The following is a 72089-nucleotide window of genomic DNA, read 5'->3' on the forward strand; positions in this document are numbered from 1 at the left end:
CCTATATCATAAAACATCAAATCACTCAAAAAAATTCCAAAAAAAACCAAATTAATGAATATTTATTTATCCAGCAATTGTTAATGTAAAATGAAACTTGAGAACTTACCTTAAAAAAAAAAAAAAAGTGAACTGAAAGCAAAGTTTAGGATTGAATCCCCTTACTATAACAAATTAAAGAAAATCGATTAAAACTCCTGGAACACTCGTTTTATATAATACTACATACATACGCACATGACACATTCGTGTGTGTACGTGTAAGTTCCATCTTCATTTCTTCCCAATTTAGTGCAATTGAAGCCATCGTTGAAAATGGCTGCCTTTTCAGATGTCACCTATGCTCATTAAAATTTGGCGTATTAGAAATTCATTAATGCCATCATTTTTTTGAATGTCATCATTTGATGTATCAACAACGCTCAAAGATAATATAAATTAATATATTCATGTTTATACCGCCACTGTGATGCACAAAAGATCTCACAGGTTTCAATATGAATATATTTTTTTTAAAAAAAATTGGGATATGATCATAAACTTTAATTCAGTAATTATCATCACTATTACCCCAACCACACCCTTAATTTAATATTTTTATCACCATCACCATGATGAGAACACACATCACTCATTATACCACTACCAATATCGTAATATTGTTATTGTTAATGTCGACATAATGTTACCATTATCACCATGGTTATCACCGTTACCATACTTTGTAGCCACCGTAGATAAAATCACCACCATCATGACTGTCGCCATTATTATTTTCAATGTCATAACTATCACCATAATTACTACTCTCACTATATATAACCAAACCACAAGGAATAAAAAAAGTAGCTAAATTTAGACTTTTTTTTTTTGAATACATTAGTCATAATATTTCAAAATTGTCCTTCATTAAAATCTATAACTTCATTAAAACTTTGGGGGAGCATATCAAAGGCCCTGAAAACAAAAAAAATTGCACTGGAAGCCCATTATATGCTGATTTTGCATTACAAGTTCAAAAGCTCTTGTTATAATTTTTTTAAAAAGTGAAAGTATAATTTTACTCCTGTGATTTGAAAACTTAAATTATATACAACATAATATTTACGAGTACATAATACAATGTTAATAAATTTTTAACATAATATCCATACGTATTTAATTGATCAGTAAATTTAATAAAATATATAAGTGATATAAACAATATTAAACACCATGTCTATACATGTACAAGATAATATTCAAGCATTCCACGCATAGACATTATGTTAAAAATTTATGAACGTTGTGTTAAAAATCCATTAACATCTTATTGTGTGCCCATAAATATTATATTGTATATGCTTTATGTGACTTAAATATTTTTATAGATTAACTTAATATGCATAAATATTGTGTTGAAAATTCATGAATATCATATTATATATTCATAAATATTGCATTATACATACTCTGTCTGACTCGTATATTTTGATTTACAAATCAATTAAATATGCATGGATATTGTATTGCAAATTTATAAATAAATCATCCTTTTTGATTATTAGAAACAAAAATAAATCATCAATAAATCCCATTTGATTATTAGAAAAAATAAAAAGAAATGAATTAAAAAAAATTAACACAAAAATAAATTAAACCATCCTTTTTTCTTATAATAAACATAATAAAACTTATTAATATATTATAAATATAAGAATCATAACACCTTTCAAAAATTATGAATAATGATTTTTAACTTCATGAATTAAATTATTCCCTCTTATGATTGTGGTTCACTATTTTTTTTTTGTTCATTTTATTTTTATCTTTATTTTTTCAATCTATTCTATTTTTCAGGACCAAAGGAATTTACTTTTGCCACAATTCCTTTCAACCCCACAATCACCACCATGCCATCATTACTTCTTCTACCTTGTCACTGGCATTACCTCAATTCTATTACCAATTAGAAATAACTCCAGATCAAGTCGAAATCTATTGTGTACAGTAATAGCAATAAATCTCGAATATATGATTTGAAAAGGAAAAAAAAAAAACGGAATGCTAACTCTGATACTAAAACTACCGATAATCAAGAAAACAGACCTGATCAATCACTTACTCATGTAACCAAAGTATACACGGAAGAACGAAGAAGCCACTACTACTTAGTGGCTATAATAATTCACACTCAAGTCTTTGCCTCTTCTTGGATGGGCACAATTCATGATGTCTTTCCACATTAAAAAAAAAAAAAATCATCAGCACAAACTAGCTTCATTTAAAATCTTAATCCCTTGATTCATAAGGAATGTACCCACAAATCTAAGGAAACGGTTTATATATGTAAATAGCACTAATGAATTTTCAGAACCTATTGATCATGGTGGTAAAGTCTAGAATTCTCTCTGCATAATCACGATACAAGGCAATTGATCCCAGACGCTGAAAAATTCAATAATTTTGAGTGCTACTTGCAAGCATAGAAATACATGGGGGAAAAAATCTGGTGCCATACAACAATTACACGGGACATTGAGCTAAAGGTAGCACATTATGTTAGATGCACAACAGGAATGACTCAATTCTTACACGCTTTTTTGCTTCCTACCAAGTAGCATCCAAGGTTCTCCATGCTTGAACCATTCCCAAAGGACATCTCCCATCTGCAAATTGAAAAATAATGATGATTTAGTAAAGTCAACAGATAACTAGACAATAATATCAACATTTTTTTAATCTATTATAGCCAAGAGACAAGTAAACCAACATGCATGACAAAAGTTATCACCAAAGATCGATTCACTAGTCATACAATATGAAGAATGTAGATGCACCCCCCCCAAAAAAAAAAAAAAAAACCAAAACAAAAAACAAAAACAAAAAGAAGCAAAAGCACATCCATTATCATTGGACTTCTTAGCAATCATAAGTGGATAACAACCTTAACCCTCATTGTTATTCATGCTTTACCTAATATTGGCTCAAATTGTCAGTTTGAAAAGCTAATGAAGCATCCTTTTGTCCATTAGCGAACAAGATCAGAAAATAGTCATCAAAGTGGCATGATTCAAATTGTGAGATTTTCAATAGTTCAACAACCTTCCGGCAATACCAATCACACAGAAAATGGAGAACGCCTTAAATAGGAACATGAAAACTGAAATCGTGACAATACAGTCTTCAAACAATTTATGCCATGTTTCTGCAATGCAGCTCCATTTTCTGATGGATTCTGATGTTGGATCCATTGTGACCTAAACATGAAAATTCATGTTTTCCAAACCTGGCTTTCTTCTCCTAAAGACCTTATAAAGAACTCCTAATTTTAAACCCCATAGTGCACTTAGGGTTCAAAACAGCTTCATTTATTACTTTAAACAGCTCTTTTGAGTTTACACTAATTGATGAACTCCACTGTAGTTGTTGGCTGCATGGTGGATTGGTTACTTTCCATGGCTAGTAGTTACTTAATGCCCTTCCCATATTTCTTCTCAACATATCCTACATTCAGGTGCCGCTCTACTCAAGTGTTGAAGACGAGTTTCATAGCATCTACGCAGGGCAGTGGTTTTGAACTGTTTGTGTTCAAGTTTCAACGTCTTTACTCTATGGAACTATAATTCAGTTTCAGTATGACTCTAAAATCAAAGTATTGTAAAACTTCAAAGGTCATATCTTTTACTATAATTGTATAATATATACAACATATATTTCAAGGAATATTTCACTTTGTTCACGACTCTTATGATTTGACATATGCTTTACTATTCACAATTAAAAAATAATAATAATTTCAATTTGTAATTCAACTCATCATTTGACAACTATGACCAGAAAAAAATATATGCAATCCCACAATAAGGCAACAAAAATGACAGGCGCCCAAATGCTTTTCATACACAGGCATAAAAAAATATTCTACCTCGCAGTGTAAAATAAAAAGTCCTTATGATTATTCTGTATTTGTACTGAAAAGATTGCACAAAATTAATATGTTTTTGTCCTCAGTGACTAAATCAGACTTATAATTCTACTAACTAATGACCATAATACAAGACCAGAGAGATTCTAAATTTAGAAAAGAGTCACAAGATCAGGCTGCAAAATAACTGCAAAGAATGAGTAGAAGCTATGGCCTGTGATGATAAAATATGCAAACTTCAAAATTATGTATTATGATTATGATTAAGACCCTGTAATGTAAATAATTAACTTTTATTATAAGGCATACATTTAACCTGACTAGAGATCTAAGAATTCAAAAATTCGAAAGTATAAACAATCAAGATTATAAATAGGCACACAACTTATTTTATAGTTTCACAATAAACATTGGACCAATCTAAGGAAAACTGCTAACAGTATGAATATCATAAAGAATGCTACAAGAGCAAAAATACAAAAAAGAAAAGAGGAGAAGCTCCTGGAAATCCCTCTTGAATTTTAAGGCAATATGTTTTCCACAATTAAATTGAACTACCCCTCTAATCCTATTTATAAATCACTTTCACCATTATCATAAGAACCAAGAAAAATCTTAAACCTCATTAACTCTGCTTAAAAATTCAACAAATTTCCAATTTAACTCCTATTAAATATACCTAATTTAAAATAAAATCCAAAACAAACAATCTTTCTCTGCCCTATAAGTAGGACCAGAAGAATGCTTTTCAAGCTATGTATCCAAGCTATGTATCAACAATGCATTAACTAAAGCTCTGCCTTAGTATGATGAAGTAACAACCAATAACTTAAATAAAGTATACAAGAAAAGCAGTATATCTACAAGCTTGAGATGCTTTTGCTCGAAACATTGAAAAAGGGGAAGAGAGATTATTCTGTTCATCAGTTTTTGGTATATCATTTTCATTGTTAAAAAAGGAAACTTGAAAACTTAGCTACTCTATACAGTTTTACAAGTAATGGGGTATCAACTACATCAGAAAGAAGTGACCCAGATAACTAATCACTCAAATGAGGATTATATTGAATCAAAGATCCCCGAATGAGGGAGAGTTCAGCATTAAAAATAACCGGCTAAACATTACTTCAGTCGCGGCAATCAAAGTTGGGCTAAACCTGACGAAAGAGGCACTGGGAAAAGGCTTCAATCGTACTATATCTTAAGCCTAACAGCAATTACCCAACCTTCAAATCCGAGATAACCCTAATCAACGTTATGGTCTAATAGAAACTAGTACGCAGGGGACAAACCTAACATACCTCAAAAACAGAGTTAATCTACCGATTCCTCTCCGCAGGCAATGGGCGATTAAAACCTCCTCGCCTGTTCATGTACTGCCTGGGCTGCCGCTTGGTCACTGCTCTAACACCACTCACATCCGCACCAGGCACCGGCTTTCCTTTGGTCGAGTCAAACCCAATCGGAATCCCTAATTTCTTCATCATCTCCATCTCATCCTCGTCCATCCCATTTTCTCCCTCCGCTCCGACATTACCACCGCCACCGTCATTATCCTTATGCTTCTGCTGCTGCTCCTTTGCAATCCCATCCACAAAATCTGAGACCACCTTCTGAGTATCCCTATTATCTTCCGCAGTAGATTCTCTACGATGACGCTTCCTGAGAGGTTCAGGCGACGGTGTCCGGTGGTGATGATGCCGCCGGCGGTGGGAGCGTTCGCCTGGAGAACGTGAACGCGAGTGAGAACGGTAAGGGTCAGGAGAACACGTGCGGGAGCGCGTGTGGCGGGACCTGCCCTTGTCAGGTGTGCGAGAACGGGATCTCTTACTGCGTGTTCGATCTCGATCTCGTTCTCGTTCTCGATCTCGATCGCGTTCACGGTCACGGTCTTCCTTGTCTCGTCTCCTTTCTCGGTCTCGATCGCGAGCTCTGTCGCGGTCGGCCATGGTGCAAAGCAGAACTTGATTTCATGGATAGCATTTCGGCCCTATATGGCCAATACCCAATTCCAGGACACAGGAGTAGAGTGTCAAAGCCCCGGATTATCCTCTCCTAAGTCCTAACTAAAGCACTCGCGTAATATTTGTACAATGAAATATTTAAGGGTAAAATGAAAAGTTGATCATTAAACTATAAACTCAAGAATATTTAAAATTTTAAACTTGCTTTTTATGCAATCTTATGCTCTAAATATTAATATTTAAAATTACGACAACCTCCTCCATCCTTAAAATTAAAAAATATATAAATATTCATTACTTTAATAGTGTTGAGCATAGAAGTTTGAACATGACATGCATTGCACCATGGCCCGAACTATAAGCCATGCGTCCTAACATCGGGGTCTACATTATTAAAATAACAAACATTTTCTCAATTTTAATAGCAAATGAAAAATTGTTATGATTTTTGTTTGTGCTAAAATATGAAACATTACGAGTTAAAACATTGGATAGGTCATAAAGTTATTTGGGCTAAGTGATTGAAGAGTCAGATTCAATCAACAATTTAAATGAAAGGGCCGGCCCCCAGCTCAATGGAAAGCCATGATAGAATGAGCATGCTAAAATCTCGCTAATTACAAGCCTTGGACCATTGACCCATAAAGACACGATTTTAAATGATTTCAAAATCCACGAGAGTAGCATTATCGTATCCAAGTATCTCAGTAAGACGGGCTAGTTGCAAAAAATGGAAGATACTGAGTAAAGACCGTGCTATGAATTTCGTGAGATCCTTGATTCTTCGACAGAATGTTATAGGTCTTAAGGGAGAAACTACCGTCAATCTGATACTATAAATAGGATATCAAAGCACAAAAGAAAGACAGTCAACACTCAAAAAAGACTCGCATTCTACACCCATAGCTTTTAGGTTTATCAGTTAGTTTTATCTTCAATTTAGACTTGTAATCTTTTTATATTTCAATAATAATAAAAAATACTTATTCTATCAAGTCTTGCATATCTCTTACATCTGGATGAACTGTGATAAAAGAGCTCAGGACTCTTTTATTATCAATTGAGACTCAGTGTCTCTAGCACACCAAGTAATTTGTTGTTCTTAGACGAACAATTTTAAATGTTTAAAACTGAAAATATACTAAAAATAAGTTTAAGATCCTAAATACTCTTGAATATATAATTTAAAAGCTAAATTGTCAATTGACCTAACTTTTAAAATTTCAATTCCGTCTAGGTGAGATATAGATTGATAAATTTTGATTTTAATTTTAAATTTAAAATATTATATATAAGTCTCATGTATTTAAAATGACTTTTTTTGGTAATCATGTACTTAAAATTATTTGTTTGGATGGTATAATTTTTTTTAAAAAAAGATGCATTAATATTCAAAATAAAAACAAAAGAGTGAAACTAAAAATTTTATATATATTCAAAATACAAAAACTGAAAATAAAGTGGACTTGTTTGGATACTAAATATAATATTTATACAATAAAATATTTAGTTATTTCAAATTCATTTAGGGGACATTTAGACTAATGAATTTAGATTTCGATTTTACATTTCACATTTATTATTCGTAGTTCTATTAGATGCAGTATGTATTAAGGTTCAAGAATTAACTAAAAGGAAAGAGGCATCACTACTAAACAAAGTTATATATAGAGCTTTCTATACAATAGTTATTAAAAAAATTGTTGCATGATTGAAGTGGGATTCAAAAAAAGAGATTATATAATAGTTCTTTCAAAATAACCATTATACACTAAGACTATACAATGGTTATTTTGAAAGAACCATTATATAATCTCTTTTTTTTTATTTTTTTTCTAAAGACCAATTGCTATACTTTTTAAAATAATCGCTGTATAGTCTTAACTATACAGCGATTATTTTAAAAAATACCGCTATATAGTCTCTTTTCTTTTTAATTTTTTTAGAGATTATATAGCAATACTTTTTAAATAATTGCTGTATAGTTGGCTATAGAGCGTTTATTTAAAAAGAATCATTGTATAGTTTTCCGACTCTAAAAACTTTTAAAATGCATGCATTTTTATGACACACAGATTGATGATGTCATTATATCTGAACCATTATTTTTTTTATTTAGTGGCATACATACTCTCTCTTCTCTATATCATAGAGGAGTTATGTTATATGACTTATTTGTATTTAGATTTAAGAATTTTGACCCATGTGTATTTCACAAGAGAATATTATATTAAATCTCAACATCCCAATTTGAGAATAATAGTCAACATTTTGTCCTAGTGGTAACGTTATTTCCCTTGCTTAGATGAAGTTTTAGGTTTGAATTTAACATTAACATGTTTATATGCGAGCATGCATGCGTGCGTGCGTGCTTCTCTTTCCTATTGAGAAGGGCTAAGTTAGGGCTAAAATGAAAAGAAAAGGATGATAGTAAATCTTGAATCTAAGATGTCTCTCATTGTAGAGGATGATCATATTTGCCACCATATCTCGCATTTAGTAAGTCCATAAAAAAGAAATGGAGGATAGTAAATCTTGAATCTAAGATATTTCTCATTGTAAAGGATGATCATATTCGCCACCATATCTCGCATTTAGTAAGTCCATATGACATTTAAACTTAGTGATTTAAAATTGTTTGCATAAAAGCATACCAGATTTTATAGCTAGTATTTCAGCTATTGTAAGAGAAAAATAGACCTAACTTCTTTTGAATTCCTAAAACCGATTTCCATGATAATCTCTAATAACTCCTCTATAAGTAGCATTATTCTTGTTGATTCACTAACCCATCCATATCTAATCTAAGATAGTTTATTGGTGGAGGGGGCCATTTATCTTCAAAGCTTTTTTCTTTTTGGGTTAAAAAATCTTATGTTGGAATTTTTCATTCTCCACCATTATTTTTACAAGCTGATTGATAACACTGAATTAGCTTAGTTGCTTCATATTTCAGCCCCTCCAAAGTGATATGAGTGACTTGCAACTTAAACATCAAACAACTAGTAGAATATTCTTGAAAATACTATAAAATACTTGGTTGAAATTTCAATGAGCAAAATTTTCAACAAGTCTATAGTCACAGAAAGAACCACAACTCTATTACAAGAAATGAAATATTGATAGACTAAGGAAAAATAAATAAAAACCACAGATGGTGAAGATTTTAAGAAACAAAAAGGGAAATCCACATAGAAAGAAAATAAACACTACAACCAAAATATTTCACACCCTCTCCAATCATTTGTATAGCCTTTATTTTGAATCAATCCTTGAACCATGTAGTAGGAATTTGCCTTGTTTGAGCACCATGTCTAGTGGTCTATTGCAATATGCTGTGCTTGACATTATGGTTAGGTTCCATCTGTCCCATATAGGGACTAATTCCATTTTTTAGCACAACACAAAGCTCCTTGGTGTCTATTTTTCCATAACCCTTGGTTTAGATGGGGAGAAAAGAAAACTAGGAGGAAAAGTATAACATCCTAAAATTTTTAAAATAGTACTAACTGAATTAATTAAAGAGTTTAATTAATTAATTGAGATTTTTAGGGGTTTATTAAAGTGAGTGGATGGACCCTATATGGGGTCAAATTAAGGTTCTTCATGCTATGTCATCTATCGTAAGGGACACGACATGTAGGAATTTGAATTCCAAACTCATGTTTTAGTCATAGAAAACATAAGAGAGAGTTATAAATTGAGAGAGAACAAGAGTGGCTTTATTAGGGTTTACTTACATGTGATTTAGTGGCCATTTAGGATTGCTAAACTTTTAAGAACGTAAGTCCTTACTCTCTCTACTCACCCCCTTCTAGGTGTTTTCTTGGGAGTTGTTAGGTTGGGAAGGTTATGTCCAAACCTATGGCTAACTTTCAACCATTCATAGTACTTCAATAGAGTCTAATAAGGATGGTTGTTCATGTTTCTATCTTATGGGTTTTGCTAATGAGAGTGATTTGTGGCATTAATGATAGGTTTAAGCTTAATCCTAACACTAAATAGCTTAGTTAATGAAAAGTATTGTTTAAGCTAATGAGAGGTTAAATAAGCTAAAGGAAGCTAGTAATGAGTTAATTTATAGCTATACACACCAATAGGAGTCTTTGGTCTTAACTTAGGTTAAGAGTTAATTAATGATGATTATTCATTGATGATATTTGATGGTAATAATTTTAGTTTAACTACTATTGGAGCTTATTGTGCTTCTATGAAGTTCCCTTGGAATCTAAAGTTATCTTGGTGTGGTATACCAAGATTTAAAGTAACTAGGAGTTAAAGTTTAGTATATGATTGTTGCATTATACGTTGTTTTAAGATTTGGATGATGAGTCATGGAAATAATGACTATGCCTTGTTTGTATGAATATGATTTCAATGGTTGGAAGTAGATGCTTGACTTTATGGTATATAGCCAGGCATGGTTATGTTATAGGGAGTTATGGCATGATATTGAGAATGCGACAAATTGCATAATTATGGATAGATGAAAGCTCACCCGAAAGAGAGAGAGAGTGAGAGAGAGAGAGGGAGGGAGATCACATGAAGTTGTGAAAAATTGAATGTGAATGACTTTAATGTTGATGACATTTAAGCTTGCTTATCCTTGTTTATGATGTATGGTTGATTGATTGTGGTAGGATAATGGCTAAGAAATGGGTTTTGGGACGTTTGGTTGATGTTAAGAATGTATTATGAATGTTTATAGTCTTGAGTGTCCAATATCCCCATATGTTACTGGATGGTTGTGAGTTTAGAGCCATTAGTTATAGGTTATTAATTTATCTACATGTAGACGCTTGAATTATCTTAATTAGAGGTTCAACCAAAAAGTTGTGCATAGAAAAAATTGGAGTTTGGGAGCTGTCATGGAAGATGTGTTGTGTTAGAGTTTTATTTGGCCACAATGCATGACACGGTGAGTGTTAGCTACAATGGATGGCAATGTTGGCTGTGGGCGGATGCTTTATGTCACAAATTGTTATGAACAATCTTGTTATGTCTAAAATTACCTTTTTTTACCTTGTTTTCACTTGTTTATCATTTTAAATGTTTTCCATGCTTCCTAAATGATCCTTACTTTGATTAAAGTGTTTTAAAAGGATGCAATACTTATTTTCAAATTTAAGTTAAATTGGGTTCCATTTACACAAAAAACTTTTATAAAATCATTAAAATTCTAAATTAGCCAAGGTTGATTCTATCTTCGCTTGGCATCTTTCTTATTTAATTAATTAGTTTTAAGTATTGTGGTTTATTTAGTGGTTTAATGTTTGGAACATTGTTTTTAAAACCGGACCGGACCGGCCGGTTCGACCGGTGAACCGGTGACTCGGCCATGTGTCCGGTCCGGTTTTCTTTTTTTTTTTGTTTTCAGTTAACCCGGGTTAACCCGGGTGACCCGGGATTAACCCGGATTAACCTGCCCAACCCCTCGGTTCAGGCGGGTTGGGCGGGTTGAAATTTAAAAAAAAATTAATAATAATTAATTAAGATATATATTTATTTTTAACATGATAATGATTAATGATAGGTCAATATGAGTCATAGGGTAAAAAAAATATACTTATGTCAGATAAGGGGATGAAAGAAGTAAAAAGAAATCAAAAAGTATAAATATATATTATATTATATTATTTTTTAATTTGAATTATTTAATTAAATAATTTTTAAAATATATCACTTTCATTTATTATCTTTTATTTTAAAATAAATTTTTATTTCTATTATTTTAACTCATTGAAATTTTTTTATCATTTAGTTAACCTTATTTTAAAAAAATATAGAAATGTTGTTATACTTTATTATTGTTAGAATTATTGTTATATGTTATATGAGATATTAAGACTTGGATATGTATGAACGTATTGAGAATTAATACATTTTTTATTTAAATTATATTATTTTATTATGACCGGTCTGACTCCGGTTTGACTCCCGGTTGAACCCATGACCCCTGACCCCTGAGTTTGGCCGGTTCAATGACCGGTCCGGTTTTCAATACCTTGGTTTGGAACATTACAAAAAATCCCAAAAAATAGTAAAAAATAATTATTTTTGGAAAATTTTCCTTCTAGTTTTCTCTCCTTATTTTCTTCCTATTTTTCTCTCTATCCAAACTAACCCTAATGCCTTGTTGGATAGTATGGAAGAGTTTTTGATGAAAGTGAAAGTGAAAGTGAAAGTTAGGTGAAAATGAGTTTTAAAACATGTTTGGTATTCATATGAAAGTGTGGGTGATTTTTTATGTAGGAAGTGGGTTTTGGAATTGGATTGGAGAAGTGAGATCCACTACCAAATAACCTATTTTTTCAGTTCCACTTCAGCTTCCACTTCTCCAATCCTAGTTCCACTTCTCCAATATCCTAGTTCTTCTTCTAGTTGCCTTCTATTGTTCTAATTCCAAACTTGATCTAAGAATTTCTTTTCAACCAAACTTGTAATTCACTGGAGGAAAAAGATTGCACATGTATAATGAGGATAATAACATAAAGCCATACTTGTTAACTTTGCAATCTCAATCACAAAGAATATGAAGACTAGTTGGGACAATTTACAGTCAGACACTCCTCTCTTAGCTATGAGTCGGTCGGTAGAAAGTCTCTTGCGCAGAACTTGCCAAATGAAGTGTTTCTCCAAATATAAATAATTAAATGAATGATATTTTAGATTAATCAACACAATTTTTTCTAGGAATGACTAACTTAAATAATTTTTTTATATGTGCAAATTAGTCATGTAATTCTTACTTTTTAAAATTGGATCAAAACATCGTATATGACGATTATTGTCATTACAAAACTATAGTCACTTTCGTTTTATATGTGTTTTCTCTTGTTGATCCAAATGACCAAATACAAGGCATGAAGCTTCTTTAGATCTCCATATTTTTTCTTCCATTTTCTTTATTCTCATTCTCTACTCATCAAGTAAAGCATATAAAAGATTGTTATAAGAATTAATTCAAACTGTCTATTTTCAACTAAAAAAATTAATTAATGAAACATTTGTTGCAAAATTAATAATAAACAATGTCTTAATTAGTTATTACAATTTTGAGTGATAACATCAAAAAGACTTAAGGATGGCCTCTTACTATCTTTTATTATTTATTTATGAAGCTACCTAGCTTGAAGAATGAAAAGACTATTAATGCTATATGCTAATATGGAATGTTAGATAGCGCCTCCCTCGGTCAATGACCTTTTCTCATCACTTTTCTACATTTTTCTTTCTTTTTTTAAATGTTAAATGCTAAGATGCATGCATTTATTTTTTGAAGAGGATCCGGCCGCCTCAAATATACAAGACAAAAATATATAATCATGATATATCTATGGTTTAGCGATTTTTTTAATAATAAATTCAGCCGGCTTTTGTAAAATCTAAGTATTATATATTAACGAAAGAGTAAAACTTATTCAAATTATTATTAATATTATATAGAAGGTTTAGGTGAGTTGAATTGCTTCTTGAAGCTCATAGGCAAGACATACCTTAATACATAGAATAACGCTTACAAATATGCTTATAAATTACCTAGATAAAATTCTCATATCAACATCGAGATTTATTATTATTGTTGCCAACAAGAAATGCTTTTTTTAAAGTAATGGCGAGTATTCTTTTTACGGTTTCAGTCCATGAAAAAATAAAAAGGAGAAAAGTAGTAACCAATAGGTCTTGTGGCCATTTAAGTATGAGATCTCTAATTCTAATTTATGTAAATGCAAAAAATGTTTTTGGGAGATCCGTTACCTCCAATTAAACTTGACATGCTTGAATAATAATAATAATAATAATAATAATAAGCCCCTGCCCTTTTCGATAAATTGAACAGCTAGACCTAAATTATGGTCAAAAGTGACTTGGCAAATTATTTGAGCTTCTTTTTTAAACAGTAAAAATAAAATAAAATAAAATAAAGTGACGTTTTGCTTACAGAAAATTTCATCTGTAAAACGAGTCGTTAGAATATTGTGTTCCTTTCATAACAAGTTAATATTATGCATTCTTCAATGTCTTTTCGAAAGTTTTAGATGTCAAAATTGTTGCCTCTTACTGCTTTACAATCGTTGTGTGTTACAACCTCAGAACTACTATATATATGTGCGTACGAACCAAGCTTTCGTAATCTAATTAATCTCTTCAATGGCAGGCACAATAATGTCTCCATGTTGGTTGGTTCTTCTTATTATCATTCTCTCAGCCATAATGCTTCAGACAAGTGATGCAGCTTCTGAAGAGAACACAAAGGCAAGTATACATAACTCATCACTTTTCATTCTTCCTTTGTTGTCATCATTTCTATCTTCCTAGGTTTCAAGACATAGTAACTGTTACATACGTTTTGGTTTTGTAAATTTCTGTCTTTTTTAATATATAAGAATATATTTTCTTGTCGTTGTAATTTCTAGCCACTAATCTGTTTGTTGATACAGACTTATATAGTGTATATGGGTACTCCTCCAAGTGATAGTGATGTCCCAAAGTCAGTGCTTCACATGAGCATGCTCCAACAAGTCATTGGCAGGTAATTAAGTGCATTTATGGACTAATTAATACATATCTATGTGTACCAATAGGCGTTAATCCTAATGAAAGGGCCTGTGATTACTGAAGCACAAGGTCTCATGTTCAAGTTTGCATAAATGTAAAGAATAACTTGGAGAGAGTTACCCTTAATTAGACTCAACAATACTTGAATGTGACACAATCAAATAATCATGTCAGCTTATCATATATATATATATATATATTCAATTGTTTTTGTTCATATATAACAATTCAAATGTGGTGTATGTATGGCCAGAGAGAGAGCAGCAAATTCTCTAGTCCACAGCTACAAGAGGTGTATCAATGGGTTTGTTGTGAATCTCAAGGAAGAAGATGTGCCAAAAGTTGCTGGTAATTATAAATAACCACATTTACATGCATCCTTCTGTGTCAAAGTTAAACTTTGCTATCCTTTTCTATTTTTAACTTAATCTGTTGGATTGATTCAAGAGATAAGAAGACTTCAATCATTCCATCAAAACCAATGGACCAAAGACAATTGATAGGAGAATATAGTAATAATATTTGCTTATTATCATAAAACTAAGTCATTATCTTCATCAAAATGTATTTTGATAATCAAGTGTTTTGGGTTGTTGTCGTCAGCAATGGAAGGAGTGGTTGCTATATTCCCAAATGGAAGGAAACATCTACACACTACAAGATCATGGGACTTCATAGGATTTCCAGAACAAGTGAAAAGAGCAAACACAGAGAGTGATATAATCATTGGAGTGCTTGACTCTGGAATCTGGCCTGACTCCCCCAGCTTTAATGACTCTGGATTTGGTCCCCCACCCTCCAAATGGAAGGGAGCTTGCCATAATATCACTTGCAACAAGTACATTTCTATACATATAATTCCCATATCTATTTCTTGGCATCCATAACAGTTAGTTCATGTTTGATATATGGAAAAGCGTTTCAACCTACCATACATTATATTTCGTTCACACATTGTCTCATATCATATTCATTGCATGTATATTCATGCTGGTTCATTGAGAAATTTTTATCAACTCCAATTGTATGATATGCATTATATATGGCTGATAAATTTCTAGATCTTAATTATCTGTTGTTAAGAAATGGTGTTGTTAGGAAAAGATAGATATATCGGGTGGTTGGACTCCACATGTTAGGTGGATTTCACTCATAAATTCTCTGTTATTGTAAGGAAGCAGGATAGATACATAAAGGTGGGAGAGCCCCACATATATATATTAGAATTTCTCCTCCTCATGTTTTAACAAGGCAGCTTTGTTATATTCATGGTATATATAATATATCTACGCACTAATAACAATACCATTCCGAAATTGAACTGTGTGCAGTAAAATCATCGGAGCAAAATATTTTCGAAGTGACAAAAACTTTGGTGAAAATGACATCGTGTCTCCAACACATTCAAAAGGCCATGGAACACACACAGCATCAATATTTATGCTGGTTTTCTGATAAATTTTCATTAACTCCTTATATATGCGCAATAATTTTTTTGGTCAACCTTAATTCTCTGTTGTTGTACCATGGTGTTGTAAGGAGAAAGATAAATATATCAAAATTCATATTATAGATATATATATTTTCACCCAGTACCACATCTATCTGTTTCCTTAAACATCGTGCTGCCACAGCAAAAAGATAGAATCAGAATTCCTTCCTATATGTGTTAACAACGAGGCAGCTTCATTATATATTTTCATCGTTTATATCACTGCTACTAACAACAACATTCCAAAATTGAACTGTGTGCAGTAAAATCATCGGAGCAAAATATTTCAGAAGTGACGAAAATTTTAGTGGAGATAATATCAAATCTCCCATAGATTCTCATGGGCATGGAACACACACAGCATCAACAGCTGCTGGAGGGTCAGTGAGTTCAGCAAGCCTCTATGGTCTAGGCTTGGGAACAGCAAGAGGAGGAGTGCCATCAGCAAGAATAGCAGTGTACAAGGTTTGCTGGTCGGATGGATGTTACGACGCAGACATTCTTGCAGCTTTCGATGAAGCAATTGCTGATGGTGTCGACATAATCTCTGCCTCATTCGGAAGCCAATCACCTCAACACTACTTCAATGACACTTTAGCCATTGGAGCTTTTCATGCGATGAAACATGGAATCTTGACCTCCGCTTCCGCTGGTAACAATGGTCCCGGACTTACGACCACCAATAGTGTGGCTCCTTGGACTCTTTCTGTGGCTGCCACTACCACTGATAGAAAGTTGGTCACCAAGATTCAGATTGGGGATGATGTTCTTCAGGTAAAATTAAAATGGCCTTTGCTTAGTAGAGAGATCTATGTTGTATTTTTTTTAGAAAATGACAAATAAATCTCACCGGCCAAAGATACCATAAAATGGAATAATTATTTGGGAGAATGACAATTAAGGACCTGCTAAGAACATTAATCCCAATTATGGACCGTAAAATTTTGAAATCCTAGTTAAAGATCATGGTCCTTAATTGTGATTAAAAAAATATAATTTATGAGGTGAGATTCATTATTGCTACTTGGGAATTCATTAACCTAATTTGAAAAAATTTGTAACGTATATTGTGAAAACATGAAACCTCGCTTGGAAATGGAATGTTTAACAAAAAGCGCCACTTGAGAATTCACTAACTAAACTTGAAAAAATTTCTAACGTATATTGTGAAAATATGAAACTTCACTTGAGAATCGATTGTTTAATAAAAAACACCAATTTGAATAAGTCACTTTTTATTAATGATTTTTAAGCGGGGTTTCATTTTTTAACAATATACGTTAGAAATTTTTTCAAGTCTAGTTAGTGAATTCTCAAGTAGTGCTTTTTGTTAAACATTTCATTTTTAAGTGAGGTTTCATGTTTTCACAATATACATTAGTAATTTTTTCAAGTTGGATTAGTGAATTCTCAAATCGCGTTAGTAAATCCCACCTCACAAATTACATTTTTTATCACAATTAAGGACCATGGTCCTTAACTCTGATTTCAAAATTTCACGGTCCGTAATTGGGATTAATGTTCTTAGCAGGTCCTTAATTATCATTCTCCCTAATGATTTTGAAGTTTGCTTGGGACTTATCTGGCATTAATTTTTTTTTTTTTTTACAACATGACAAGACAACTTTTTTTTGCGTGAAAAAGATAAATGACAACTTCAAAGTAGCAAATGACTATTTTTAGTAAGCGGGGGACTAAAATAATGTAAAAAGTGATTACTTTTATTTTTCGATTTCATTTCGTAAGTGTTGAATTTTAAATGCAATGACAATTTTAGAGTAAAAAAATGATTATTTTTATTAAGTGGATGACTAAAATAGTACTTCTTTTATTTTTTAATTCCATTTTATAAATGTTGAATCTTGAAAGTAAAAGAAAGCTTTAGATTAACAAATGACTATTTTCATTAAGCCAGTGATTTAAATAGTATAGAAAATGACTACTTTCACATTTTTCAATTTTATTTCATTATTGAGATGATATTCTTGAGGTAAAGGCCTTCATTTAGGGCGGGATTTATGTTCTCCGACGTGAATTTTTTTTTTAATCCACAATGTTTGAACTTAAGAACGTGACATTTTAAAATATTTGTCACTAATTTGTTCGAAGGCATATTTATGTCATTTAGCGTGATCATTGATGTGTAACTTAAATACTCGGTCTTTGAAATAATGAGGAGTTTCATGTTTACTACTTGAGGATGTTCGTGAAGATTTGTTGTTTGACTTGTTTCTATATTTCACTTCAGGGACGTTCAATAAATACCTTTGACTTGAATAGTACTCAGTATCCTATAATCCATGGTGGGGATGCACCAAACACCCTTAAAGGCTATAATAGCTCCATATCCAGGTAATTTTTCTTTTCTTAAATAAATTCTCTCAGTTTTAATTATAATTTTACTCAAAGTAAGAAAATTAGAAGAGAGGGAAGTGAAATAAATAATTCATTGCTTTGGTTTAACCTTCAAGGATAGTACATAAGTCCTACCTCCTGCTAGCTATTATCTTTAATTATCTTTATTTATTTTGAAGCTTTGTTTAGAATGGAAAGAAAATAAAGAGGAGATAAATTAAGAAAGCTAGATCGAGTAAAATGACATTTTTACCTTTATTTTCTCCTAATTTTCTCCTAGAGATGGAGAAACCCAAAAGAAAAACTGTGTTAAAAAGCAAATGTCTTTTTTTCTTTTTCTCCTCACATCATCTCTCTTTCTCATTTTTGTATCGGGTAAATGAAATATACATGAACTTAATTTGGTGCAGGTTTTGCTTAGAAGATTCAATGGACCCGAATTTGGTAAAGGGGAAAATAGTTATTTGTGATGCCCATTTTGGACCTTTAAAAGTTGGATTTGCATCTGGTGCTACCGGCATTATAATAAATTTTAGTCAAAGCAAAGTTCCTGATATTGGCTTTGCTTTTGCCTTGCCAGCATCTGTCATCGGTTCAATGGATTCTAACATCATATACAACCTCATGGCAGATACTAGGTAGGTACATACATACATACATAAATACATAAGATTAGAGGGCAATTTGACACCTAAATTATAAGTCCAGGAGTGTTTAGAACCTTAAGTTCATTTTTTGTGTAATGTTCCTCTTAAATTTTAAAAACGATGTAATATGACCCCTATTATTAATTAAAGTTAATTTTAATCATTAGTTGATCAAAAATAACAAAACATAACAAAAAAACAAGTCAAGAAAGTTATATAAAATAACCCACAAAATTACAAACAATGACAAAAAAAAAGACTAATAAATCTATAATTTTTGAGATCTTTTTCTATTATTTTTTGATCAATTAACAATCAAAATTAACTTTTATTATTAGTAGAGGCTACATGGCACTGTTTTCAAAACTTAAGGGAAACATTGTATAAAAAACAAGTTTAGGGTTTCAAACACTCCTAAACTTATAATTTAGGAATCAAATTGCTTTTAAAACTATATATATACATACATGTATGTGTATGCATATTTATTTCTATCATCATCTTCATCATCTCACAAACCCTAACAAATTCTGAAATAACGAATCTCACTGCAGCAATGATATAACTGCGACGATACTAAAGAGCAGTCATGACAACGATTCTTTCGCTCCTGTTATAGCCTCTTTCTCATCAAGAGGTCCTAACTTAGTTACTCTTGACATCCTCAAAGTAAATTAGCTTCTTCTGCTCACCTCAAGTACTTTTTTTGAGTGATATAGATTCATGCAATTAACTAATTAACTACATGAATCATATGATATAATAAAGCCGGATATAGCAGCACCTGGAGTTGATATTTTGGCTGCGTGGAATCCAAATTCACCTCCTTCAGGAGTGAAAGGAGACAAAAGACAAGCACATTATAATTTCAATTCAGGGACATCAATGGCTTGCCCTCATGTCACTGCCTTGGCTGCTTATATCAAATCGTTCCACCCTGCTTGGTCTCCTGCTGCAATCAAGTCTGCCATTATGACCACTGGTGTGTTTGTGTATAATTATTCATTCAAAGATAATTCTTCTTTAGTATTATTATATGTTAAGTTGTACCACCTCTGCTCTTAATGTAAGGCAAAGTTAACTAACATTAAACTTGTTAAAAATGCTTGACTTTTCACTTTTGTCATCCTCCAAAATTTATAACCACAATGAAATGTCTCTAGGAATTACAACTAGTTGCAATTAAGGAAGTATAATATTGAGGGAAAAAAAAACAAGAGCTACATCTTTACTCCCTATTTTTTGGACTTGTTTATTAGGCAGCATGTCATTGAATTTTCATCATAAGTTTTTCATTTTACTTCCCATTAAATGTTGGAGGAAAACATATATTATTAAAGTATGTATATATATTTAATAAAGGTAAGATTAAAAACTGATTAAATTTTTAAATAATTAATAAGTTTTAATATTATTCTTGATTACGATGAAACATTTTAAAAGTTAACCAACCTTTTATCTAAAATGCAAAAGAGATTTGAGCTTGACTCCTTCGACTGATTTAAACCCTTCTAATTTCATCACATGCATGTCCGTTTTCATCACGTCATTGTATCACATTATTTGTTGTAACTTTCAATTTTTCTTTCCTTTCTTACAGCTACACCTATGGAATCTCCATTGAACGATGCTGAGTTTGCATACGGAGCAGGCCATATAAACCCAACAAAGGCACTAAATCCTGGTTTAGTATACGACGCTAATGAAACAGACTATGTCAAATTCCTATGTGGACAAGGTTACAATGATTCATTACTTCAAGTCGTAACAGGAGAAAATAGAACTTGTGCTCAAGTCACTCATGGTAGCGTGTGGGATCTAAACTACCCTTCATTTGCTGTGTCCACTATGTTTCCTCGATTGGACGAAGCTCGAGTTTTCACAAGGACTGTCACAAACGTTGGGTCACCAGCTTCCACATATGAGGCCACTGTGACTGCTCCAGAAGGACTCGACATTCAAGTGAATCCTCCAAGGCTGTCGTTTACTTCCTTGGGACAGAAGCAGTCATTTAATGTTACTGTAAGTGGATTTGTAACTTCCATAGCTTCTGCTTCTTTGGTCTGGGATGATGGCATGCATCAAGTGAGAAGCCCTATCACGGTCTTTCTCTATTATTAATTAATGGTTATTGATTATGAACTTTCGGTTTATGTGATGTAAGTGTAATATTGGTCTGATGATACGCACGAAGGTTGATGTGGTTTAATTTACGTAGTATATGATTGCAAGCTGTTATTGTGCAATTTTAATGGATAGATATACTTAATATATTTTTATCTAATCCAATCATGACAAGTGGATCAAGATGTATTAATTAAATTAAGAACAAGAATTTATTATAGAATAAATAATTTATAAAAAATCAACATGTTTTGATTAAATTAGAAACAAGTACATTAAATATATAAGGCTAAGATATACGTTTTCTCCAATTTAGGTAAGACATATATACTTAATATATTTTTATCCAATCAAATCAATCAAGACATGTGGATTGATATACTTATAACACTTCATGTGTTAGTAATACTAATTACAAGAATTCATTTTGAAATAAATAATCTATAAAAGATACACATATCTTTATTTAATTAAAAAAAAGCACCTTAAGCATAAATGACTAAATATATAATTTTTTCCCTTTTTCATATATATAGATAATTGGTTCAGCTAAATAATTAATATTATACTGGGGAATTGAATTATTGGAGCTTTTCAAAGTGAATAACAATTTATGCTTTTTATTCTCTTTGATCATCAATTAAATATATAATAGTACAAATATCAATTACACATATAATATGAGTATTAAGAAAAATTTTTGAGACCTAAGGCAATTATGTCTCACTTGCCTTATGGCTCACACGGCCCTGCCAGTGTTATTTTTTACTACAGATTCAGACATGCTTCTATATTCAGTTTCTTCAATTCCTCTGAATTAAAATGGGAGTTTATTCAAGTTTATAAATTTAATTACAATCGTTTTCATGATTTGAATACAAACCCGATTGAACAGGTCGAAACAACCATTTCCAACATATATTGTGGTTTTGTATTATGCCCCCATTGTTATTATATCTTTAAGCCCAGTAGATGGAAAAAGAGAAAAGAAAAAAAGAGGAAGAAACAGCAAATGCGAGAGTTAGAGAGAGGAAGTTCATCACTAGAAGAAAGTGAATCAATGAAAAATTGCTAGTTCCATCAGGTTATAGCATATGAGAGGATAGAGTATAGAATACATAATTCTCGAGTATGAAATTTAGAAGTTGAGGGGGCCTAAATTTTTTTCCAAAAAAAAATATATGTTGTAAAAAAAAATAACTTTTAGTGATAACCCTAAAAAGTTACCGCTAAAAATAAACAATTTATAATGACAGTAAAAATCACCATTAAAAATTTGACTTTCAACAACAACATTTAAAGTAGCCGCTAAAAGAAGGATTTTTTTAAAGTCATCGTTGATTATCAATATATTTTAAAATATGTTATAATTTCTTAAAAACTCCTGTTATAAAAAATATGTTATAAGTTTCGACGGTAACATATAAATTGCCGCTGAAAGTTGATAATCAGTGGCGATTTTGAATGTCACCTATAAAAGTTTGATTTTATATTACCATCATAATATTTTATTTTTTGTTTAATTTAATGTTTAACATTTTAAGACATTAATTTTGTTGTATTATTATAATTTTATAATGAATGTATAAAATAACATAATGATTTTTCATTTTATATATTTTATGATTAAATTATAACCTTATAATAATGAAATTATTTTAAAACAAGGTTAAGGTATTATTTAACCTAATGAGCTAGAGTAAATAATTAAGCCAAACCATATTATTTTATGTCATTTTTTTTATCAGGTAATGTTTGGTTTGATTCAGTTCAACTATTTAGGCCAGTTTGGTTTATTGATTTTGGTCAATTAACACAAAATCTAACTGAATTGACTAATATATGCCCCTATGTGAAGTAAAAAATTCATTAAAAAACCCAATGTTTGATATTTTAATTTGGAATGCATGTAATGTGGTAATGAGTCTCTATTTTCAAATGTTTTATTATTAATTTGATATTTTAAACAATTACACTACTTATTTATAATAATTAAACATGTAATAGTTAAATTTATTAATTTAAAGAACGATATTTCATCTAATCTAATTTTTAATTCAAATTTTACATTTAATACAGTAACTTTAAAGTTTGACGCCGGTTTAGATAGGGGTGAGCATCGGTCAGTTCGGTCTCAAAATATGTAGAACTGATCGACCAAATAACATTGAAAATGAAAATCGAATCGAATCGAACAAACCAATCAAACCGAACAATGACTAAACCGAAATTTGATAATTCAGTTTGATCGATTAATTTAGTTTTTTTGTTTTATATTAGGCTATTGAAATTTGGCTCATTTTTTTAATATTAAAACAAACAACACTATAAAATTGAACTTTTTTTTCTATTCATTTTTTCAATATGAGCCCATTTTGATTACACCCATATGACATAAAGCCCAAATACTATAAAGATATGGATAATTAAATAAACAATTTATAAAAAAGAGGGTTGAGAGTGACTAACCGAAATAGGGTTTCAAATGATATTATTATTTTTTATTCTTTATTAAAATAAAAAATAAAAATAAAACAAAATAATTTATAAATTAAATATAATTTATAAATTAATAAATTATATGTAATTCGATCAATTCGGTCCATTTGATTTTAAATTTTACTAACTGAATCAAACTGATTAATCAAAATATTTAAAATAAAAAAACTGAATCGAATCAAAAAATCAAATAGACCAAATCAAATAGACACAATTCGGTTCGATTTGGGTTAATTTTCAGTTTCAATTCGGTTTTGCTCACGCTTAGATTTAGATGTTTCCAATTTGATGACTAATGATAGGAAAGAGAAAGATGAAAAGAAGAAAAATGAGATATTCTAAAATTTATTTTTAACTTTTACAATATATGAAATATATCTATGCATGTGATGCTATATGATTTTTTGTTTGTTTGATGCTATCTTGTGACATAAATATAAAAAAAAATTAGATAACATAGTGTATAATTTTCTTATAAAATTATAATTTAAAAATAAAAAATAATTAAAAAAAAGTAAAATATAATGTAAAAATAAGCCAATTACATTACATAAGAGTTATTGTTAATTAAAAGTAAAAATAAAATTTTAAATAAAACTAGCTAGACAAATAAATAATTATGAACTAATGTATAATCATCTATATTTTTACTATTTATTCTTAGATATTTTTATATTATAATATAAATATAAATACTAAAATAAATATTATAATAACTTCAAGAAGTAAAAAAATTAAAATAAATTATACAAATGATATTGTATCAATTATATTTATAGTCTACTTTAAAAAAATAATATAATTTTCAATTTTAATAAATAAAAAGAAATAAATTGAAGTATTTAATGATAGTAATAATATTTTATAATATTTAATATTTAATATGTGTATGTAATATTTAAAAGGATACAGTGTATCATGTCATTTATATTCTATCTAATAAAATTACATCAATTCAATCACATGAAATCTTATGTCATTATTTTTAATAATTTCATTTTTGAAATAGAGTGTATATTTAATTTCATTTATTTCCCTATCATCATCACTGGAAAAATTAATTTATATTTTATAACTATTTGGTATGACATGTTTTTATTCGATAGACATAGATAACGTAGTGTTTAATGTCTATGCAAGAATTTCTCATACTAGTCTTATTAATATTAATTCATGAATATGATCACCAACCTCATTGTCTTGTTCTCTATTTTCTACATTAATTGGTACACTAGGAGAAGTTACTTCAAATTCACGTTTTTCATCATGTAAAACCAAACATATATATTTAGGAGGAAATGGCTTAGCAATTAAATGGCTCCGAACCTCCTTTCAAACATTCCATTTTCTAAAATTACACTTACACTACAAAAAAGAACTGTTGATTAGCGACGAAAAATTCTGTCGCTAATCATTGAAAATTCCATCACTAAATTGGTTAGTGACGGAATTAGCGACGGTAACATTCTGTTAATAAAAATACCGTCACTAATTAGTTAACGATAGAATTGAGAATTCCGTCAGTAAATTTGTCACTAATCTATCATTCTGTCGCTAATTTTTGGAATAGCATATTCCAACTTAGTGATGGATTAGCAACAAAAATTCTGTGGGAAATTAAAGATGAATTAGCGACAAAAATTTCGTGGCAAATTAGCAATGAAAATTCCATGGCAACTTAGTGATAGATTAGTGATGAAAATTCCATAGCAAATTAGCTACGAAATATCCATCACATATGTTTGTCAATTAGCGACAGAAGTTCCGTCGCAATTCCATCGCTAATTTCTGTATAATTTTTGAATTTTTTATTATATTTATAGGTAGCATTTTTTATATACCTAAATATTTGTTGATTCTATTAAAATCATTGTAAAACAAGCAATTTAAATTTACTAAATAATTATACCATAGATTAAACATTTCAAATTTACTAAAATAGCATAAGTCAGTAGCAAATTAAAATAACAATGTCACAAAGTCTAAAGAAAATTATGACAAAGTAGTTTCAATAAACAAGTCATAACAGGAGGCAACTAATAAGTATCATTTTTGCTCAAGATCCCTCGTCATTTTCAGAATCTGAATTTTCAAAATTCTTTGATATTTTTTGCTTCAATGCTTCCAACCTAGACAAGATATTCATATTCAATTCTCTAAGATCCTTGTTCTCTTGTCTAAGCTTAGTGACTAGCTCTTGTTGCTCTTGTCTAACCTCTGTGACTATTCTCCTATGCAATTCCTCTTCAAAATCAGGATGAAGCCTTGAGTTGTTGATGGATGAAGAGGACTTAATTATATGAATGAGAGGTAGAATCAATACCTAAAGCCTCAGATCCTAACCCATATATGCGACCCTTCTTGTTCTTACCACCTATGGCCTCTAACCATAGGTTAATTTCTTCTTCATTATCTAAATCATTTGATGCTACACTTAGAGAATCCATGTTGGAACTTCTAGATGCCTTAAGCCTCATATAATAATCTTGTTAAAGAAAGTAATGAGTATAGAAATTCCTTCACAAACTCAAGTAATAAGAGTAGAGAGACATGCAAGTACTAGATACAATGAGGAAAAAAAAAAAGCACTAAACAAACAAGCCAATTCGATCAGTGAAGCTTTCACCATCTTTTTGGCTTTTTTTATTAAACACCTACACACCCACAATAATAACACCTAACAAGCACCTAGATACTTAAACAAGTGTTCCATATATTGATTTGATCGATAACAAAGATAGGGTAAATAGTGAATTTCATATAATAAAGAAAGAAGATTTTTTAAGGACTATCAGAAAACAAAAAGGATTTTCAAGCCACACATTCATCTCAAATTATTATCGATTTTTAAAGTTGAAATAATAAATTGGATATGTCATAAGAACAAAACAGTACATTTTAGAAGAATAGCTAAACTGTGATAATTGAACCATCCTAAGATCAGGTTCATATTTTTTTCCTTATAGATGACATTTTAAGCTTTCCAAAAATCCATAGATCACATTAATTGGCACCCTATAGCATGAGTTATGAATTTTCAAAACTAGTGTACAGAATCTGGATCCAGTACCAACATCAGATAAGGTAGTTTGAGAGATTGAATAGCTAAATTGTGATAATTAGACCATCCTAAGACCAGGTTCATATTTTTTCCTCATAGAAGACATTTTAGGCTTTTCAAAAATCCATAGATCACATTAATTGGTGCCCTATAGCATGAGTTATGAATTTTCCTATGGAATTTAGCGATGGAAAAATGTCCGTTGCTAATTCCGTAAGAAATAAATTAACGACAGAATTTAGCAATGGATTACCTATGGAACTTAGCAACAGAAATATTTCTATCGCTAATATTAGCAACGAAAAAATTCCATCAAAAAGCCTGTCACAAAATAGGAATAAGTTATCCTAAAAGTTAGTGACAGAAATTCCATCGCTAATTTCTATCGCTAAATGTTTTGCAATGACTTTAGGGATGGATAAGCGACAGAATTTTTACGACAGAAAAATTCTGTGGCTAATTCTATCACTAATTTTAGCGATGAAATTAGCCATGAATTTGCAATGGATTAGCAATAGAATTAAATTCCGTCGTTAATTTGCTATTTTTTTATAGTGTTAGGGCAAGGACAAATTATTTTACCCTCAATACCACTATTAGCAAAAGCAAAATTTAGAAATCCTTTTAGACCATTTATATATTCTCTCGCGTTGTGAAGTTTATATATATAAGATTTATCCATTTTTTGTATAAAATAAAATAAAACATTTACAACTTATTATATCAAAGCATAAAATTTAAACATATTTTTTATTATTTTAATAAATATAAAAAATAGAAAAATAAAAATCTCAACATTTAGCGCATAAATTTAAGCAAAGCAAAAAACTTTAATTTAAATTTCAATTTAAAATTTAATTATTCTATTTATAGAATAAAATACTAATACATAAATTCATATCGTGTTTCATCCTAAAAGACCGAGTTTTTAACTAACAATTATTTCCATACATATACATTAAATGTATATTAAAAACTAAACTAAATGCTATACACGATATATTATATAATCAAACATTTAAATATAACATTAAATAAAAAATAAATTAGCAAAATGCCAAAGATTTGTTGCAAATTGGAGATTTTTTAAGTGCCTGAAAAAATATGAAAACATAAAATAAAATATTAAAAATAAAAATATAATTTAAAAATAGAAAAAGAAAAAAAAAAGAGGACATGTAGCATGCGCACACCTGCAGGAGAGGACAAGCGTGAAAACAAAAATTGAAACGAGCGGGCTGAAATTTATAAAAGAAGAAGGAGCCATGAGTTCTGACAAAACCGTGGCTCAAAGAAGAAGCCATGGTTTTTTAGAAAATTGTGGCTTGTGAGCCACGAGTTTTGACAAAGTCGTGGCTACGAGCCATGGTTTTATAAAAACATGTCTCAAGAAGCCACGAAGCCATGGTTTCTAATGAAACCATGGTTTCAAAACAGTTTTGTCAAAAACTAGCAATGGTTTTTGACAAAACCGTTTTGAAACCATGGTTTTATTAGAAACCATGGCTTAATGGCTTAATGGCTTAATGAGCTACATTTTTCATAATGGTTTTTGACAAAACCATTTTGAAACCATGGCTTCGTGGCTCAATGGCTTAATGAGCTGCATTTTTCATAAAATTGTGGCTATTTTTTTTTTGAAAAAAATTTCAATAGCCCTAGTTTTTTTGAGAAAAATGTGAGATTTGCTATAATTTAAAGAAAATTGTGGCAAGATCACGTCACTATTGTAATATTTTTTTGTAGTGTCTTTCAACTTGACATAGATCAATTTTCTCGCAATGTCAGTCTTGAAACCTCTCAAACATTTTTCATAATATTTTAATAGCTGTCTCTAACATGTTGGACCATTCAAAACATCATAGGTAAGCTATAATTAATAATATTTAGTATTTTACACGTAATAATCATAAATATTTATAACTTTACAATGATAAGGGTGATCTCGTCTAAGAAATTTCCGATGGTCAATGTAAATTGTCTTCCTTCTATGTAAAATTTGAATGCAACATGTGCCTTCTTCACAAATTGAACATGCTTTGTGACTTTTGACACTGTACTCAGACAAATTCTCATACGCAAGCAAGTTCTATATAATGCAAAAGATCATAACACATAACTTAAAATTTTCCTTCTAAGTTGTGTCAAACATATCCACACCTACCTCTCACATCTCTTTCAAGTCTTCAATCAAAAGTCTTAGGTAAATATTAATGTCATTTTCAAGTGGTTTTTGTCTCAAAATTAATATGGATAGCATCATGTACTTCTATTTCATACCATCCTAGGTGATAGGTTATGATTACTAAAAGAACAGACTATGAGCTATGTATACTACTAAGGTTGCCATAAGGATTCATTCTATTGATAGAAATTCCACACCTAAGGTTCCTCGTCTCATGGCCAAATTTAGGAAACAATTGATGAAATTTCTTTCAATAAGGAGAATCAATTGCACATCAAAGTTTTCCATCAAATATCCTCTCATTTGCTTGCCACATTAAGTTCTTTGCATAATTAGTATTTGTAAACAAATGCTTAAACCCTGGTATAATTGAAAGATACCACAATACCTTTGTAAGACCCTCTTTCTCTTTATACTGTGGTGTCTCACATTTCGAACACTTCTCCTCCCCTTCAAACTCTTTTCTATATAGCATGCAATCATTAGAGCATGTATGTATCTTTTTAAAATTCATATCCATTGTACATAATGCATCATAATAATGATTTGATAGTATTTTTTTTTTTTGAAAACATTTTTTAGAGTAACTCTAGCAATCATGTAAAACTCTGGTCACTCTACTCAACTCTTGCCTTCAAGGTAACTAATTTTAACATGCTAGACAACATATTGAAATCAATACACCTCGTGTATAAAGGCTTTTATACATTAGTGTACAAGTTATCATACATATGTACTCAACTTGTTTAAAGGCCTCCGCCTTTAAAGTTACAGATCATGTCCTCTAACTGATCTTCATTTATATATACATCATCAACATTATTAACTTCCACATATTGAGACATGCTACTATGATTTTTCATTCTTTCATTATGCCAAATTCATAATGTATACTTATTGCAAATCCCATCGCAAATCAAGTGCTCTTTAATTTTAATAACATCTAGTCTCCTCTCATTCAAGCAATTTACACAAGGATAATAGAACCTCCCATCATTGTCAATAACATTTTTCTTAGCAAATTCTAAAAACTCCTTCACCATATTACCATATTTATCACTTGTTCGTCTAGCATTTATCCAACTATGATCCATATGTTACTACCTAAAAAGAACTAGTACTAATGTGAATGTTTTCACCTTCAAACTATTTTAAAAATCTAAATTCTTAATTAACCTAAGATTTTAAGTAAGTTAGGGAAAAGAATAAAGTTGAAAAAATTTTAATAGAGTCTCCCTTAATGTCACACCCCGATACTAAGGATATGATTGTACGAAATATAAGATAACCTCACATTTTATAAGCTTTAATTAGCTAGAAATTAAGCTAAATTATCGATATATGGTTTTTGTGTGTGTGTGTGTTTATAAAGTTCATAAAGTTTTAAATATTTTATAGAAATTTCGGTAGAGTCTCTCTTGTAATTTGGACCTCTCAAAATTCCTACAATAAGAAAATCAACCACTCAATCCAGCAAAGGAGACTAGCTCCACATCAGCAAATTATATGTATAAAAGAAAATTAGGACCTAATTACAATATACATAGAGTGCTAAACTAAAATTTTCCTAATACAAATATATTTACATCTAAAGGAACTAATGCATGCTTCCACTATTCCAAAAAACAATAAAGCCCCTCAATGTTCAGTTAGAGGTGCAAGGTTGGCTATAATATTTGAGACTAAAGAAATTTTTTTGGTAAGTAATGTCTCAATTTATAGTTGAAGGAAATAATAGAAAGCAAATCAATGAATCAATCATGAATTTACTAAAATAATCAATTGAAAATATTAATATAAACACATGCCTCATAAATATCAACATCAATAACTAGGTAAATGCATAAACCATGAACATATATATCCAAATAATAGTTATTAAAGGTTCAAATTTCCTTTCCTTCCACTACTACTTTTTTTAATAAATTTCTACATTTACTTAAACTTCTTGGGATATATATCATTTAATATAAAATTCATATATTGCAAAAAAAAAAGTAGTTTACTTTTGGAGATCAAATTTAAAGAAAATAAGTTTCAAAATTCTTTCTTTGGCGGGACTTAATCAGAACAATTAACAAGTGTGGACAAAAAGTCCATGAGGGTAAATAATTGACAAGCGTAGACATATAATCCACAAGGGTAAGTGGCACAGAAACCGAATAAACAACAAGCAATTCTTATTCTCTGAAGTCTGCCTCTTTCACAAGTCTCAAGGTCCTATTTATAGTCCTAGAATTCATGAAACTGAACCATACAAATTTAAAGGGGGGTTACAGAAATTAAGGGGCGGTTACAAAGAGTTTATGATGCTCCATTATGTGTGTCTCCCGTTTTCTGCTTCATTATGTGTGTGTCTTCCGTTTCAGCTCGTTTCTGCTCTTTCTATTTCATTCTGCTCTTTCTATTTCAGTAAGTCACTAACAAATGCAACTTAAAGCCACAAAATAATCAAGCGTGGCTAGAAGCCATGAAACAAGTGCAGGCACGAAACCCATGAAACAAGTGCAGGCACGAAACCCATGAAACAAATGTGAGTACGATACTCATGAATATCTATCCCTCCATTCTACATGCATTGGCCTACACTTAAGCTAGCACTCCTACAAACACCATGCTAATTAGGTGTATCATGACGCGCCAAAAGTTAACGAAACTGCCGCTAGCAACCAGCATTTTAGATTTAGTCCCCTTAATCAAAATCAAGCGTGCATGGCTCTAAATATCCACTTTTAAATAATTCTGTTCAAAATGTAAAATTCAACCGTCAACTTTCCTTTTCAACATTTTTTTCCATGCACGAATCAACATAAAAACATATTTTTAAATCAAATATGACATTTAAAAAATAGAATTATTTTGAATAAATAATCAATTTATTACATATTAGATCAAATAGCATAACTTCTTAATAAAATAGAATAATTTCAAAAAATATCCTAATTGAATAAAAATAAAATAAATAGAGAGAACTATATAAATGATAGAGAAAGTAATAGAAAAAACTTAAATAAAGTATTAAATAAAGATATTCTAAGATAATTGGGATGAACTCACGCACTTAAGGGAATCCTAAGAATTTTAAAAATTTATTCTCTTAACTTTTACTTGAATTCTAATAATTTCCTTAATTTCATGACAAATAAATGATAATCCTAAAATTATTTATCAAATAATTTCCAAGTCAAATTTAAGAATGAGCATTTTAATTTAAAGCCAACCACCACGCTATTATATTCAAATGTAATTTCTTAGAGTTTTCTCATCAACAATATAAACTTTCAAACCAAATTATAAATTGATCCTTTTTGTCAATAAATTCAAATTTAACTATATCAATTAATTAGTCTTTCTATCCTCTTAAGCATTTAAACAACTTCTTGGGAGCATTCCTATTTGCTCACTATATAACCAATTTTCATTTGTTCCAACTTCTACTTCTCATCAATCATTTAATTTCTAAATCAAACTTCTATACACTATTTAAGCATAATCAAGAATACAAAACATCACAACTTATGCACGTTCCTTCAAAACGAATAATACCTTTTCTTTCACTTTTCTCAAACATTAAATCAACATTTCATAATTATTTTGAAGATTAATATATGAATAGCAAATTACCTCCCAAATTATCAATCAAAAATACCTTCTTCTTCTTCTTCTTCTGCTTCTTTTCTTCCCCCCCAAAAAAAAAAAAAAAACCTGTCTATTCTAGTTCCAACTTCCTTTCAAGTCAAACATCTCATATGAGTCATTCCTTACTCTAATTTCCAAGCTTTTTTTCCTCTTCAATTCTCATTCAAATAATTTCCAATGCAAATAAGAGCTCATCAAATTTTTCAATTAAGCTCAAAGAAATTTAAATCCAATTTCATCTTCTTTTAATCACTATAAATTTCAACTTAAATCAAGCTTTCCCTACACATACAATCATGCATATACAGTCACAGACAATAGCAACAAAACAGAAAATTTTGCAACTTCAATCAACAACTCACACACTATTCACTCGCACAAGGTCATCAAGAAGGAAAATTCAAGGCTTCTCACCAATGAAGTACCGATACGGGAACGAGTATTGGATACGATACAGCATGATAAGTGATATAGCAATTTTAAAAAATTTTAGAATACGGATACGGCTATATAAATATTAAATATTAAATATTTATATACATATATATAAATAATTAAATAATTAAGCAATATGAAGTGACAAAAAATAATGATCAACTTAAATTAATAAATATTAAAAAATTGTAAACTATTTCTGGCATATTTTAACATGAGGAGAATTAATAAAAAATTAAATAGACAAATAAAAATTATTTAAGTTCAAACTTTGTCAATATTGTAACTGTAAAGACTACGTAAGAAAGCCAAATTTGTTTTTTTTAAAAAAATAGGATCATGAAAGAAGAAAAAATTAAAGTTAATGGATGAAAAAGAAAAACCAAACTTTTTTTTTTTTTTTTGGTTAATAGCTCTCCTATTGATCAGATCACTCTGTCCCCATAATAACAAAGAACAGCAGCCAAGATCAAGACCTCTTGAGTCGTGACTGAGGAGGAGAGACGAAGAGCAACACAATGACTGAGGAAGACACCGAAACAGTGACTGAGGAGGCGGAGTCAAAGAGCGACAGTGGCTCGGAGAGACAGAGCGACAGAGGAGAGACAGACAGAGGAAAGACACGTGTCGACAGAGGATTTTTTTTTCACGTCCTACCCGTGTCGACACGTGTCCGCCGGCAGCCGCCCATGTCTGCCCATTTCGCAAAAAAAAAAAAAAAAAAAAAAGGAGACACGCCGCATCGGCGTACAGGACGGGTATCCGTGTCGGATTCGTATCTGACACGGACACGGTGCTGATTTTGGCGTGTCCGCGCTTCAGACACCTTAATCATCAGTAACGACAGAGGAGAGAAAGAACAATAAGGAACCAACTGAACAGGGGAATGGAAACCTCGTGCTTCAAAGCTTCCACAAATGGCAGACTTCCTCTCTTGCTCTCTTAGGCGCTGCATAGACAGAATAAAGGGAGACAAAGATCAAATGCACTCACGCGACACAGAACAGCGGCGACCCTGTAGATCAACACCTCAATTTTGGTGATTCAGCTCCTATGCATCAGCTCCCTCACACCAGCAACGATGCCACGGCGACTAAAAGATGCATAACAACGAATGTGGAAGGCAGCTCTGCAACGTCGACAGCCGGCACCCCACTGTCACCGGTTATGCGATAGTTGACGGAGAGGTAGACTGCGAACAGGGGTATTCAGTGTTACTGGAATGAAATATAAAATCTCAAGCTCTCTCTCTCTCTCTCTCTCTCTCTCTCTCTCTCTCTCTCTCTGTGTGTGTTCTACGTATATGACTGACAAAGGAAGAGAAGACTTTGAATAAAAAGACTATGGGAAAAATTATAAGACAAGACCAAAACTTGTTGACAAACTTACCGAATAATACCCCACCATTTATTTATTTATTTTTTATAATATTTCTATAACAAAAAGCAATGGCACTTTAGTAATTTTTTACATGAAGGAAAATAAAACTAACCTTTGGCCCACTAGGCCTGTTGTGTAAAATAAATTAAAATAATTAAATTAAATTAAATATCAACAGGAAGGAAAATTGTTTAATTTATATTTTTAGACCATTACACTCTCCCCTTTAAAAAATTCAATCATTCAAATTTGAATTAATGCTTATCTCAATTTTCAAATAAATGCAGATACTTTTCCTGCATTTTGCTCTTTACTTTTCAAGTAACTTTTTCAATAGAATGTTTACGCCATAATATCTTCACAAAAGCAATCTCCTTTGATTTTAGTTTTTTTATCTGCTTATCATCAATAATAATTATTGGAACCTTTTCATAGGATAAGTCTTTATTTATTTAGATTCCCTGAATTTCAACAATATGAGAAAAATTATATAAATACTTCTGCAGTATTAACACATGAAATACAGGATGAATGCTCCTCTAACATTTGTTCCTCTAGCATTCCATATCATGACTTTCATAAATAAACTAAATAAGATAAGGTGTGAAGAGAACAAATCTGATCAGAGTCCCGTAGAGTCAAGTTTAAATTTCTATGGCTTCCTCCTGCCCCTCTTCATCTTCCATCTGCATCTCAGAGTAGTGGTCATCTTCTTCAAGTTCATCTTCCGAATCTGTAGCATCTACAAAATCCTCCATGTCTTGCGTGTTTTCTCCCCCTTGTATATCTGGACCATGTTTTACTTGACTTCTTAGATACACTTGCTGCTGGGTGTGTGATTCATCATCCATTGCTACATCATTCACGCCGTCTCCCTGATGCGTTTCGGCCTGGATGTTCAAGTCCAAAGATTCATGGCTTTCTTCCATTGTTTTATGAATTCCTGATGGGCTTCGAATAGTGAAAGCATTTGGGCGCGAAATATTTATTTCTTTCTCTTGCACATTGCTTTTCGGTTTGGTCATCAATTTGGGCTTTAAATAATTGTGCTTTGTATTTCTAGAGTGCTCATCCTTGACCCATTTCCTTTTGCCTGCTCCTTTTTCACAGAACCATTATCAATTTTGATGCTATGAGGGACATTATAATTCTCCATTATTTCCACCTGAGATTGTGGAGTTTCCTCATTATGGAGATTCCCTAATTTATCAAAGCGTGATTTGGGCATGGGTGCATTAATTTCCCCCGTTGGCTTAAGAGGTTTCCTTGAGTGATTTACAACTTTCTATTCTGATTCTTTGCTTTGGTCGCCACTCACCAGAGCCGTCCCCTCCTCAGTTTGCCGGCGGTTTTCTCCCTCCTTTTTGCTTAGAATCGAACCAGCTTCTAAATTCTTCAACGTACAAGGCTCTCTAACACGCCCGTACCTGCCGCAACAAAAACGCAGTAAATGAATGCTTTCATATTCAATTTGCTTTTTACTACCCTCAATTCTTGCAAACTTCCCTTGTTCCCTCATGGCTCTAGGAAGGTTGACTTTCAACGTCTTCCCCATGGCATTACCCGACAAATACAAGAACTTTTTATCATAGTAAGGTCCTAGCAAATCAGGGAGGCGTGCCCATAAAGCAATGTGATTTATTTTCTCCTTGTATGGATCAAAGTCGGTCTCCAAGCTGTGACGGACAAACAGTTATCCATAAGAATCCATGGACCCCCTATAAGACCTCCCTATAATCATCAGCATCCCTAAATTGTACGGGGAAGTAATCGTTTTGCATGTCACTTGTTTTAACCCATCCCTTTCTCGCCCAGATTTAACTTAACTTCCTCCTCATGAAGAACAAAGATGGAGCTTTGCCCAGTAGTTTCACTATTAATGCAAGTCTGAAAGGTTTTCATGTCCTTTCTTTCTCATTGTCATCCAAAGTAAAATCTAGGCATAAAGGATTGGAAAGGTTCACTTTGATGCCCTGTGTTGGGTTCTTTACCTTGGCAAAGAAGTATCAGTACTTCTATAATCTGCAGGTTCCCCAATACTCTCTTCAACCTGGATCTATTCCTCATAATCATCTTCTCCCACTAGCTTCTCCTTGTACGTTCCTTTCTTACTCGTCTTCTTCATCCAATCCTCCATTATCGGTATCCTTGATGTAATACCCAGTAAAGAGCTCGTCCGCCTTTCTTATTTTCTTTTTGCTTCAAGCGATGTCATCAATCTCCTCCGCCGATGATGGAGGAGCAAGGCTTTCCGGAGACATCAGCGTTCAGTGCGTTCAGAACAAATATTGCTCACTTATTATTATTATTATTATTATTATTATTATTATTATTTTAAATTTTACACAAACTGGCCCTTCATGTAATTGTAATTTCTCCTTTTCTAGTCTTGGATAAACACATGGGTTTGTTTCTCTCCACATTTTCAAGCCTTTATGCTCGCCGTTAGTATTGTCTCAATGTTGGATTAAATTCAAACGCTTCAAAAGTAAGATTTTCTCAAAAAAAAAAAAAGAAACATAAAAAGAAGAAAAGTAATAGCTAACAAGCATTGGTCCTAATAAAAAAGGGTTATGACATCTTAAGTATCAGATCTCAAGTTCAAATATCAGATGGCCATATTAAAAAAATAGAAAATAGAAAACTTGTTGTTTGTGATTAAAAATGTTATGACTTTCTTTTTAATTAACGGGATATATACACACACGTCCTTGTGGTTTAAAAAACTTAATAGTAGTAATAGTAATTTTGGTGGAATCTTAAAAAGTTAAAAGATTAATATGAAACTTAAGTTAAAGACTTAAGATGAAACCTACCTCAAAATTAATGGAATAATAATATTATTTAGTAGAAGTAGTAATATTCCCTTGCCCTTTTGGATAAATTGAACAGCTAGAGTCTGGGCCCCAAAAAAAAAAAAAATTGAACAGCTAGACCTAAATTATGGCCAAAAGTGTCTACTGACAACAAACGGTTTGAGCTTCTCTTTTGAACAAAAAAATAAAAAATTTAAAGTGACGTTTTGCTTGCAGCAAATTTCATCTGTAAAAGTGTCATTAGAATATTTCGATCCAAGGGACAGTCGCCTGCGTATGTACTGTCTTCCTTCCATAACAAGTTAACATTATGCATTCTTCAATGTCTTTTCGAAAGTTTTAGAAGTCAAAGTCATTGCCTCTTGCTGCTTTATATTCGTTATTATGTGTTCCAACCTCAGAACTAATACATGTATATGAACCAAGCTTTCACAATCCAATCTCTTCAATGGCAGGCCCAATAATGTCTCCATATTGGTTGATTCTTATTATTATTATGATTCTCTCAGCTATAATGCTTCAGACAACTGATGCAGATTCTGAAGAAAATGCAAAGGCAAGTGTGTGTGTGTATCTCTGTCATCACTTTTTATTGTTCCACTGTTTTAATTTCCTCTTCCTCTTTTTCAAGATTTAGTACTTAATTATAGTAGTCATTGATTTGTGACTATGAAGAATCTGAATTTTAACTATGAGTTTATTTTGTTTCTGTCTCTTTTTATATATATATATGTATATATGAATATGCTTTCTTGTCTTTATAATTTCTAGCAAGTAATTAATCTGTTTGTTCATGCAGGCTTATATAGTGTATATGGGTAGCCCTCCAAGTGATGAAGCACCCAGGTCAACGCTTCACGTGAGCATGCTCCAAGAAGCCCTTGGCAGGTAGATATGTGTGGGTGTATGGTATTTCAATCCAACTCGGGTTGGTTGATTGAACTAGTGAACCGGTGAATAATCGGTCCAGTAGTCTAGAGTTTTGGACAGGTTAACCGGATTGAATTATATATATTTTTTCTCTCATTGCCAAGCCAGAAATGACATTGTTTAGAATTATAGGAGAAAAAAAGGAAAAAAAAAAAAAACAATCCATCAGACTTTTGCTTTAATTAGTAACTCTATTTTATTGGATTATATATGGTTTATATATGAATCATTTAATTGTGGATCAGTGACTTTTTTATTTAAATATTACTCTTTTCAAGTTTATATATTTTTAATTAAATTATATTATGTTAATCATGATTGGATTGATCCATGGTTTGACCAATAGCCCTTAAATCATGATCTTGATCAGTTTAATAACTAGTCCAATTTTTAATATCTTGTATTTATGGACTAATTAATACATACATATATAAATGTATGTGTGTGTATTTATAAGAGAACAATTTCCATGACAATTCAATTATTACATATGTGTGGTTAGTGAAAGAGCAGCAAATTCTCTAGTCCACAGCTACAAGAGGTGTATTAATGGGTTCGTTGTGAATCTCAAAGAAGAAGATGTGCCGAAAGTTGCTGGTAATATTAATTAAATAACCAGCCACTTGCATCCTTTTTTGTCAAAATTATACTTATTTGTCCGTTGTCTCTTTCATTTATAACATAATTTATTGGATTGATTCAAGAGCAAAGAGGACTTTAATCCATCCAATATATATATATATATATATCAGATTGCAAGCATTCGATAAAACCAACGGACCAAATTTTAAATAGGAATTCCAATTTAGAACCTACAAAAATCTTTATTAATTATTTAAGACCAAAAAATGTTGAAATTGAATTTCAGGACCATGATTCTTTTTTGAAATTTAAAAAATAACGTTTTGACTAAAACACCCTTGCTTGAAATGCACATTTAATCATTTAATTTGTTGGTAAAAAAAATCATTTAATATTAAAAATATTTTAGTCATAACAATAATTTGTAAACGGTAAAAGATAACCATGGCACTTATATTCAATTTCATGATATTATGATCCTTAATGGTTGTTGCTGATATTTACAAGTCTTTATTTGTGATTTTCCCTTTCAAATGTATGGGAGATGACAACATATATATGGTTTCTGATAAGATCAGAATTGATAGGAGAATAGAGTAATATTTGCTTATCAAAAAACTAAGTCATAATCTCGATCAAAATGTATTCAACTAATCATCAAGTTTTGGGTTGTTGTTGTCAGCAATGGAAGGAGTGATTGCTGTATTCCCAAATCGAAGGAACCATCTATACACTACAAGATCATGGGACTTCATAGGATTTCCAGAACAAGTGAAAAGAGCAAACACAGAGAGTGATGTAATAATTGGAATGCTTGACTCTGGAATCTGGCCTGACTCCCCTTGTTTCAATGACTCTGGATTTGGTCCCCCACCCTCCAAATGGAAGGGAGCTTGCTATAATATCACTTGCAACAAGTACATTCCTATATACATATAATTCTCGTATCTATTTCTTGACATTTGAAAATTGTTACGTTTTGCGCAGTCTCATATCATATTCAATACATATATATTCATGTTGGTTCCACTACTACAAAAATTGTGTTTAAGAGCACCTATTTGGGAGCACTTTGAAATATGACCTCCATCAAATCACTTCTAGGGGATAGATACATAAGATGGGTGAGCCGCACATGTTAGGTGAGTCTCACACGAACGGTCATCACATCTATGCTTCTCCTTAAACATCTAGCTTCACTCTCCGGCTTCAATAACTCAAGATTTGGCTACCCACCCTCACATTAAATGAAAGGGAACTTCCTATAATATCACTTGCAACATGTACATTCCTATATCTATTTCTTGACATTAGAAAACTACTGCTGTTATTATATTTCAGAGTCTCATGTCATATTCAATACATACACATATTCATGTTGATTTTTTGAGAAATTTTCATTATTAACTCCTCATATAGTATACATTATATATAGTATTGTAAGGAGAGACAGATATAGTGGGTGGGTGGACTCCACATATTAGGTGAATCTCACTCACAACATGTATCTTTCCTTTAATGCATATATATTCATGTTGGTTTTTTTGATAAATTTTCATTGACCCTTGTATGATATACTATACATTCTATATGCTCAATAATTTTTTGGACCTTAACCACAAGCACTTGAATCAACTGGCAAAAGTTGTTCTCTCTTAACTAGAGATCTCAAGTTCGAGTTTTGGAAATGCAACAATATAAGTGGCCAAGGATGCCCACCCTTTTGGTGCTTGTGATGCCTTGATCCGGATTAGTTTGGGCCCCATTAAATCTTCACAGCTTGAGTGAAGCAAACTCAAGACACTAAGTGCTCACGTAAAATAATAATAATAATAACTTTTTGGACCTTAATTCTCTCTTGCTGCTGCAAGGTGTTGTAAGGAGAGAGATAAATAGATCAAAAGTCATGTTCATCTGTCTATTTCCTTAAACATGGTGCTGTCGAAACAGAGATTTAGAATTAGAATTCCTCCCTTTATGTGTTAATTAAAAATGAGGCATCTTCATTTTGTTTTCGTCGTTTATATTTATAAACCACTCACAACAATATTACTTCAAAATTATTGAACCATGTGCAGTAAAATCATTGGAGCAAAATATTTCCGAAGCGACAAAAAATTTGTTGAAAATGATATAATGTCCCCAGTAGATTCCCAAGGCCATGGAACACACACAGCATCAATAGCTGCTGGAGGGTCAGTGAGTTCAGCAAGCCTCTATGGTCTGGGCTTAGGAACAGCAAGAGGAGGAGTGCCATCAGCAAGAATAGCAGTGTACAAGGTTTGCTGGTCGGATGGATGTTACGACGCTGACATTCTCGCAGCTTTCGATGAAGCAATCGCTGATGGTGTCGACATAATCTCTGCCTCATTCGGAGGCCCATCACCTCGACATTACTTCAATGAAGCTTTAGCCATTGGAGCTTTTCATGCGATGAAACATGGGATCTTGACCTCCGCTGCAGCTGGTAACAACGGTCCCGGACTTACGACCACCACTAGTGTGGCTCCTTGGATTCTTTCTGTGGCTGCCACTACCACTGATAGAAAGCTCGTCACCAAGATTCAGATAGGGGATGATATTCTTGAGGTAAAATTAATATTAAAAAAGGCCTTCACTTAGCTTACAGGGATTTATTTTCTCCAACGTGTTATTTTTATAGCAAAAAAAAAAAAAAAGCTTATTGGATTCAGGGCGTGCTTCTAGACTCAAAAAAATGCATATATAAAGATACTTATCTATCATCTACCAATAAGGATATTGAATGGGCAAAAAGATTTGAATAGACAGTTTATAAGTTATGAACTAAATCATTACCAATTAGACTAACTTTTTATTGACAACATAATTTTTTTATTAAAAAAATCGGTCAGTTAGGTTAGAAGCTCTCCAAGGTCAGGAGGACATGCATTCGAGTTCAAAGAGCGCTGATATAAATATACTTACATATTGTTTACCAATAAGGTTACAACCTTATTGGATAGAAGTCAATTCCTTATTAGTTGCACTAATTTTTTGTTGGCAACTTTTTTTTTTAATCCACAATGTTTGAAACTTAAGAACATGTAAAAATATTTATCATTTATTTGATCAAAAAAAATATTTATATATTTATTGGAAGAAATTTGAGTCATTCAGTCCAATCATTGGTTAAATTAAATATCCCATATTCTTTGAAATGATGAGTTGTTTCATGTTTAATTGGAAATGTGTGTGTGAAGATTAGTTGCTTGTATATTTGCAGGGACTTTCAATAAATACGTTTGATTTGAATAGCACTCAGTATCCTATAGTTCATGGTGGAGATGTACCAAACACCCTTGAAGGCTATAATAGCTCTGTATCCAGGTACTTCCATTAAATAGCATGTAATTAATTTTTCTCATTCTCATCTTTCTTTTCTTAAATAAATTTCTCAATTTTAATTTTAATTTTGCTCAAAGTAAGAAAATTATAAAAAGAGTAGGATAATTCATTGTTACTTTGATTTAATCTCTCAAGGATAGTACATACTCCTTCAAGCTTTATTGATATGGCAGAGAGCAAAAATTTTTTTTGTCCTATTTATACATTACCTCATTAAATTTTTAACATAAATTTCCTTTTTTTTACTCTACATTAAATGCTAGAAAGAAAAAGTATATTGTTAAAGTACGCATATTTAATAGAAATAAAGTTAAAAATTTATTAAATTTTAAGATAAAGTTAATGAGTTTTAAGTTTATCCTTGATTTTGGTAAAATATATTAAAAGTAACTTATAAATAGAATAAGAGGAATAAGTCATACCTCCTACCTAGCTAGCTATTCTATTTAATTTCTTTTATTTATTTTAAGGCTTTGTTTTAAATGGAAAGAAATTAGAGAGGAGATAAAACTAAGAGGAAAAAAAACTTAGATCGAGGAAAAGATAATTTTTACCCTTGTCTTCCCCTAATTTCACGGTGGAGATTGAAAAACCTAAAGAAAAAACTATGTTAGAAAGAAAAAATATATTTTTTTATTTTGTCCCTCATGTTTTCTCTCTTTCTTATTTTTCTCTCATTCCAAATGGAGAGTAAATAAAATACACATGAACTTAATTTGGCACAGGTTTTGCTTAGAAGACTCAATGGACCAGAATTCAGTGAAGAGGAAAATAGTTGTTTGTGATGCCCGTTATGGACCTTTGAAAATTGGATTTGCATCTGGCGCTGCTGGAATTATAATAAATTTTAGTGCAGGTAGAGTTCCTGATGGTGGCTTTGCTTTTGCATTGCCAGCATCTGTCATCAGCTCAATGGATTCTAATACCATATACAACTTTACAACAAAGACTAGGTATGTACATACATACATAAGATTAGAGGGCAATTTTATTTTTAAACTATAGATTCAGGAGTGTTTAGAGTCTTAAATTTATTTTTGTAAAATGTTCCTCCTCAACTTTTAAAAACGATACAATATAGTCACTACTAATGACAAAAGTTAATTTTAACTATTAGTCAATCCGAAAATAACAAAACAGAACCAAGAAAATCACAAAAGAGGGGATCGAGAAAATTATAGAAAAAGGGTCAAAAATTACAAATAAGGACCCAAAAATACAGAAAAAGACTAAGAAATCTATAATTTTGAATATTCTTTTTTGTTATTTTCTATTCAACGAATAATTAAAGTTAATTTTTGTTAATGGTAGAGGAAATGGCACCATTTCCAAAAGTTATTGGGGAACATTACACAAAAAACAAGTCCAGAGATTCACAAGCTCCTGGATCTATAATTTAGGTGTCAAATTGCTATTCAACCCCCTATATATATATATATATATATGTATCATCATCATCATCCTCTCACAAACCTTAACAAATTCTGAAATAACGAATCACACTGCAGCAATAACATAACTGCGACGATATTAAAGAGCAGCCATAACGACGATTCTTTGGCTCCTGTTGTAGCCTCCTTCTCGTCAAGAGGTCCTAACTTAGTTACACTTGACATCCTCAAAGTAAATTAGCTTCTTCTTCTCACTTCAAGTACTTTTTGAGTGATATAGATTCATGAAACTAACTAATTAACTACATGAATCTTATGATATAATAAAGCCGGATATAGCAGCACCTGGAGTTGATATTTTGGCTGCGTGGAATCCAAATTCACCTCCTTCAGGAGTGAAAGGAGATAAAAGACAAGCACATTATAATTTCAATTCAGGGACATCAATGGCTTGCCCTCATGTCACTGCTTTAGCTTCTTATATCAAATCCTTTCACCGTTATTGGTCTCCTGCTGCAATCAAGTCTGCCATTATGACCACAGGTGTGTTTATATATAATTATTCATTCAAAGATAACTCTTACTCTGTCTATAAGAGAATATAAGATATTTTTTTAAGGTAAAATATCAAAAAAAATATGTAAAACATTTTGGGTCTTTCAGAGTGTAATTAATGAGATTTTTTTTTTTCAAAAATACCTTCAATTAATTAGGAGGTGTAATTAGTAAGGTTTTTTTTAGTGGAGATACCCTATTAAATAAAGGCAAACATGAAAAGAAAATATAATTTTACAAATAATTAACTAACTCCTTAAAAATGTAATTTGATTGAAAATACTTTGAAATATTAAATGAGATATTTAGTATTATATATATATATATATATATGTTAAGATTACCTGCAGTCCTAATTATAAGATAAAGTTAACTAACTTCATAATTTTAAAGAAAAATATAGTTAACATCCTTAAACTTATAAAAAATGTTTGACTTTCTAATTTTGTTGTTCATCGAGATTAATAACTACAGTGAAAGTCGAGTTCCATGTGACCTGGTGGCATTGACCTCGTCTAATGAAGAGGTTGTGTGCATGTGCATATGTGTGCGCGAACATGACTTGACTTTTCTTTGTTACTATGGGCTTGGGGTTGTTCCGATGGGCTTGGAGTGTAGACACATGCAGGTTGGGGTGTGGGCCGTGCGCGCGCACGTGCCTATGGGTTAAGAGTATAAACATGCGGGTGTGATTGCCTATGGGATAGGAGTGTGAACATATGGGTGTATCTATGGGATAGGAGTAAGTGTGAGAGGATATTATGAGTAAGTTTCCCTACCAAAAATAAAACATAAATGAAATATGTCTCGGAATTATAACTTGGTGTAATTAAAGAGGTAATATTGAGAAAAAACAAAACAACTAGCACATCTTTGCTCCATATTATTTAATTCTATTTATAAGACAGAGTATCATTAAACCTTTATCATAAGTTCCTCATTTATTAATATATATATATATATATTTAATAAAGGTAAAATTAAAAATTTATTAAATTTTTAGACAGTGTTAATATATATTATAATTTTCTGTTATTTAGATAAAACACATTGAAAGTCAGAAGGACTTTTTGGAAAAAGAGAGGTGTATAAAAAAAGTTTCTCATTTGCAAAGCATATAATTAGGTTTATTAACTTTTTTATGATTTAGTTATAAAAAAATTTTATAATTTATAAAAATTATGTAAATTGTAATTTTTTTATAAATCATTTAATTACTAATCTGGATAGTGTAGACTTAATGTGAATGGTTCAATTTAATATTATTTTTACTTTTTATAAATTACCAAATGTATTTTTTCTTGTCTAATTTTAATATTAAATTTTTTATAACTTTTATAATTTTTTTATTTTGATAAATACATTATTAAAAATAATGATATTATCTTAACCAATACTTTCCAACAAAATATTTTTAAAAAAAAATTTAAATTTTAAATTTTAAATCTAGACCGTTTAGAATAATCAATTTAAAAAATTAATATTAAATTTGGATCATCCAAATTAAATAGGCTAAATTACAGACAACTCCTCTAAACTTTGAACTATGTACAAATAACCCTCCTTAACTTTTAAAACTTAATAATAAATTTCTTTAAGCTTTTAAGTTTAGACAAATTACCCTTAGCCATTAATTATACACCCCCTTAAACTTCATTTTTGTATACATTTAAGCCCTAAACTTTGATTGATATATAGATAACCTCCTAAATTTTAAGTTATGTATAGCTAATTAATGTATAAAATTAATTATATAGGGTTACCTACATAAATATAAGAGTTGAAAGGGGTTCATTATAAAGTTTCAAATGTTAAGGAAGTTATATGTAAATGGTTCAAGATTCAGGAAAGTAATGTACAATTTAGCCAATTAAATATGAATTGTCCAAAATCAGTGATAAAACAATGTTATTAAAAAATTTGTCTTTATAAATCATAGTTGTAATAATTTGATTGTGTGCTTTACAAATGAGATGAGAAGTTTTTTTACGCACCTCTTTCCTATTCTTCTCTAGAATGCAAAAAAGGCACTCAGACTTAACTCCTCCAACGATTTTATTCCCTCCTAATTTATCTCTTCCAATCAAGGTGGGACATTTCCAACACATGCTTGTCCATTTTGATTAGATATATAACGCTATATCGCATTATTTAGTGTTGTAATTAAGTTTCAGTTCCCCTCTTCTGGCAGCTACACCGATAGAATCTCATCCATTGGACCATGCTGAGTTTGCATATGGAGCAGGCCATGTAAACCCAACAAAGGCACTAAATCCTGGTTTAGTATACGACGCTAATGAAACAGACTATGTCAAATTCCTATGTGGACAAGGTTACAATGACTCATTACTTCAAGTCGTAACAGGAGAAAACAGAACTTGTGCTCAACTCACTCATGGTAGCGTGGGGGATCTAAACTACCCTTCTTTTGCTGTGTCCGCTAAGTCTCCTCAATTGGACGAGGCTCGAGTTTTCACAAGGACTGTCACAAACGTTGGGTCACCAAGTTCCATATATGAGGCCACTGTGACTGCTCCAGAAGGACTCGACATTCAAGTGAATCCTTCAAAGCTGTCGTTTACTTCCTTGGGACAGAAGCTGTCGTTTAACGTTAGTGTCAGTGGATTTGTAACTTCCATAGCTTCTGCTTCTTTGATCTGGCATGATGGCACCTACCAAGTGAGAAGCCCTATCACGGTCTTTCTATATTCTGACAAAGCAACAATAAATAACTATATATGTCGCAGAAATTGACAAACTTCATTAAAAGTCATATAGGATTTCAAAATAATTTTGTGATTTTATAGGACTTTTCTATATTTAAATTCTTTATGTGGGGCTTTAGAGTGGTTTTTCCTAATCAATTATGTACTTTTGGTTTATGTGATGGTTTGCACGAAGGTTGATGTGTAGTATATGACTGCAAGCTTTTATTCTATAATTTCAATCAGTGATGATGCGATCATTATTTTCTCTTCCTAATTAGTTCTTTGTATATGAAAATTTTATGTTTTCTCTCTTGAAAGTGCAAATCATTTGTTATATACAACAGCTTAACAAACATTAATCATATGATTGAGGTAATGATAAGAAAATTCAAAAAACGTTTATTACTTTAATAGTGTGGAACCTAGACATTCGAACATGTGAACTGGCATTGCACCATATATAGCCCAAATTATAGGTCATGTGTCTGAACGTTTAGACCCACACTATTAAAATAACAAACATTTTCTCAATTTTAATGGTAGAGGAGAAATTGTCATGATTTTAAATGTTTAAAGGTGAAAATGCATTAAAAACCAGTTCAAGTCCTAAATATTATTAGGCCTATAGTTTAAAAGGCCAAATTATCATTTGACTTTTTTTTTAATTTTTAATTTCATCTAGGAGTCATTTAGATTGATAAATTTTGATTTTGATTTTAAATTTTAAATTTTATATTTAATATTCATGCATTTAAAACTATTTTTTGGTAATCATGTATTTAAAATTATTTGCTTGAATGGACAAATTAATATTGAAAATAAAAACATAAGAGTGAAACTGAAAAATTTATATCTATTCAAAATGAAAAAACTTAAAATAAAGTGGACTTGTTTGGACATTGAATATAATATATATATATATATATATAATAAATATTAAAAAATGTCAATTTCATGTAGTCGACATTTAGACTAATGAATTTAGATTTCAATTTTAGATTTAAAATTTTATATTCAATATTCATAATTCTATTAGATGCAATATGTACTAAGGTTCCAGGATTAATTAACCAAAAAAGCAAGAGGCATCTTGAGAGGGGACCCATTTTCAAACCAAGAACATGTACATTGACCATTACCATTTCTTTTTCTATTAATGAACTTGTGCCATACTTCAAAAATTCTCCTCTATATCATAGAGGTGTTATGTTGTTTGACCTATTTGTATTTAGATTCAAGAACCTTGAACCATGTGTATTTCACAAGGAGAATATTATATTGCATCTCAATATCTGAATTGGAGGATAATATACCTTAAATTTTAAGATGTCTCTCATTGTTGAGATCAGATGATCACATATACTCACCACTAGATTTAAGCAAGGAAATAGCATACAATGAGTCTATATTATATTAGGAAAGTCACATCCCTTATTCGCAACTGAAGATTGATAACAAATCCCGTTCAACAACAAAAAAATTATATTCTTATTTTAACAACAACATATTTCATATTAATCCTTATTTATGAATAAGTTTATTGTCAGGTCCTTAAATATAATTCTCCCTATTACATTTAACTTTGGTCATGTAAAATTGTTTGCACAAGAGCATATCAATTTTAGAGCCAATATTTCAGTTATTTTATGGGGAAAAAAAATCCCAACTTCTTTTGAAATCCTAAAACCTAGTTTGAATTCCTTGAGAATCTTTAATAACTCCTCCACAAGCAGCATTATTCCTGTTTATTCACTAACCCACCTATATCCAATCTAAGGTAGACTATTAGTGGAGGGGCCCACTTATCTTCAAAGCTTTATTGTGTTTTGAAAAATTATGTGTTTGAGTTTCCCATTCTCTACCATTATTTCCATAAGCTGATTGATAACACATGGCTCAGTTGCTTCATATTTCTACCCCCTCCAAAGTGATATGGTTGTCTTGCAACTTAAACAAACAAACAACAAAATATTTGGCTGCAATTTCAATGAGAAAAAGTTTCAACAAGTCTCTACAGCCATAAAAAGAGCCATACACAGCTCTATTACAGGAAATAAAATACTGTAGACTTAGAAAAATAAATAGAAACCAAAGATGGGGAAGATTTCCAAGAAACAAAAAGGAAAATCCACTGAGAAAGAAAATCAGAGACAACAACCAAAATATTCCACACCCTCTCCAATTGTTTGCATAGCCTTTATTCTCAATCAATCCTTGAACGGTGCAGGAATTTGCCTTGCCCGAGCATTGCATCTAATGGTTTGCTGCAACATGTTGTCCTCGATACTATGGTTAATTTCCATTTGTCCCATGTGGGGTCCAATTCCATTTTGTAGCATAACACAAAGTTTCTCAGTACCTATTTTTCCATAACCCTTGATTTGGACACAGAGAAAAATAAGGAGGAAGGAAAACTAGGAGGGAAAATATAATAACCCAGAAATTTCAAGTAAAGTTAAATTATATAATATTGTCTTTTGCCTGTACTTTTATTAATTTTGGAAGAAATTCAGCAACAAGAAAAGCTAGTCTAGTGAAAAGTAAACTTTAATCAATAAGGTCTTGAGTTCAATTCCCATCAGCCTTAAGTGAGAAATTTTATTTTTGAATGTCCCCTTTTCATCTTTCAAAAATTACCAAAATACCCCTATGTCATCAAATTAGAGAGGAAAAGAAAATTCTGGATCCTCCATGCTGTGACCTCTGACCTTGCTTCATTTTTTGCTGTTCTATCATTATCACCAGTGATTATGAGTTCACCTTCACCTTGCAGAAAACGTCCGAATTTGCTGCCTTATTTTTTTCTCCGTTTTGCTCTGTTTTCTCTTATGCATGTGGCCATCAATCGCAGTTAAAAAGGGTTCTGTCAAGCTTCGATCCTTGCTACTATCGGAGGAGGAATGTGCTGGACAATTTTCCTTTCTGTTCGTTCTTCTCTATTCTTCCTCGATTTGTGTATTCCTATCAGCTATCTCTCCTTCATCTTCCTTGTCCAATTTTCTATGTCCAATTTTCTACCTCCTTCATTTGGTTGCAGCAAAGCTAGTGTATGAGGAAGCTGAGGTGTTGCTTATGATTCTTTTAGTTTTTAGTGTTGTTTGCTAATTCTGTCCTTCTTCTTTTTGCCAGAATTTCTTCCCCTATTCAGCCATAAGTTTCAACTCCTCCTCCCCTTTTCTTCATCAATTGTGCTTTAAGGTGGGTAAGATTCAAGTCCTCTTCCCTCTTACTCTATGTATATGTGGTTTGGATATTTAATTATTATCATTTTAATCCTCCTTTTTGTTGTTGTGCTTGTTCGAACAATGAGGAGAATTGGGCTTAGATTGATAATTTAGCATTATATATTTGATGAAAGTGAATAAACTCAATTCTCTTGGGTCTGAAATTGCCTATGTAGAATGCTTGAAATTGGAAGGTTGGATTATTTCAAATGTGGACATTTGAAAAAAAATTTGGAAAAAATGAAATTTGAAGAGAAGATATTTGCTTTAAGTTTGATAATTAATGTATGTAGGGTGTTTGAGAAAATGTCTATTAAAAGAAATTAAAATTTATTTTTACTATTTTTGAAATTTCATTGATTTTTATGGGAAGAATAGTTAGCTTTGGTGTTATTAATCTTTGAACTTAACTTGGAAGATTGCAAGGGAGGTTTGGTTATAAAATGAACGATATGTGATCATTTGAACCTTTAGAGATGGATGGTTTGTGGATGAAAAATTTGAATGTTAATAAGGAATTATTGTACTGGTTGAAAATTTAATAAAATTTAATTATGATTCATAGGGTGTTTGGAAGAGGAGAAATTTGATTAAAGTTGAGAGGTAAAATTTAAATTTTGAAAAATTCAGATAAGTGGATAGCGTCCTAACTAATTTTCCAATCAAATTTATTTTTGCTAAAACATTTTATTTTTATGTAAATCATTTTAATAATAACAATGTAATTATTGCTTATTCTGATACTTAAATTATTTTATTTTGTGAAAATCTTTATCAGATTTGATAATTTTAGTTAATCAGTAAATACAAGTTTGGACTTTAATTATGAAATTTTATTCTATCAAATATTGAATTAATACAAAGAATGATTCATGCGAGTTCGACTTTAAAAGTGAAAACTTTATATATTATTGGTAATTTCCTCACATGTTTGAAATTGGATTTGAAGGGGACTTTATACATAACATTAATTGCTAACGGCAGTTCCGTTAGTCCTTAGCATGCCATGATTAACGACTAACTAGTTTGATTTTCGTGAGCTTTGTTTTCATGTTTGTTAGTGGGTCTCATACTCGCGTTTGTTTTCGTGGCTTCAAGCCATGTTTGGTTAGCATTACCCTCGTAGATTGTGTGTCCATATTTGTTTTCGTGGCATAAGTCGCCTTTGATTATTTATCCTCGTAAACTGTGTGTTCACGTTTGTTACTTGTTCTGATAAGTTTCTATAATTATAAGTTTTAAATTGTTTGATGAACTTGTTTTTCATTGGTTTTGATTAATGATATATTTATAATTATTTAGCACAGTTATTTACTTTATTGAAAATAAATGATAATGACATTTGATATGAGGCTTTCATGAATCAAGATTTTATTTAAAATTACATGGAGTCCTTTTATGTTGAAGTGTATTAAATATTTGTTTGCAAAAATAGTCATCTCTGGCATACATAATTATTTTAAACATTTCTTTTATACTTATTTAATAACTTATTGTTGGGATGCTATTTACTGAAAATTTATTTTGATCTTAGACTCATTAGCTGACGTTGATTCCATTGCCAACTTTTGAAGGACACACAACTATTTTGGATGGAATTTTGCCTAGCATTATCTCCCCTTTGATGTAAATATTTAAACTCACATATTTTATTTTGGAAAGTAAGGTTAGATGCTCCACATAGCTCATAGCTATATTTCTATTTTGTTATATATTGTCTGCTAGCTAGAAGGAGCTAAACTCCTGGTTGAAACTATATTTTGTGTAAAATATTGTGTTGTAGGATTTTTGAGAGATCCTATTTACAAGGGAGGTTCTGCCAAAATTTCTACGAAAATATTCAATCTTTTATTATAATGATTTTTTATTAAATATATTATAATTTTGGTTCAAATTCAATTAAGTTTTAAAATGGAAAGATTTCTCAATTTAGAACTTAAGGGATGTATGATATCGTTTACATCCTGTGCCGGTCACTCTCTGTTTTTTGGGCGTGATAGAAAACTTCCAAAAAATAGTAAAACTTTTGTTATTTGTATACAATTTTCTTGCTAGTTTTCTCTTCTCCCTATTTTTCCCCTCTTTGTCCTCAATTCAAAATGATGCCTAATGCCCTGTTCGGTAGCACAAAAGAGTTTTTTATGGAAGTAAAAGTGAGGTAGAAATGGTTTTAAAACATGTTTGGTATACACATGAAAGTATTGATCATTTTTTATGAAGGAAGTGAGAGAAGAAGTGGGTTCTATGATTATATATGAAGGTGAAAGTGAGTTTCACTAATGATAGAATCAGATTTTTGAGAAAAGTGAGATCTACTATACCAAACAACCTATTTTTTCAATTCCACTTCAACTTCTACTTCTACAATCTTAATTACACTTCTCTAATCCTCCCACTCACAGTTGCCTTCTATTGCTCTTTCAATGCTAATCTAAAAACTTTTTAACCAAACTTGTAGGTCATAGGCACTACAAAAAAAATGAATTAGTGACGAAATAAATTTTTGTTGCTAATCAATCACAAATCCATTGATAATTTATTGACGGAACTTAGTGATGGAACATTACGTCGCTAAAAAAATCAGTCGCTATTCCATCGCTAAACTGTTATGAAATAATTTTAGCAATGACATTTATCAAAATTTTATCACTATTTTGTCGCTAAGCTGTCAAGAATAATTTAGCAATGGAATTTGTTGATGGAAAAATCTGTCGCTAATTTTCAAAATATGTTATTCTCATTTTGTGATAGCATTTGCAATGAAAAATTTAGTCGCAAACCTTTCTATCACAAATTGTTTTAAATTTTATTAAATGATTTGTAACATATATTTATATATAATTTATTTAATAATTTATTATTATGCTATAAATAAATAATTTTATAATCATAATTTATTATTTTAAATTATTGAGATATTATTAATAATTATAACAATTTAAATTATATATTTAATTACTTTTTTTATAACATAGTAACATACCTAATTATTGTTATTTAAAAATAAAAAATTTAAAATAAAAAATATTATACATTATAAAAATTATAATATAATATAAAGTGATAATAAAATATTTGCTCATTTTAATATTAAATTTTCTATCAAAAATAATTTTTAAAAATATAATATAATATAAATAAGTATTATATAAAAATTAATTTATTTTATTGATAAATAAAAATAATGTTAAATAAAATATATATTTATTGATATATATATATATATGGACAATTAAATATTATATATTTAATTTCTCAATTAAAGACTAAAAATTTCTTTTAGCTCAACTAGCAATAAGGTTGGAAGCAAAGGCTCATGAAGATGTGAGGTTATGGGTTTGAATTTAGCCAAGGCACATTTGAAGTTATTTAAAGTTAATATATGACGTGAAGGCGACGTGGCAGGAAGGTGATGATGAGGTGGCAGTGACACATTTTCATTTGTGATAGATTAGCAATAGAATGCATTTTGTCCCAAAGTTAAAATAGTTTACCCTTGTTTGGTGATGAAAAGTTTTTGTTGCTAATTAGTGATGAAAATTTATGTAAAAAATTAGTAATGGTGTTGTTACCAATGGATTTATTATGTCGCTAACCCATTTAGCAATAGAATTTGTATTGATTAGCGAGGGAATCCGTTACTAATTTGCTATTTTTTTGTAGTGAGGAAAAAGATTATACACACATAGGGTTAATAAAACAAAGCCATACTTGTTTTGCAATCTCATAGTTACAAAGGATATGAAGACTAGTATGGACAACACTCCTTTCTTAGCTATGAGTGGGTCGGTAGATATAAAGTCTCTTGTGAAAAACTTGCCACATGAAGAGTTTTGCTTATAATTGATTCAACAGTAATATTTATAAACATAAATAATTAAACTGAATAATATTTTAGGTCAATCAACACACATTTTTTTTACAATTAACTAACAAAGATAATTTTTTTGATACGTGCAAATTAGTCATGCATGTAATTCTTGCATTTTAAAACTTTTCTTCATATATATGACCATTACTGTCAATATAAAGCTATAAGACATTTTTAACTTTTTAAATTAATTAATATCATCTTTTCATATTTATCTTTATTTAATAGGGTATCTCACTTTATAATATACATAAAGTGATTTATTTATCATGAACACTTTTAGGGAAAAAATACATTAATTACACCTTGAAACACTATGATGACTTTCAATATTTTATTGAATTTATTGGTTTTTTTAATGTAATTGAAAGTCATTTATTTAAATTTTGTTAGCAAAAATATGATTAAGCAAATGAATGTATGTGAAAATGGGTTTGGAAATGTGTTAGAAGTTAGTAGACTAATTCTAGAATTAATTCTAAGTTTTATGCATGTAAGGAGAGCCAATTTAGGGGCCCAAAGAAGTAAAATTTTGGAACCCAAGTTAAAGAAATTAAATCTGAAAAGAAAATCTGAACAAGTCATATTCGTTGCAGGGAAGTGCAATTTTAATAAAACACACAGTTTTGAATCTTAAAAAATTTTTAGGGCTTAGGCACCTTATTTTTGTGCATTCTTCACCTCAGTAGCTGTAGAACATCCAGGAAGAGCAAAAGGAGCCAAAAAAAGGTTGGAGAAGCTTGGGTTTAGTGAAAAATCAAGGATTTCACTCAAAATTGCTTCAATTAAGCTTTTCTTCTCCTTTTTCTCTTTATTTTTCTGTATATATTACTAATTTTGTTGTCACGGAAGCCATGTGTGGCTAATTTTCTCTTAATTTAGGGTAACTATAAACAGATTTTTGAATTAGAATATATTTAAACCATTTATTTGAACTTAATACTTCATCACTATTGAGTGTGAATTTGAAAGTTTAGGTTTTGTCTTGAAAGAGAAAAATCTAAAATTGACTATTAGATTGAGTAATGTGAGATTAGAATTCATTATAATTTGCCAATAGGATAGAAATATACCTATTGGACTCATACAATCACATTAGAGTGCATTTATGCATTTTTGCCTCTTAAGTAATTATATTAGGAACAGCATATTAATTCAAGATATAGGTGTAATTAATTAGAAGATAATTATTCCTATTAATACTCTAGATTAACAAATTAATATTAAGTAAATTTATTTAGGTAATTACACACTTTATGAATTGAAAAAGGGATTAACCACCCTAGGTTGCCTTAACTATTTGTAGTTGTTGGGATTTTAATTTTAGTGCATTTATATAATTTCAATTTCATATTTTGAAATATCAAATCTAAATTTTGTTTTGCTTGACTTAAATGAAAATGAAAAATTTATTGACTAATTAGCAATTAACTTGATTCTCTGTGAGATCGACCTTAATTTATTACTTACTATTTTTACGACCCGTACACTTACAAAATTTGTTACATAATTGTGTGCATCACATTAAAAATATTTTATATTTTTTAACATTTAAAACTTTTAAAAATGCCTTATATTTTTTAAGAAAAGGAGTGTTTGTTTTCTCTTGTCAATCCAAATGATCAAATGAACAAATGTTACAAGACTTTCTTCCGTCAAGGACCTTTTCTCATCACTCTTCCACATTTTTTTCTCTTTTTTTAAATGCTATACGCTAAGATGCTTTTTTTTTTTCTTGAAGAGGATCCTATACAACAAAAAAATATATAATCATGACATCTATGGTTTAGCCTTTTTTTAATTATAAATTCAGACAGCTTTTTATAAATGAAAAAACTTATATACTTAACTTTATATGCTTAAAGTTCTTGTTTTTAATTAAATCAAGACATGTATATCTATTGTATATTATTTATTTTATAATAAATTTTTATTATTAATATTATTAATAGATTAAAATTCATATGTCTTGATTAGATTGGATAAAAGTGTATTAAATATATAATGATAAGTATATAAGTCTTGCCCTTTTATAAAATCTAAGACATGGTTAAAAGTATTAGAAAATTAATGAAAGAGTAAAACTTATTCAAATTGTTATTATTACATAAAAACTTTAGGTGAGTTGCATTACTTCTTGGAGCTCATAAGGCAAGATATATACCCAAACAATTAAATAACACTTGCAAATGTGCTTCTAAATTGCCTATTGGTAAAATTCACGCATCAACATCGAGATTTAGTATTATTGTTGTCGCTGATAAAAATGCATTTTTTAAAGTAATGGTGAATATTCTTTTTACAGTTGCTGTCCATTCTTTAAAAAAAAAAGGAGAAAAATAGTAACTAACAAGTGTTAATTGGTCCTATTGAAAAGGGCTATATAACCACTTAAGCATGAGATCTCTAGTCGAAATTTAAGCGAATACAGGAAATGTCTTTTGGAAAATTAGCTACTCCTAGTTAAATATGAGAATGCTCAAATCTGAATAATAATAGTAGTAATATTCCCTAGCCCATTTCGATAAATTGAACAGCTAGACCTAAATTATGGTCAAAAGTGTCGGATGACATGACAATTTATTTGAGATTCTCTTTTGAACAATAAACATAAAAAAAAATAACTTATAATCCTTATACTTTATTTATATTTTATTATAGATCTTTATACTTTTTTTTTGTATTTTAAATCTCTACACTTTCATTTTCGGTGTTTTACATTCATTTGAAGTCCCTATACTTTGATTATTTTGGTCATTTAGGGACATAAAACATTAAAAAATAAAAGTGTAGAGATTTAAAAGTGTCCAAAAAAAAGTTTAGAAACCTATAACAAAGCATGAGCAAAGTGCAGGACCAAAAGTTATATTTTCGTGAATAATAAATTAAAGTGACGTTTTGCTCACAGCAAATTGCATCTGTAAAAGAGCCGTTAGAATATTTTGAACCAAGGGACGGTCACATGCGTATACTGTCTTTCTTTCATAACAATTGTTAATACTATCCGTTCTTCAACGTCTTTTCGGAAGTTTTAGAAGTCAAAATTATTTCTTCTTACTGCTTTATATTCGTTGTTATGTGTTCCAACCTCAGAACTACAATATATATGTACACGAATCAAGCTTTCATAATCTAATCCCTTCAATTGCAGGCACAATGTCTCCATGTTGGTTGATTCTTATTATTATTATTCTCTCAGCCATAATGCTTCAGACAACTGATGCAGATTCTGAAGAGAACATAAAGGCAAGCTTATATATCTCATCACTTTTCATTCTTCCCCTGTTGTCATCATTTCCATCTTCCTAGGTTTCAAGACTTAATAATTACTAGATAGGTTTTGCTTAGTTAATCTCTGTCTCTTTTAATATATAAGAACATATTTTCTTGTCGTTGTAATTCCTAGCTAGTAATCTGTTTGTTGATGCAGACGTATATAGTGTATATGGGTACCCCGTCAAGTGGTGGTGATGATGTCCCAAAGTCAATGCTTCACTTGAGCATGCTCCAACAAGCCCTTGGCAGGTAAGTGTATTTATGGACTAATTAATAATATATATATATATATATATATGCGTGTACCAACATGTATTAGTCCTAGTGGAATGGGTTGTGACTGCTTAAGCACAAGGTCTCAGATTCAAGTCTTTGTTGATGCAAAAAACACCTTGCGAAAAGCTACTTCCTATTAGATTCAACAATGTTCAAATTTGACCTTGTCAAATAATCGTGTCAAATTTTCATGTGTGTGTCTTTATATAGAGAAACGTTTCAAAGTTCTTCTTGACATATATATATAACAATTCAAATGTGGTATACGTGTGGTTAGTGAGAGAGCAGAAAATTCTCTAGTCCACAGCTACAAGAGGTGTATCAATGGGTTCGTTGCGAATCTCAATGAAGAAGATGTGCCAAAAGTTTCTGGTAATTATAAATAACCATGTTTACATGCATCCTTATTCGTGTCAAAATTAATTAAACTTTGCTGTTCTCTTTTATTTGTAACATAATCTGTTGGATTGATTGAAGAGACCTAAGAAGACTTCAATATAATCGTTCAGTTATACTAACGGACCACATAGAATAATTGATAAGAGAATATAGTAATATTTTCTCATCGTTAAACTAAGTCATCGTCATCATCAAAATTTATTGTGATAATCAAGAGTTTTGGGTTGTTGTTGTCAGCAATGGAAGGAGTGGTTGCTGTATTCCCAAATGGAAGGAAACATCTGCACACTACAAGATCATGGGACTTCATAGGATTTCCAGAACAAGTGAGAAGAGCAAACACAGAAGGTGATATAATAATCGGAATGCTTGACACTGGAATCTGGCCAGACTCCCCCAGCTTCAATGACTCTGGATTTAGTCCCCCACCCTCCAAATGGAAGGGGGCTTGCTATAATATTACTTGCAACAAGTACATTCCCATGCCCATTTCTTGACATTTGAAAACTGTAATTATATTTCCCACAGTCTCGTCTCATGTCATATTCAATACAAATATATTCATGTTAATTTTTTGAGAAATTTTCATCAACTTCTTATACAGTAGACATTATATATGCCCAATAATTTTTTCAGACCTTAATTCTTTATTGTTGCAACATAGTATTGTAAGGAAAGACATTGATATATTATGTGAGTGGACCACACACATTAGATGGATTCAACTCACCAATTCTCTGCTGCCACAAGGAAATAGATAGATACACAAGGTGAGTAGACCCCACTTATTAGGTGAGCCTCACCCATAACATGTATCTATCTGATTAAACATCGTTCTATTGTAATAAAGAGAGATCGAATCAGAAAACTGCGATGTTTTACGAAGTCTCATATCATAGTCAGTGTGTGTGTGTGCTGGTTTTCTGATAAATTTTTATCAACTCCTTATATATGCCCCGTAATTTTTTGGTCAACCTTAATTCTCTGTTGTTGTGCCATGGTGTTGTAAGGAAGGAGAAAGATAAATATATCAAAATTCATTTTATAGAGATAAATTTTCACCCAGTACCACATCTATCTATTTCCTTAAACATCGTGCTGCCATAGCAAAGAGAGAGAATCAAAATTCCTCCTCCCTTTACGTGTTAACAAGGAGGCATATTCATTATATATTTTCATCGTTTTTATCACTACTAACAACAATGTCATTTCAAAATTGAACTGTGTGCAGTAAAATCATCGGAGCAAAATATTTCCGAAGTGACAAAAATTTTAGCGGAGATAATATCAAATCTCCGATAGATTCTAATGGGCATGGAACACACACAGCATCAACAGCTGCTGGAGGGTCAGTAAATTCAGCAAGCCTCTACGGTCTGGGCTTAGGAACAGCAAGAGGAGGAGTGCCATCAGCAAGAATAGCAGTGTACAAGGTTTGCTGGTCGGATGGATGTCGAGACGCAGACATCCTCGCAGCTTTCGATGAAGCAATCGCTGATGGTGTCGACATAATCTCTACCTCACTTGGAAGCACATCACCTCTACATTACTTCAATGACACTTTAGCCATTGGAGCTTTCCATGCGATGAAACATGGGATCTTGACCTCCGCTTCCGCTGGGAACGGCGGTCCCAGACTTATGACCACAAGTAGTGCGGCTCCTTGGATTCTTTCTGTGGCTGCCACTACCACTGATAGAAACATCGTCACCAAGATTCAGATTGGGGAGGATACTCTTGAGGTAAATTTTTTTCTTAAAAAAAAAAAAAGGGACTTGACTTAGATCGATTTATATTCTCCAGCATGATATTTTTATAGCCAAAACAAATTAGGTGAGTTGAGTTTGGGACTTATTGGATTCAAAGCATGCCTCTAAACTCAACAAATGCTTATATAAAGATATTTATAGATTAACCTGGGTCTTTTACATGGGCAATGAGATTTGAATGCACATCTTATGAATAATGAGTCAAATTCGTACGAACTGAATTAACTTTTCATTGGCATGGCAATATAATTTTTTATATTAGAAAAATAGATGAGTCAAGTTAGGAGCTCCCTAAGATTGAGACTTGCATTCCATCAAGTTCAAAAAGTGCTTGTACAAAAGATACTTACATATTGTTCGCCAATAAAGTCATAACCTTATGAGTTATAAGTTAAATACTTATTAATCATTCTAATTTTTTGTTGGCATAACTTTTTTTTTTAATCCACAATGTTTGAAACTTAAGAACATTTAAGAATATTTCTCACTAACATGTTTATTGGAAGATATTTAAGTCATTCAGTCTAATCATTGCATATATATATGTGTGTGTAAATTATATACCCATATTTTTTTTGAAATGACGAGGAGTTTCGTGGTTAATTGAGAATGTGTGGGAAGTTTAGTTGTTTCTATATTTGCAGGGACGTTCAATAAATACGTTTGACTTGAATGGCACTCGGTATCCTATAGTTCATGGTAGGGATGTACCAAACACCCTTAAAGGCTATAATAGCTCTATATCCAGGTACTTCCATTAAATAGCATGAAATTTTTCTCTTTCTCATCTTTCTTTTCTTAAATAAATTAAATTCTCTCAATTTTAATTATAATTTTTCTCAAAGTAAGAAAATTATAAAAAGAGAAGGATAATTTATTAATTATTGCTTTGATATATTTAATCTCTCAACTGTCTAGCTATTCTCTTTGATTTTCTTTATTTATTTTAAGGCTTTGTTTTGAATGGAAGAAAATATAGCGGAAATAATAAAACTAAAAAGAGAAAATTAGATTGAGGAAAAAGACATTTTTATCCTTATTTTCCCCTAATTTCATCATAGAGATGAAGAAACCTAAGGAAAAAACTGTGCTAGAAAGAAAAAAAAAATCCCTTTTTTCCCAATTTTTTCCTCATGTTTTCCCTTTTTCCTATTTTTTCTCTCATTCCAACTGAAGGGTAAATGAAGTATGCATGATTTTAATTTGGTGTAGGCTCTGCTTAGAAGACTCAATGGACCAGAACTTTGTGAAAGGGAAAATAGTTATTTGCGATGCCCATTGGAAACCAAAACAAATTGGATTTGCATCTGGTGCTGCTGGCATTATAATCAATTTTAGTGCAATCAGATTTCTTGATGTTGGAATAGTTTTTGCCTTGCCAGCATCTTTTGTCAACCTCATGACAGAAACTAGGTGTGTGTTTTTTTACATCATCATCTCTAATGAACCCTAACAAATTCTGAAATGTATATCACAGCATCAACGACGTAACTGCGACGGTATTAAAGAGTAGCCATTATTACAACGATTCTTTGGCTCCTGCAGTAGCCACCTTTTCCTCAAGAGGTCCTAACCCAGTTACACTTGACATCCTCAAAGTAAATTAACTTCTGTGATCTCTTCAAGTACTTTTTTGAGTGATATAGATTCATACTATTAGCTAATTAACTACATGTATAATATATGATATAATAAAGCCGGATATAGCAGCACCAGGAGTTAATATTTTGGCTGCGTGGAATCCAAATTCACCTCCTTCTAAAGTGAAAGGAGACAAAAGACAAGCAGATTACAATTTCCAATTTGGGACATCAATGGCTTGCCCTCATGTCACTGCCTTGGCTGCTTACATCAAATCCTTCCACCCTTCTTGGTCTCCTGCCGCAATCAAATCTGCCATTATGACTACAGGTGTGTTTGTGTATAATTATGCATTCAAAAATAACTGTCTTACTCTCTAGGTTCAAAAATATAACAAGGCACTTATTAATGTGAGATGTTAAAAAATATATATAAGCCATTTTGGGTCTTTCAAAGTGCAATTAGCTTAGGGGGCCGGGTGTAATTAATGTTTTATAATGGAGATATCCCATTAAATAAGTATAAACATGAAAATAAGGTATAATTTTAATGACAATTAACTAACTCCTTCATAATATAATTTGATAAAAAATGCTTCATAATATTGAATGGGGGGAGTATTTAATATTATATGTTAAGATGTACTACTTCTGTTCCTAATTCCAAAGCAAAGTTAACTAACTCCATGATTTTTAAGGAATGATATAGTTAATATCCTTAAACTTGTAAAAAATGTTTGACTTTTTCTAATTTTGTCATTCATCAAAATTAATAACTACAGTGAAATGTGTCTAGAAATTACAACATGTTGCAATTAGTTAAGGAAGGTAACATTGAGAAAAATACTCCCTCCGAACTGCAATATAGGGTATCTTCTAAAATCTTTACTTGGTTCAAAATTATACTCCTACTTCATTTATTATTCTTTTTAAAAAAAATTATACATTGAAATTTTATTTATCATTATCAAAGCAATTATGTAAAGTATTTAATAAGGGTAAAATTAAAAAAATATAATTTTCAAAACAACATTAACATTTTATTTACCATCTTTAGAGAATTATACATTAATTATCAATCCTCTATATTTTGGTCCAACACTCAAACAAGGATTAGAACCCTTTCAACGATTTTATATACCCTTCTAATTTATCTTCTCCAACCAATGTGGGACATTTCCAACACATGCTTCTCCGATACGGTTTGCTTAGATATATAATTGTCACTATATGATCACATTATTTAATGTTGTAACTAAGTTTCAATTCCCCCCTTTTCTTACAGCTGCACCTATAAAATCTGATCTATTGAGCCATGCTGAGTTTGCCTACGGAGCAGGCAATATAAACCCAACAAAGGCACTAAATCCTGGTTTAGTATACGATGCTAATGAAACAGACTACGTCAAGTTCCTATGTGGACAAGGTTACAATGACTCATTACTTCAAGTCGTAACAGGAGAGAACAGAACTTGTGCTGAAGTCACCCATGGAAGCGTGTGGGATCTAAACTACCCTTCTTTTGCTGTGTCCACTACGTCTCCTCGATTGGACGAGGCTCGAGTTTTCACAAGGACTGTCACAAACGTTGGGCTACCAACTTCCATATACAAGGCCACTGTGACTGCTCCAGAAGGACTCGACATTCAAGTGAATCCTCCAAGGTTGTCGTTTACTTCCTTGGGACAGAAGCTGTCGTTTAATGTTACTGTAAGTGGGTTTGTAGCTTCAATGGCTTCTGCTTCTTTGACCTGGGATGATGGCACCTACCGAGTGAGAAGCCCTATCACAGTCTTTGTATATCCTATTAATTAATGATAATTAATTATGCACTTTTGCTTTATGTGATGTGGTTTAAAGTGTAATATTTATGTTTTGCACGAATGTTGATGTACTGCAAGTTGTTGCTCTATAATTTTAATCTGCCATGATGCATGTTATCATTTTCTCTTCTTAGGTCTTCGATCGTATATGAATCATTTGTTTTATAGCAAGGTTAATGAGCAATGACATAAATCATATGATGTAGGTAATTAACAAAGTTTTTAAATTAATCCTTCACAAAAAGAGCATACACTAATCTTTAATTGTATATAGTGGAACCAGGTATTATATATTGTCTTATTGTACGTAATATCTATGATTTTTTTTTTTATAACCTGTTAAGATCTGTGATTTAATTTGCACGAAGGTTGATGTGATTTAATTTGCGTATAATATATGACGGCATCATTACTTCATAATTTTAATCTATGATGATGTGATCATTTTCTCTTCTTACACTACTATAAAACCCTTTATACAGTGAAGACAGGATTTGAATTACAGAATTATATAACAGGTTATTTCAAGTAATCGTTATAAGTTTTTTTTTTATAATCTAAAAGTGAAGGAAAGTAAATGTTTTATCATGTAGCCCTCTCCTTCTTCGTCTACCTCCGCCACTGCTTTGACGAGGAAGCCGCCACCAGCCCAGCAAGAGACTAGTTGTGTCTGTGCTTAAAACCCATATTTCGATCAAGTTGCCACAACTTTAATGTTCTCCTTCCTTCGTCTATGTCCTTCTTCCGACGTGGCTCCTGTTTGCCAAGAAAAGGAGAACCCATATTTCGATCCAGTGGCAAAAAATTCAATACTATAAGCTAAAAACACTCCATGAAGTCTTAGTTAAAACGAGTATGTTGATAGTGGATTTGGACGACTTGAACGTTGTAGAGGAGAGAGAAGAGGTTTACATGGCTTTATTGTATGGGCTTTATTTGACATTGAAAATGCCACCTCAGCACTTCACAGTTAAGAAATATTTTAGGATACTAATTGTACTTGTATGAAAATTTTGGAGCAAATTTGCACATTGACTTTTTTTTTTTTTTTCCTGCCCAAGCTCAAAGAAATCAAAAGGCTCCTAGAAAGAGGGAAGTTACTTTTAAGAAAGGGTAATCAAGCACTGCCAGAAGTGGGAGTGAGCAAAGGAAGATTAGGAGAAAATGCACTTAATGACCCTCGTCCGTGGGAGATGCAAATGATAGAAACAAACTGCCACTTTATGAAATGAAAGCAAGACACACTACACACAATCTCCAATCCCTTCAACACCCAAACCAAATACTTCAACAAGTTAATCACTACTACTTGAAAAATGTGAATTTAGCGAGAAAATTTAGCAAGGAAGTCGATCATCCAATCCCAATGGTCGTCGTTAGCTTGATCTCTATGGAAGTCGATCGTCAAGCCCTAGTCAACACCGTTGGTCTAGTCTCAGTGGAAATCAACCGTCCGATCCCCGTCATCACTATCGCCGTCCAGTCCAATCCAGTCCCGATCGTCGCCTTTGGTTCGATCTCAGTGAAAGTCGATCATACGATCCCCATTATAGCCATCACTGTCGGTTTGGTCTCAATGAAAATCGACTGTCCTGTGCCAGTTAACTATGGCATCTTGTTTCCGTCAACTTTGGCGGTCCTCACCAATAAACCGTTGACAGGCCAATCAAGCCTTTGTGAATTCTAATTAAATTACAAAAGAAATTGAGGTAAGATTTGAAATAATAGGAATTTATAAAAGATTTTAAATTACAAAGAGATTGAAGTTGAATTTGGATTTAGGTCAAATCTAAATCTATATATTTTTAATTATCCAAACAATGAATTTGGCTTTGTCATGCTCCAAAAATGTAGGGTGACCGGCACAGGATGTAACCCATATTTCACATTCACATAAGCCTCAAAATGTAAGTTCATTCCATTTCCAAAATAATTTCAGATTTATATTGAAATTTTAGCATTCTTGATATTAATCATTATAACAAAGTTCAACATTTTTGTAGAAATTTCAACAAAACCTCCCCTCTAAATAGAATCTCTTGAAAATTCTACAATACAAGATTTTTCACAAAACAATCCATCAATCAAGAGTTCAACCCCTTCCAACCAACCGACAACATATATACCAAAATAAAAGCACTAATTATAACTTATGTGAAACACCTAACCAACTCGAAACACCTAACCAACTCTCCAAAAATAAAATACATAAACATTCATAATTACATCAAAAGAGAAATTTCAATCAATCCTTCACTCAGCACATCTATAAATTCTCAGGAGTTAGAAGGATGATTGGCGTCAACTAAGGTATCTGGCACCAAAAATAATTTTTCAATAAATAATGTCCCAATAATAAATAATAGAATATAAATAAAATAGAAAGTTTGAAATAGTTATGTAAATAAAAGAGACAACAATTTTTGTAAAAATTTAATAAACTTCACAATAAAATGACTCTATAAAATTTTAAATAAAATCTCAAATTATTGAACTATCATAGCAAATGATAATATCACTTAATTTCAAGAAAGCCATGAATGAAATAAATATTTATAAACAAATTACTAAATAAAAATTAATGGAATATAAAATTATCAAATAATTGAATTTATAATTATAGAGACTTATCAAAATAATCAATAAATGTGGACACATAGTCCATGAAGGTAAGTAACCAAACGCAGCCGAAGCTACAAAACAAATATAGACACACAGTACATGAGGGTAATGCTAACTAAATATGGCTCAAGACCATGAAAACAAATGCGAGTACCAGACCCATGAATAACAAACGTGAGAACAAAGCTCATAAAAATCAAACTAGCTAATCATTGACCATGATGCGCCAAGGGCTAATGGAACTATCATTAGCAATCAGTGTTCTGTATAAAGTCCCTTTTTAAATTCAGTTTCAAACATGCAAAAAAATTATCACTTTCAAAATATAATTTATTTTCTCAATATCAAAGCATAATAAAACATTAATCCTTCTAAATATGAAAATGCATAACTGATCTCTCATAAACTATCCATCAATTTTCAAAGTTGGTTTTATCAAACAAAGAACTACTAGAATTTGTAAAAGTATTTCATCAATTTGAAAAGTAAATGTTATGTCTTCAACAGCTAAAATAACATAATTAACAAAAGTAATCAATAATAAAATATATCTTGATAAATGAAAATTATTTAAAACAATATTTTGATAAAAATAGATTTACTAATAATTTGATTGGAACGTTATCCACTTACCTGTAAAGTCTCTAAGTGTATAACTTACTTTCAATAGTCTTGTAGTACAATATTTGACCTTTAAATTCATATTACCCAAGTAATACTATTGTCATTCATTTATAAACTTTATTATTCAAGACTTCAATTCAAAATTCCAAAGAGATATCACAAATAAACCTCAATCTCTGCTTTTCTCAAATATTGTATCAACATTTTGCAAACATGAACTCTTTAACTAATAAATTTAGGTTCTTTTATCCAAATATTATCCCAATCATTTTCCATAAATTTTTCAATGTCAATGCATGTTTAAATTAATCAAACTTCTTCTTCAACATAAATCAACTTTAACACTCAAAGAAAATCATCTCCCAACTTCACATTACTCACAGTAGATAAGAAGGAAGGGAAAAATTCATAATCTTAACCAACGGTTTCTCAACAACCATATATACTTAAAGAATATTTTTATAATCAAATTCTTTTGCCACCTTCAACTTAAACTCAACTGAATAGTGTTTGAGTCAAACATTCCTCTCACCATAATTAATAAAATTTGAGCAAAAAATGTATGATCAAACAAGGCTTCCCTAAGGGGCATTTTATCAAACATCTTGCATACATGAATTTTCAAATTTTAATACCTAATTTTTCTCTCCAAATCCTATCCCAAAGTTCTTCCAACAATTCACCAGCACCAAGACTCCAATAAATTCAGCTCATCCACACGGTCACAGCCATAGAAATAGACAAAATGATCATTTAATTTTTTTTAAATTTTTTTTTTGGTTATAACAATTTGTCCTTACCCACGCACATATATTCAGCAAAGAGAGACAAACACTTAGTAAATTTAATTATCCACTCACGCATAGAATCATTAAGAAGGATAGCTCAAGGCTTCTCACGTTAACCCTCAATATTGACAGAGACAAGGAAAGAGATAGGACATACAGCAGAACAAGGAAGAAATTCTAGTGTGATGCACGAATCAGAAAGAGGAGCAAAGCCAACACAACCAAATCAAAAAGCAAAGGACTTACGAGTAGCACCCCAGTGCCAGGATTCAGCTTTCACACCCACCCATGGCATGAAAACAAATTGCAAGTGGCGAAGACAGACGAAGATGAGAAGAACAGAGATGGACCTAAACGTAGCAAGGTGGCAAAGAGCACCCTCCTTGGCCCGCGACAGTTGGAAAACGAAGAGAAGGACTTTGGCTGCCATAATTTCTGACGACAAACAAACTAAACAGCAGCTAAGGAGACTAAGCCGAAGGCAACACAAAGCAAGGGAAGGGGAGAAACAGTGACCTGGACCTCCTAACGACGGGCTTACTCACAACCATGCCGGCGACATTCAAGACGGTGGAGAAAGGAAGAAGAACGATGAGAAAAAGCGGAGGATGAAGCTTCTCCATATCTAGATTTCTCTTCCTCTCTCTCTGCCTCCAGAACATTGAAAAGAAAAGACTAAGGAAGAAGAAAATTAAGCTGATGGAGATGAGGCATCATGGTAAATTGTTAACGCTAAAATTGGCAAAAAAAAAAAAAAAAAAAAACTCTTTCATTTGCACCAATAAGAATCGAAACCCATGACCTGATACAAGGGATATCAATGCCACTCCCACTAAACCAACATTTCTTCTTCCTATAATTATTCCAAAAATTAATATGAAGTATACTTAAAATATGTCTCCATAAATTTAATTCTTTTTTCCAAAAATTCTTGCGTTACTATAAAAATTAAATTTCTAGATTATTACAGGCTTAAATCTAAATCCATATATATATATATATATATATATCCAAACATAGCATTATTGTGTTTTGAAAAATTCTATGTTTGAGTTTCCCATTCTCCACCATTATTTTCATAAGCTGATTGATAACACCATGAGTTAGCTCAGTTGCTTCATGTTTCTGCCCCCTCCAAAGTGCTATGAGTGTCTTACAACTTAAACAAACAAACAAAAGAATACTTGCTGAAATTTCAATGAGAAAAAATTTCAACAAGTCTACAGCCTCAAAAAGAGCCACATACAGCTCTACTACAAGAAATAAAATACTGATAGAGTGAGGAAAAATAAATAGACCAAAGATGGGGAAGATTTCCAAGAAACAGAAAGTAAAATCTACAGAGGAGGAGAACCAAAGACAACAACCAAAATATTCCACACTCTCTCCAATAGTTTGCGTAGCCTTTATTCTCAATCAATCCTTGAACTGTGCAGGAATTTGCCTTGCATGAACACTGCGTCTAACGGTCTGCTGCAACATATTGTCCTTGACACTATGGTTAGCTGCCATTTGTCCCATGTCCAATTCCATTTTGTAGCATAACACAAAGCTCCTCAGTATCTATTTTTCCATAACCCTTAATTTGGATGGAGAGAAAATAGAGAGGAAGGAAAACTAGGAGAGAAAAAAAAAGGCCCCAAAAATAGTAACAATTTATTATTTTTAAAGAATTTTTCTCTTATTTTTCTCTTCTTATTTTCTTCCCACTTTTTCCACCATCCAAACCAAGCCTAATGCCCTGTTCAGTAGCACGAAAGAATGTCCGATGGAAGTGCAAGTGAAAGAGGAAGAGGAAGTGAGGTGGAAATAGGTTTTAAAACATGTTTGGTATACACATGGAAGAATGGGTCATATTTTATATATGAAGGAAGTGGAAGAAGAAGTGGATTCTGAGTATATATGAAGGTGAAAGTGAGTTTCAAAAATTTTGACATAACTCGATTCTCTGGAGAAGTGAGATCAACTATACCCAACAACCTATTTTTTCAGTTCCGTTTCAACTTCTGCTAGTTCGATCCTAATTCCACTTCTCAAATCCCATTTCCACTTCCAGTTGCCTTCTTTTGCTCTTCCAAAGCTGATCTGAGAATTTCTTTTCAACCAAACTTGTAAGTCACAGGAGGAAAAAGATTACACACAAATGAGGTTAATTAAATAAAGCCATACTTGTTTTGCAACGCCACAGTGACAAAGGATATGAAGACTAGTATGGACAATTTACACTCACACTCCTCTCTTAGCAATGAGTGGGTCAGTAGAAAGTCTCTTTGGAGAACTTGCCAAAGTTTTTGCTTATAATTGATTCAATAGTAATATTTATAAATATAGATAATTAAAATGAATAATATTTTAGGTTAATCAACATACTTTTTTTTCGAATGACTAAGTAAAATATTTTTTTTTCATATGTGCAAAGTAGTCATGTAATTCTTAACTTTTAAAACTCTTCTTCATATATATGACTATTAGTGTCATTATAAATCTAGGTAGTCACTTTTGTTTTATAATTCCTTCATTAAAAAATATAAGGCATTTTTTAAATAAATTTCACCCTCCAATAAAGTAGTTTATTATCTTTAAACTAATACCATCTTTTCATATTTACTCTTATTTAATAAGGTGTTTCAATTTAAAATAAACATAAAGTGATTTATTTATATGGGCACTTTTGAAAAAAAAATACATTAACTACACCTTGAAACACTAAAAATACCTTACATTTTTTAATAACTAATGCTTCAAAAAATATTTTATTATTTTTAACGGAAGTAGTATGTGTTTTCTCTTGTCAATCCAAATGACCAAATGAACAAATGTTATAAGACTTTCTTCCGTGAAGGACCTTTTCTCATCACCCTTCTACATTTTTTTTCTCTTTTTTTAAATTCTATATGCTAATATGCATTTTTTTTCTTGAAGAGGATCTGGCCTCAAATGTACAATAAAAAATATATATAATTATGATATATGTGGTTTATCAATTTTTTAATTATAAATTCAGTGGATTTTTACAAAATCTAATACATTTTTAAAAGTATTAGAAAAATAGTGAAAGAGTAAAACTTATTCAAATTATTATTATTAAATAAAAAGTTAAGGTGAGTTGAATTACTTCCTGAAACTCATAAGGCAAGACATACCTTAACACTTACATTACGCTTACAATTGTGTTTATAAATTGCCTATTGATAAAGTTTTCAGATCAACATCGAGATTCATTATTATTGTTGTTGCTGATAATAAATGCATTGTTTAAAGAAATGGTGAATATTTTTTTTACGGTTGCTGTCCATTCTGAAAAAAATAAAAAGGAGAACATTAATAACCAACTAGTGTTAATTGGTCCTAATGAAAAGGATTATAAGCGTTTAAATATGAGATCTCTTGTTCAAATTTATGTGAATGTGGAAAATGCCTTTGGGAGATCAACGACCCCCAATTAAACCAGGCAACGCTCGAGCCTTAATAATAATAATATTCCCTTGCCCTTTTCAATAAATTGAACAGCTAGACCTAAATAATAATATTCCCTTGCCCTTTTCAACATGACAATTTATTCGAGCTTCTCTTTTGAACAATAAAATAAAAATTTAAAATTAAAGCGACGCTTTGCTCGCAGCAAATTTCATCAATAGAAGAGTCGACGCGTATTCTGACTTCCTTTCGTAACAAATTAACATGCATTCTTCAATGTCTTTTCCACAGTTTTAGAAGTCAATCTATCTGCTTTATATTCGTTGTTATGTGTTCCAACCTTAGAACTACTATATACATACGTGTGTGTGTGTGTGTGTGTGTGTGTGTGTGTGTGTGTGTGTGTGTGTGTGAATGCGAACCAAGCCTTCACAATCTAATCTCTTCAATGGCAGGCACAATAATGTCTCCATGTTGGTTGATTCTTATTATTATTATGATTCTCTCAGCTATAATGCTTCAGACAACTGATGCAGATTCTGAAGAGAACACAAAGGCAAGTAATATATATCACTGCTGTCATCGCTCTTCATTCTTTCACTGTTTTAATTTACTCTTCCCCGGTTTCAAGATTAAGTACTTAATTATAGTCGTCATTGATTTGAGATGACTATGAAGAATCATAATTTTACCTATGAGTTTGTTTTCTTTCTATCTCTTTATATATGCAGATGTATGTATGTGTATGTGCATGTGTATGTGAGTATATAATCTCTTTGTTGATGCAGAGTTATATAGTGTACATGGGTAGCCCTCCAAGTGGTGAATCACCCAAATCAATGCTTCACATGAGCATGCTCCAACAAGCCATTGGCAGGTAGATATGTGTGGGTGTATGGTACTTAAATCCAACTCGGGTAGGTTGATTAGACTAGTTAACCGGTGAATAATCAGTCCAGTAGTCTAGAGTTTTGGACAGGTTGATTGGGTTGAATTTTATATTTTTTTTTTTCTCTCATTGTTAAGCCTAAAATGACATTGTTTTGCCTAAAATGACGTTGTTTTGAATTATTGGGCCAAAAAAAAACAACCCATCAGATTTTTGCTTTAGTAACTCCATTTTGTTGATTATATATGGTTTATGTTTGAATGTTGTATTTACTTGTGGATCAATAACTTATTTATTTAAATATTACTCTTTTTATGGTTATATACTTTTAATTAAATTATATTATCTTAATCATGATTGGATTGATCCAAGTTCAATCACGATTAGACCACTAGCCCATAAACCATGGCCTTGATCAATTTAATGACTAGTACAATTTTCAATATGTTTTATTTATGGACTAATTATATATATATATATATATATATGGAGAACATAAATGTATTTATGGGCGTGTCTATTTATAAGAGAAAACATTTAAAATCAATTTCCATAATAATTCAATTGTTACGTATGTGTGGTTAGTGAAAGAGCAGAAAATTCTCTAGTCCACAGCTACAAGAGGTGTATCAATGGGTTCGTTGCGAATCTCAACGAAGAAGATGTGCCAAAAGTTGCTGGTAATTATAAATAACCATTTTGCATGCATCCTTATTCGTGTCAAAATTAATTAAACTTTGTTGCCCTCTTTTATTTGTAACATAATAATTCAATCATTCAATCAAACTAACGGACCAAATAGAATAATTGATAGGAGAATATAGTAATATTTTCTTATCGTTAAACTAAGTCATCGTCTTCATCAAAATTTATTGTGATAATCAAGAGTTTTGGGTTGTTGTTGTCAGCAATGGAAGGAGTGGTTGCTGTATTCCC

The 72089-nt window shown here is 31.2% G+C and overlaps 5 protein-coding genes across 5 annotated transcripts in view; 4 read left to right on the forward strand and 1 right to left on the reverse strand.

The window, feature by feature from the left end:
* Positions 1–2258: 2258 nt before the first annotated feature.
* On the reverse strand, positions 2259–5963 carry LOC129287923 (uncharacterized). The gene is made up of 2 exons (XM_054924208.1): positions 5209–5963; positions 2259–2648 (listed from the first exon to the last, which is right to left on the reverse strand). Exon 1 carries the CDS (start codon positions 5854–5856, stop codon positions 5227–5229), a length of 630 nt encoding a protein of 209 aa, XP_054780183.1. The 5' UTR covers positions 5857–5963; the 3' UTR covers positions 2259–2648; positions 5209–5226.
* An 8074-nt stretch (positions 5964–14037) lies between these two features.
* Positions 14038–21045, forward strand: LOC129289031 (cucumisin-like). The gene is made up of 10 exons (XM_054925858.1): positions 14038–14127; positions 14313–14404; positions 14690–14778; positions 15034–15268; positions 16186–16696; positions 18171–18274; positions 18688–18915; positions 19479–19593; positions 19693–19906; positions 20525–21045. Exons 1-10 carry the CDS (start codon positions 14038–14040, stop codon positions 21043–21045), a joined length of 2199 nt encoding a protein of 732 aa, XP_054781833.1.
* A 16532-nt stretch (positions 21046–37577) lies between these two features.
* Positions 37578–46641, forward strand: LOC129289032 (cucumisin-like). The gene is made up of 10 exons (XM_054925859.1): positions 37578–37619; positions 37863–37951; positions 38496–38590; positions 39258–39492; positions 40654–41164; positions 41820–41923; positions 42667–42894; positions 43450–43564; positions 43662–43875; positions 46079–46641. Exons 1-10 carry the CDS (start codon positions 37578–37580, stop codon positions 46639–46641), a joined length of 2196 nt encoding a protein of 731 aa, XP_054781834.1.
* A 10253-nt stretch (positions 46642–56894) lies between these two features.
* Positions 56895–62805, forward strand: LOC129289034 (cucumisin-like). The gene is made up of 10 exons (XM_054925860.1): positions 56895–56936; positions 57121–57215; positions 57520–57614; positions 57879–58113; positions 58873–59383; positions 60055–60158; positions 60623–60823; positions 60888–61008; positions 61108–61321; positions 62276–62805. Exons 1-10 carry the CDS (start codon positions 56895–56897, stop codon positions 62803–62805), a joined length of 2148 nt encoding a protein of 715 aa, XP_054781835.1.
* A 7973-nt stretch (positions 62806–70778) lies between these two features.
* Positions 70779–72089, forward strand: part of LOC129289035 (cucumisin-like) — a 6711-nt gene continuing 5400 nt past the window's right edge. The window contains exons 1-4 of the mRNA XM_054925861.1: positions 70779–70820; positions 71053–71141; positions 71739–71833; positions 72062–72089. The exon at positions 72062–72089 is cut by the window's right edge and continues 207 nt beyond it. Coding sequence (XP_054781836.1) covers positions 70779–70820; positions 71053–71141; positions 71739–71833; positions 72062–72089 — 254 coding nt within the window. The remainder of the gene's footprint in view (positions 70821–71052; positions 71142–71738; positions 71834–72061) is intronic.

Source organism: Prosopis cineraria, unplaced genomic scaffold, assembly GCF_029017545.1.
Source record: "Prosopis cineraria cultivar Desert tree isolate PC_DT_omini unplaced genomic scaffold, ASM2901754v1 PC12, whole genome shotgun sequence".
NCBI classification, from domain to species: Eukaryota; Viridiplantae; Streptophyta; class Magnoliopsida; order Fabales; family Fabaceae; genus Prosopis; species Prosopis cineraria.

Coding starts and splice junctions, on each gene's coding strand:
- LOC129287923 (XM_054924208.1), bottom strand. CDS start 5,856: ATGGCCGACCGCGACAGAGCTCGCGATCGAGACCGAGAAAGGAGACGA.
- LOC129289034 (XM_054925860.1), top strand. CDS start 56,895: ATGCTTCAGACAACTGATGCAGATTCTGAAGAGAACATAAAG. Junction 59,384..60,054: donor TTGGGGAGGATACTCTTGAG/GTAAATTTTTTT, acceptor CTATATTTGCAG/GGACGTTCAATAAATACGTT. Junction 60,159..60,622: donor TATAATAGCTCTATATCCAG/GTACTTCCATTA, acceptor AATTTGGTGTAG/GCTCTGCTTAGAAGACTCAA.
- LOC129289032 (XM_054925859.1), top strand. CDS start 37,578: ATGCTTCAGACAACTGATGCAGATTCTGAAGAAAATGCAAAG. Junction 37,620..37,862: donor ATTCTGAAGAAAATGCAAAG/GCAAGTGTGTGT, acceptor TTGTTCATGCAG/GCTTATATAGTGTATATGGG. Junction 41,924..42,666: donor TATAATAGCTCTGTATCCAG/GTACTTCCATTA, acceptor AATTTGGCACAG/GTTTTGCTTAGAAGACTCAA.
- LOC129289031 (XM_054925858.1), top strand. CDS start 14,038: ATGTCTCCATGTTGGTTGGTTCTTCTTATTATCATTCTCTCAGCCATA. Junction 16,697..18,170: donor TTGGGGATGATGTTCTTCAG/GTAAAATTAAAA, acceptor ATTTCACTTCAG/GGACGTTCAATAAATACCTT. Junction 18,916..19,478: donor AACCTCATGGCAGATACTAG/GTAGGTACATAC, acceptor ATCTCACTGCAG/CAATGATATAACTGCGACGA.